Raw genomic sequence first — 60,123 nt, 5'->3', positions numbered from 1 at the left:
GATTTTAATAAATTAAATAGCAGTATTAATTAATCAATTATTACAGCCATGTAAAACGTTTTGGGTTTTGGTGAAAGTGGGAAAGAAATGATCTTTAGTTTGGAACAATGATTGCAAATTAAATTGGTTATAGAGAGAGAAGATGTATGCTTTATTCTAGAAAAAAAGGAACTGAGGGTAGGAGATGTATCAATTACCAGCTTAAATACATAACTCATGCAAAATATTTCACTTTTATTTTATATAGAACAAAAAGTTGAAGATTGCATAAATTATATAGTAAAAAAAGTTTTATTCGTATTTCGAATTTAGTACATTCAGTTATATATGTTTAGACGATGTTAACTTTTTATTTATGTGAATTACAAATCATAAACAAATAATAATTCTCTTTTTACCAATATGAAACAATCATAATACTTTTTATATTAATATGAAACAATAATGAAATATGTTGTACTTCACATAAACAAAGAGTTAATACCATTTAAACATATATAATAGAATGTACTAAAATAAAACAAGAATAAAACTTTTTACTATTTAATTATATAATCTTCAAATCTTTTTGTACTAACGTGAAACAAAGGCGAAACATATTGTGTTATGTATTTACTCCTTTAATTAGCTAATATATATGTATGTAAATAGTAAGCAGCCAATTTTAATTCTTTTAGTAGATATATATGATAAAGTTGGATAGTCGTCCTATTAATAATTTCATTGCGTCTCACGATGTCCACACAATCATATATGCATGAGGAATTCAATTTTTAAAGGCAAGTTACAAAATTCATATATTGCCAACTAATTTTGAACCTAACAAATTTTACCCTAATGGACTATATAGATCCAAAAAAATATATAATGACATCTGTGATTAATTGAATGATTTTGTGTTGGTGTGGTTGTGTAATCATTTCAATACCTAATTGTATGTACTTTTAGTTTAAATATCTCACGCACATAATAAAAATATGAAGGAAGTCATAAGCATTGATGTTGCTAAGAAATTATTGGCCTTTTGGATAGAATTAATCCTTTTGCTTTTAGTATAATCAATATTTTGTTTAGGCTTCAAATGTATAGTGTGCTACTGTATCATGAATTTGAATTTTTCATTCTACCAAAAAGAAAGCGGTTGCGAATTATCACTTTTTCAATTTTTATTATTAAAATTTCGATCTTGATCCATTATATTGAATGTATCTCATACTACAATTTTTTAGGTAATTGACCAAAACATATAGTAGTTCACATCAGAATTAAAAATTGTGACACATCTCATTCGTATCAATACGAAATATCGGCTGCCCATCTTAGCTAATTTTCTTTATAAAATAAGATAATTTATTTCTTCAAATTCAAACCTAATGGTATACTAGCAATATTCTAAAAAATGTTAGATATAAAAATAGGGTACAAACGTACAAATAGTAATTTTTTCCTTCATTTAAATGGGAAATTTATCGTATTGTTTTGTCAATAACTACATAAATAGCTAAAGATAGAGACAAAAGCATGTGCTAAAAAAAAAATTGGTGTAGAAGGACACATTGAATATGTAGGGAACACGAATGATAGAGTTGGAAATTGAAACGAATATTTCAACTAATTAAGGAAAGAATAAAGTGAAATATTTTGAGTTATATTATTGGATGTCTCATTAGCTACCAAAGAAAGATGCAGACAATTTTATGATTGTGAGTAGTCCACGTTTAATAGAATGGAAGAAAGAGATTAGATATGGGACATAATCATTAAAAATAAACCTTTAATAAAATTTCCTTTTTTTTTTCTTGGGTGTTATTTATCCTAAATGTACGTTTTATTTTATGTGAATTCTTAAGGGAGCTTGATTTATTTATTTATTTTGAGAAGGGTAGCTAGGAATATCAACCAATGTTTATCATAAGGTCAATAAATTACATTAAATGAAGAGAGTTGAATTTAGCACCGACGAAATATGACGTTGACTCGAATTTATTGATAATTTCCAGTTTCCACATTAAATGTGGGGACCTAAAAAATATTATTATGGAACAAATCATGATAATTAACTTCTACCTAGTTGCCTCTAAACTTTATGAGAAGCTTTGAGTCAAAAGAAGAGTGTTTGAAAGTATAAAGGACATAAAGGTGTACGTTAGTACATAATTAAGTTGAAGGTTTTTTTTATAAAGTGATATTTGAGAGAGAAAAAAAATCAAATAGTTGAAATGAGATTTATGATACTAGATTACTAGATAGTGGATTTAAATATTTGTGATATATAGTGAGAAATTATATTTAAATACTCTTTCATTTGAATGTATTATTAATTTTATGAATATCCAATGAATTATAACACACAGACATTTCGTTTCTACTAACAATAGAAATTATTCTTGTGGATGATATTAATATTATTATGGAGTGTTTGATGGTTCAAAATTTGTTTATCTCAAGATTGTTTGAAACTAAATTAACTCAAAATTATCTAAGATTAATTAATATTGTAACATGGATATTAAGCCATTACTAATCCTATATAGATCGATGATATCGTCTAAAGATTTATAAGTAGTAGACCTCGTCAATTTAATACTCCAACTTGAATTAATATCTCACAATTAAGTTAACAAAATTTTTGTAAATTTTCCCATGGAATGATTAATAGTACTCCCTCCATCTCCGATTAAAAGTTATACTTTTCTATTTCGGTCCGTCGCCAATTAAAAATCACACTTCATTTTTACCATAAATAGTAAGTAGATCTCACATTCCACTAACTCAATTCACTCACATTTTATTATAAAACCAATATAAAAAAATAGATCTCACAATCCACTAACTTTTTCAACCAACTTTTCTTTATATTTTTTAAAATTCATGCCCGGTCAAAGTGTGACTCTTAATCGGGGACTAGGGGAGTATTAATCATCGATGGTTTCCACTTTCCACCCAAAATGACAAAAATGTGAAAAGGTTAATGGAAATATGAGTGCATCTATTGACTCATAGATTTCTGCACATTGCTTTCGAATAATTGATCATTTTTTTTCAATAAATTAGATTTTACACGATTAAGTAGAGCTGATGAAATGCATGTCTTTTACCAACTAATTATTTCATATGAATCGTATATATTTCTATGTTATAAACAATTTTTATACATCAGCCATGCGTTAGCTACACCTTAAATATCATTTATATATAGTACTTCTTCTCAACAAAATATGTTACTTTTATATTCCCTCTTTACTAAATTTAGAATATAATATTGGCAATTAGTTCTTTACTGAATTACCTACCTTATATTTACGAATTCAATCCAAACTTGTATTGACTTGTTTTTATTTAGCATTTACCATATGTGAGATTTAATCATTTAACGCCTTGCCTCTTGTTTCTTTTTTTTATTGATTTTTTAACTAGTTTAAGAAATTTTCACAATTTTATGCATATTCTTGTACACGTACGGCAGAATTAACAAATTGACTACTAATATCGTCACAATCAGTATTATATGGTCAACAATTATGCTCATCACATCACTCATCAACAATATCCCTTTAATTATAATGACGATTTAAGTTTTAATATTTCAAAATCGTCAGCGTATATATCATAGCAACCACCATTAAATGGAGTACAAATTACTAATTACTCCTACAAGTAGTTAACATTGAAGATTGTGACTTGTGAGTGGTGAAGCCCCAACCTAAATTATGAGCTCGTGCAATATCACAAACATATAAATACTCCATCCATGTTGTAACTACAGAAACTTTAGGGCAATAGTACAAAATATGAAACTTCAGTCAAAATTCGGTTCATTCCACAACTTCTAAAATCAGTGAGAAAAATTATGACGGTAATATTTTCAATAGTGTTTCCGTGATGATTTTAGCGAAATTTTACCTTATCGATAATTGAAAAATCAAATTAATAAATTAAACAATAACGCTTATTTATGTGCAATGTCATTTGGTTAAAAAAACACTCCAATATTAGTATCATAGAGTATAGTATAAAGAAGGATTGTTTTTTGTTATAGTAACTACAAGTACAAATAAATTAGAATATGGTATGAAGAAGGATTGTTTTTTGGTTAATAAAATAATTTTCGGATTGATTCCTAAATCCAACGCAGTTGAAATCTTTAACCGCCGCCAACGAACCCACTCTCACAAAACCGTTGCCCGCTGCGGGATCTGGCGGCTGGGATTCGACCTACTAAAAATGACCACGATAATCCTTCTCTTTGCGAATTATTCCTTGTTTTTTTCCTTTTTTTTAATTAGTTGTAATTTCCATTTTTTTCCTCTAACATTTTCATTCTATGAGAATTTCTGCTAGTGCTATGTTGTATTAATCGGATTATTCTTAAACCAATTAGATTTATATAAGTCTTATTCATTGTTTTAATCTTTAATTAGGTGTAGACTACTTTTCCAAGACTTTTCTTGATTAACAAAATGATCATCCTTCACTCAATCCACCCCCTCTAGAAAAATGTTGAATTTTATAGTATCAATATTTTAGAACTCATGAGATATTCAATTTTTTATAGTTACAGAACGTACTAGAAAAAATGTTTTTGTTTGATTTTAGATGATCATTAAGATTGGTGTGTGATTTTATACCTTTTTAGATGAATGCTAAGATTGACTTATATACTGTGAAGAACGGCTCAAATCAAAAGCATATGGATTGCGCTTTTATAAAACCATTACAAAGTGAAATACATGCCTCTCATTTAGTTTTATTAATCAAACAACATACATGCTTCGACCGCAAGAAGAAGAACGAGTAGCCGGCACTACGGTATGCCAGCAGACACTACTTCAAAGATAAAGGTATATTTGTACTTTTTCGACGAAGTTATGAGACACGAACGAGGGGGAGGGGATTGGTGTTGTAAGCTTTTGATTGCAAGGATTGATCTGATCAACAATACGTTCAAAAGATGTTATGCAACACTGCCCAGGGACGGATCCACCTTAACATAAGGTGGGGCAAATGCCCCTTCTCAAATATTTTTAACATATGCTATTTTTTCAATTTTGCATTTTTTAAAAAAATTTCTTTATATTTGTCCCTTCAAAAATTCTTAAATTTCCCTTACATATAATTTTGCTCCGTCCATTTATATTCCTGGATCCATCTCTGACACTGCCAATCAACCAGCTCAATTGGCAATGGTATCCAAGACATGTTACCATGCATTCAAAAGATGTTATGCAACACTGCCAATCAACCATGAGAGCCAGCTCGATTGGCGATGGTATTCAAGACATGTACCACGCTTGGGTCAGTCACGCGAGGCTTGATTTCTAACAACAAAGATCAAGATGATTGCGAGTCATGAATCGAGTAAGCTAAAGCTTGAATCCTTTCGCCCTTGGAGCGAAAATATTGAGCATGAATTGGCAAAAAATCTCAGGGCGAAAATATTGAACATGAATTGGCAAGAAATCTCATAGATAGGGTATTTAAGGTGTGGATATAAATCCAATATAGAAACTTTATATGTACTTTTGATACAAATGTAAAAATTTCTTAATATTACTCCCGTGATTAAATGTCACATTTGACCAGCAAAGTTTTAAGAAATTGTTTGACTATGTAGTAAAGTGGGTAGACTAGTTAGTGGAATGTGAAATTGGACATTTGTTGGCGGACGAACAAAAGAGGAAAAATGAGACATTTAATGGTGGAGGAAGGGAGTAATAAATAAAAATGGTCTTTTTGATGTTCTTTCTAGTCAGCTTATATTAATTGAACTGCAACTGATCTTTAAGCTATTTGGTCATCTTTAGATGTATAATTGTGATACAAAGTCACAACTTGGAACTTTATGCCGCTGATATTGAAGCTATTCGTTACAAGTGTAATACAAAGTCCGTTGTCACAACTCCGAGAACAGGGTGCTAATGGATCTTCTACGGGACAGGGACACTAGATCAGGTTTGAGACGACTCTGTGTACGCCCCACATGCACGAGTACTATCATGCAAGGGCCGTCTCTGTCTCATGGTGCAAAGGCGATGGCCAGATCGGGAGGAGGAACAAGGCAGTTTGGAAGCTCGATCTCCTGCACCATTCTTGGAAGGCGGTCTCGGTGCACCCGGATGCTCCGACGGACTAGAACGCCGTATTCGTGGCTGATGAAGACCTCGTTTTCGGAGTCGAGATGTTCAAGTTTTTTGGGCATGCAGGTGCTAGACTTTGTGATGATGTTCGGCATGTTGGGTGAAGGTGACGGCAGCGGCTGGAGACATGTCTCGAGGAATCACGCGGCTCGCGATCTCGACGTGTCTTCGCGCATCACCAAATCGATGGCTGTTCTGCGTTTGTAAGTGAGGTAGATTTGAAGAAATGAACCATGGCTTAATCTTTTTTCTTGATCATTTCTAATGAAATTGGTAGTTTTTGTCACAGTTTGCCAATCTTTCGTATTATGTTTTGAATTCTTTTGTACAATGATGCAATTTGTCTACTCATTCAATTTTACCAAATCAAGATCAATAAAGCCATAAAAAATCTCAAGTTGTGAAAACAGTGCAGAATCTTTATATTAAGACTAGTAAACAAAATACAACAAGGAATTATTGCAATAAACACAGATACATTCCAAAAATGGGAAGAAAAAAATGTTCAATCAATACAAAAGAAAAACAAAAGTTATTTACCTGCAACTAAATACTTTCTTCACAAACTATATTGATTCCAAATTCATCAAGAGATGTTTGCAAAGATACCGGAGAAGTTTGGGATCTTGTCCACGTGCTTCAACGCGCGCTCGGCAATCTGCCGGGTCCGGAAGTCTCCGTGCTGGAACAGGTCCACGAGGGCCGTGCTGACATTGGGATCGCCCGACACTTCGTAGGCGATCTCTTCGTTCCTCAGCAACCTCTCGACGGCCCAGACGGCCCTCCTTCTCAGGCTGTCCGTCCGTTTCTCAAGCAGCACGTCGAGTATAGGCTTCACTCCTTCGGCATCGAGCAACGCATGGACGCCCTCGTCTATGTCCACTCCGTCGTCCAACAAGGTGCATACAGCCGCGAGCGATGCCTCCACCACGTTCTCCTTGGTGTGGTCGAGGAGCGCGACGAGCTTGTCCACGGCCTGCCCTTCCAAAAGGCAGAACGTCTCTCTCAACGAGCACTTGCCGAGGTGGACCTTGCAGAGTCCGGTGATGACCGGAGGCTTGCTCAGGCAAGAGAAGACCGAGACGCAGAAGCCCGGAGGGACGGACTCCGGCAGCTTCGTCAGGTTCTTCGATTCTTGCGATAGGTTTTCCAAGGCCATTGCGGACACCATCTGCACGTTGTCGAGGCCGTTCATTTGAAGGAGGTCGATGAAAAGGGCGGCGAGGTTGTGCTCAATGCAAAGTGCACGGGCGGCACCTGACTCATCGGATAGGGCGAATGTGATTCTCGATAGAACCTTGACGATCCCCTCGAGATACGGAGTCATGAACCGGCTCCCTCGGGTCTCGCCTTGCCGGATTCTCGTTATTCTCGAGATGAAGAGCTCAAAAGCGCCCTCGTCTAACATCTGTCTCGTCAGGCCAGCGTCTCTCTCCGGGAGATCGGCTAATAGCCCGGCCGCCGCAGCCTGCTCCTCCGTTATCGCCACATTCTCCGACGTCACTCGGATCAGGCTACCGAGCTGTCCCGAGGCGCCGCGCAAGCAGTCGGCCAGCTCCGGCCCCATGTGCGGTGAGAGGTTCTGAAGAAGCTTGATCGAGGCGAGCCTCAGATCTCGCTGAGGCGCCTCGACGAACTGCACCAAGCTGATGAGAGCGCCGGAGCTTTTGATGGCGGAAACGACGCTGTACACGGTGGAGGGCGAGCTGGTGAGCCCTACGAGCACTTGGAGAAGCTTGCACCCAATCGCAGGGCCTGTGTTGCTGATGAGATGGAGGAGGTTATGGATGATCTCCTCCGACACGAGGACCTGGTGGTCCGGCCCAACCTCGATCGAGTCAAAATCGTAACCCGAGTTCACTACATTCGCAAGAATCGTTGCGGAAACCTCCTTCAGCCGCATCGGCAGCTGCTTGGCCCCGACGGTCAAGAGATCCTTGACGAGGGGCGGAAGGATATCCGCCTCAATCAGGACCTTCGCGCTCGTGTCATCCGACGAGATCTGGTTCAAAGCCTTCAACGCGGCCTCCCTCGACTTCACATCGCTACTGTTCATCAGATTGATCAGTGAGAAGCCAGCCGTCCTCGCCACGAAGACCTTCACCTCATTGTTCAGCACCAGCTCACCGAGCAATGCTGCCATCGACAGTTTGGTCTCTGCGGATCCTGCAAGAGATCAAAACCACAACACGAGTTAACCTCCGACGAGAGTCGAGGAATGGAATATTAATAGAACGCACACCTTCGAGTAGCAGGTGCAGAAGGGGCTGCAATCTGCCACACTCGGCCATCTGTCGCACGTTGTTCTCACAATGAGCGAGGTTTTCCAGCGTCCGTTCAGCCCTGTCGACGGTCAAGACATTTTCCGAGTTGCTGCTAGCCATCCCTACCAATATGAGAATAGCTCCATTTACTGATCCAATCTTCTCACAGAGTCTCTCTGATTTAGAGAGCTCATACAGCAGAGCAACAGCTTCTTCTCTCTCCTTCGACTGCTCGTGCGACAGGAACTTCACCACCGTTCTTACCGTGTCGCCCTCTGCCATTATATCCTGCAAAACCACAACACCATGAGCCAATGGAAAAACCAACTGAGGTAAGCAACTAAAACGCAACAAATGTTAACCTCCGACAACCTTATTATCAGGGTCGTCCTCCACCACGATCCGAATCGTTTCCAGAGCCTTGCACCGGACCCTCCGGCTGCTGCTCTTCAGTACGTCGACAATCATGGGTATCAGCTCCGCGTGGCGGACCACATGCTTGTTCGAGTGGCTTTTCAGGCAGAGGTCCTGGACGAACTTCAGAGCCAGTATGATATCACTCTCCGGGGTCGACAGGGATAAGGATCTACGAGCCATGTCGATCTGAGCCGCCTCGTTCCTCGCGTTCCATTCCTCAATCGTGTTCCTCAACGCTATGCTCGGATTTAGCTCTGTGCTTCTCAACTCCCTCAGCGTTAACGGGCACACCAGCTTCCTCCCGTTCTCCCGGCACTCCTTGAACCACTTCTCGATGGCCTCTCTCTCGAATGTCTGCCCGTTCTCCAAGGTCACAGGATCTCGCATCACCTGCTTCGTCAAGGGGCATATGAATGCGTCGTAGATCGGCTCAAGATGTAATCTGTCGAAATGGTGGCTGTCATCTGACTGCCCCCCCTGCTCGTAGCTCGAGTCCCAGTTTCCTGCCATAGAAGCCTAGAGAAAGGAAAGAAAACAAAATTATCAACACAAGAAACACTTCATTACATCGTTCCACCTCGATTATTCATGCAGTCCTAGCTCCTATCGTGCCTACAAAACTCATGCTTGGGTTCATATCCATCAAAATAACCACAAAAATCACTTAAATAAGCATGTAAGATATCAACAAACGCATATTGACATAAAACATAACAATCTGTCACGCATGATACAAATTAAAGCGCATACATAGTCCTATTACGCCTAGGATATTGGTAACAGAGCTCGTGATCGGGTTTTAGATCATCCCCGAATGGCCAAACACAAGACAAGAAGTAAATTTTACTCACATCAATCCTAACTTTCATGTACACACCTTAGCACTATTCTCAAGGTGAAGATTTTCTTATAAAAGCCACTTCACATTACATTCTTTCACTACGATTTCCAGCTCGAATCGCGTGTTCTAGTTCCTACTCCAGTCCACCTAAGATACTTACTGATAGTCTAGATCCGCCACTAAACAACAAGAAAATGAGCACAAAACAAATAAATCCTAAACTTTCATCTATTCATAATAAATTCACTAGGAATCAACTATGATCACTTATTGCAATAGCTAATTCAACACCAATTCAAAGCAAAATTGCAAGAATTCTCAAAATCAAGCTGACCTAAAACCCTAAATTAAACTAGAGCACCAATCCAACCCCACAAGCTCAAAATCAAGAAACTCCCAATCCAATCCAACCAAATCAAAACATTCAATCAAAACCCCAAAAAAGCTACAATCTTGCAAGAAAACACAGATCCATTACCTCGAAAAGGTCACAGCTTTGGTGGGCGCAGAAAAATCCCAAATCGGTGCAACAAAAAGGTCAAGAAAATTGAGGCCACTTGCGAAAAATCAAAACTTCAGATTCCTCCATGAATCTTGAATCATGGAGCGGAGATGGGAAAGGAGAAGAGGTGGCAGCTGTTGGAGAAAAGGTGAAGGGAAAAGACAAAGGGGAAGAAAACAAGAAAGATCGTTTTGTTGGAGTGTTATCTGATTATTAAAGTTGAACTACAGTGATACAGATTTCAATCAACTGAATGATTTGTTTAAAGGTAATAATAGGTGGAAACAAAGGTAATAATAGGTGGAAGTGTGAGTTGACTGCGAAATGAGTAGTCACTTATTCTTTGTTAACTGCTTTTTTTCTTTTTTATGAATGTTATACCAACGTAGAGCTGTGACGAATTGATTAGAATTTAGTTGTCGGATTTCTTTAAATGGGAAAATTAGTTAGGCGTTGGTCTATTTTGGTAGTAATTTCTTTGATTTGTGAACATGGCTAAGGGAGGAATTTGTGGGACAAGATTATTTGGTATTTGAATAAAATAAAAACACAATATTCATTCTAGAGGATAATAGTTATTGAAAATGAAATTGATGTATTTTGGTCAAATTTTAATTTGTTATATGATCTTTATAATTGAAATTGTATTAAATTATAATTTTTCTAAATTATTCCATACATAGATGAAATGATTGAATAAAGTGAATATTCTTGATTTAATATTCTCAAAGGTCATAAAACAAACCATTATTTGCTAGTGCACATTTAAATATACTTGTATTAAAGAAACACTTGATTTATGCTTAAAATCCATCCACAAAATATCATGATTTGACTATGTTAGATAAGAATACAATAAATCCATTTTTTTTTTATCTGTGTAAGAGCACTCCCAATGGCACTCCTTTATTTCTCCCTTATTTCTCCCTAACTCCTGCCACATCAGCGCCACATCAGCATCACATTTTATCCCCAGTTTTTAGCCAACTGCTACATTGGTTTCTCCCTTATTTCTCCCTAACTCAACATTTCATTTTTACATCATTATTTTTTATATTATTTAATTTTCCCTACAAATATATTTAATAAATAGACTAATAATGAACAATTCATCGTTGTATTAATCATTGGAAAATATAATACAACGAGAAAAAAAAAACTACAAATAAAAAACGCAAATAAACAAAGATTTTAAAAAAAAAAAACTAAGACGGAGGGGCCGGAGGGGCGTCGGGATCGAGGCCCATCGTAATCTGCAGGCTTTGGATGCATTTCCAGAGGGCCGCCTTTTCTTCAGGGGTCCCGCCGCCGGTGAAGTACAGCGTGTACATCTGCGCCGGAGGAGTCTGCAAAGGAGACGGACCCGCGTATGGAAGTTGGCCGGGAGGAGAACCCATCGCCAACAACGAGTGCATCCACTGCTCGTTTGCTTCATCCGTGTTGGGAATTTGTGAACTCGACTCTTTCCCCTTACCCTTACCCTTACCCGAGCGGGAATTTTTCTTCCAAAAGCTCATAATTTTTGGAAGATTGATGAAGATTGAAGATTGGGAGAAGAGATTGAAAATGGAGAGAATGAAGATTGTGGGTGATGAATGGAGGAAGTGGAGGAAATATTTATAGGGGTGGGATGTAAAAATAGCCGTTGGGCCGAAAAAAAAAAATAAATTAAATATCGCCGATTTATCGCCGAGCGTCGCCCACAGTGGCCGGCGATCGCTCGGCGATAATCCGGCGAAAAAAACGCCGCTTGGCGTAAAATCGGTAGGATTTTCGCCGAAAAATCGCCGAAATCCTCCCAATGGCCGGCGATAAGTCGGCGATATCCGGCGATTTTTCGCCGGATTTTCGCCACCCCCATTGGGAGTGCTCTAACACATGTTAAACATTAATGTTTTTTGTTAAAGTCTAATTCCGGCGGCAGACAATTATTAATTGATAAAATTGTAAATAAATTACTCCCTCCTTCCCATGTTACTTGCACTTTTACTTTTCGGCACGTCACAAACTCCTTAAATTTTTTATAGTTTAAGTTAGAATTAATGCATTTAATTAATATGTTAGTTTAAGTTAAGAGGTCCTTTATTAAGTGACGTCTCATTACACTTAAAATTCTAACTTAATTATACAAAAAAATCAATCTTAAATTTATGGCCTAAAATGAAAAGTACGAGTAGCATGGGACTGGGACGGAGGGAGTACTAGGATTTATCATTCCTAATTAAAATCACAACAAAACAGTTATTTTTTTTGTGCAAATTCGCTTAGCCCATGATTATAAAAGTAAAGTTAAGCAATTGTTGCCAATAACAATGAAGACCTTATTTAAATGTGGAATTTTGAATTCGAATTCATACAAAATTTTGTCGAACTCTCAATTTCTGTCACCTCGAGTTGTTCAGCTCATCTGCATTTCGAATTTTTCATCAAAATCTCATAAAACTTCGAAGAAAATAGCCAAAGATGGTGATCCAAATAACCCCGGGGATCCACTTTTCGGTGAGATCCTCAAAATTATGGATAGTGAAGGCAATGAATTTGAAAGAAACGCTCCTTTTGTGTTTTCAGCAATGAAAGATGTAAACTTTGAAGGAAATGTGGCAAATTCGGGAGCATATCCGTGTAGGCTGCAAGGTGTTTGTGGAAATGCCGATGAGAAAAATGATGAGTCTTTGGCTTTGGATGAAATCGAGGCGGTAGATGTTGGTCCGGTTGTTTTTAAAGTGATTGGGATTGTTAGGTGCGAGAACAGCTCGCTTTCCATGGAGGAACGGTTGGAAAAGGCTGATTGTAGATATAATGAAGAGGTTGTTGTCAGTGTGCTGAAGAAGTGTTTCAAAGTTCCCAAATTGGGACTAAAGTTCTTCAATTGGGTGAAAAGCAGAGAAGGGTTTCGACACACGACCAACACCTTCAATGCGATGATAAATGTAGCCGGGGAAGCTGAGGAGTTTGGGTTGGTTGAGGAGTTGGTTGAGGAAATGGGGAAGAGTGCTTGTGAGAAGGATTTGAGGACGTGGACGATTCTTGTGTCGTGCTATGGCAGTAGAAAACGGATTGGGAAAGCATTGGTGGCGTTCCAGGAGATGAAGAGAGCTGGTATCGAGCCTGATGCAGTTGCATACAGAACAATGCTGCGGACGCTCTGCAATGCTAGAAAGGCTGATATTGCATTGGAGTACTACGAGGATATGGTTCGTAATGAGGTGAAATTAGATGTAGATTTGTGTAAACAGTTGATGAAATGCTTTGCATTGTGTGGAAATATTGATGCTGCTCGCTTGGTTGGCGAAAACATGATCAAATCTGAGATTTCCGAATCTCAAGTTTATGGTATGATGTTAAAAAGTTTTTGTATAGCAGGGAAGATCACTGAATCATTGGAGTTGATTCGTGATCTGGAGAATAAAGACATCTCACTTGATATGGGGATGTTCGAGGCGTTGGTGAAAGGGCTTTGTAGCAGAGATAGGATTGAAGACGCGATGGAGATACTTGAGATACTGAAGAAGAGGAATGTATTTGATCAGAACATATACGGAATACTTATTAGTGCGTATTTGGGGAGAAATCGAGTTTCTGAGGCATTCGGTCTTTTTCAAGAGGCGAAAGGGTATGGAAATGTTTTGATCTCCACATACACGAAATTGATGCAACACTTTTTCTGGAAGGGTGAATTTCATAAGGGTTTGGAGATGTACAATGAGATGCTTCGGCTGGGATTGAGATTGGATAGTGTGGCTATAACTGCTGTTGCAGCTGGTTATGTTCAGCAAAATCGGATTTCTGAGGCATTGGAAGTGTTTAAGAGTATGTTTGAGATGGGAATTAGGCCTTCATCAAAATCGTATTTGGTTTTCATTAAGGAGATGTGTAAGATATGCAAAGCAGATGAGGTAGTCGAGATTTTGAATGAAATGCAGGTCTGCAAACTAAGTAACGTAGACGAGATATTGAGTGAGGTTCGATCTTATCTTGAGAAGAAAGGAAATGTAGAGAAGGTGAATGCTATTAATAGGTTTTGTACGTCTTTTCATAGAAGCGTAAACAAAAAAAATGCTGATCAGTGCAATGAACCAGAAAAGTTGGATCCGAATCCAATGCTGCAGAGAAGGCCGGCTCGCTTTGAGGAGTCTGAAACGAGACAAGATGGCTACCCTGATGCACAAGAAGTTCGCCTAATTTTATCATCCTCGGATGATTGGTGCTCTATACAAGAGAAGCTAGAGAGACTCGGTTTCCAGTTTACACCTGACCTTGTTGTGGAAATTTTACGAAGTTCCAGCCTTGATATCGGTATTGCCTTGAAGTTCTTTGCGTGGATCGGGAAACAGCCTAATTACAGTCACAATGAGAAATCATACAACATGGCCATGAAAATTGCTGGTCAGGGGAAAAACTTTAAGGAGATGAAAAGCTTGTTTTATGAGATGAGGAGACGGGGCTACTTGATAACAGCTGACTCGTGGACAATCATGATAATGCAGTATGGTCGAACAGGGTTGACGGATCTGGCTTTGAGTTGTTTTAAAGAGATGAAGCTGAGCACGTGTAAACCAACCAAAAGCACATATTTCTCTATGATAGCCTCGCTTTGTGGAAAGAAGGGCCGCAAAGTTGATGAGGCGATCCAGATATACGAGGAAATGATGCAAGCGGGGCTTGTTCCGGGTAAAGAATTGGTTGAGGCTTATGTTGGCTGTTTATGTGAAGTCAATAGATTGTCGGATGCCAGAAGATGCGTTGATTCTTTACACAAATTTGGTTTCTCGATTCCACTGTCGTACTCCTTGTATGTCCGGGCCCTTTGTCGTGCAGGGAAGCTGGACGAAGCTTTAGCCCTAGTCGATGAAGCTGGCTGTGAAAAGCATCTCCTGCAGCAGTATACCTATGGTAGTCTTGTTCATGGCTTGTTACGACAGGGGCGGGCAGAGGAGGCGTTGGAAAAGATAAATTGCATGAAACAGCTCGGCTTTCACCCTACTGTTCATGTGTATACATCGTTGATTGTTCATTTCTTTAAAGATAGAGACACAAACAGAGCTTTGGCTACTCTTGAAGAAATGAAAGAACATGGCTGTCAGCCTACTGTAGTCACATATTCAGCTCTGTTGTGCGGTTACGTGAGATTGGGGAAGGTTAGTGAGGCTTGGGATGTTTTCCACCGTCTGAAAAGGGAAGGCCCGTCGCCTGATTTCAAGACTTATTCTATGTTCATAGATTGCCTCTGTGGAACAGGCAAGTCAGAGGATGCTTTCACACTTATCCCCGAAATGCTGCGTGATGGGATTGTCCCGAGTACTGTCAACTTTCGAACGATTATGTATGGACTTAATAGAGAGGGAAAACCAAATCTTGCACAGGCTGTTCTAAAGAAGAAGTTGGATCTCAAAAGAAGAAGACAAGTGGTAACATAGGCATGTCTTGTTCATTTATTATTTTTTGCTAAAGATTGTTTTTTTATGTTTCCCATTTTATAACATTTAATACTTTTTAATTTCTAATATTAATGCAGTTCTACTCCTGTCAATATGTTCAACACTTCAGCTAGAGTATGAAACTTTCTGAATCAAGGTAAACTGATTATACTGTTATGTACTTAAATTGGAAAGATGACTGAAAAATGATACTAGTATCGTTTTCCCTTGCGTGTATGAGCATCCTCAACTTATGTCGAATAAATTTGTCTCGAACCCCAGTAAACTGTGCCTTGTGAAGTAACTTCACTTTTGTTCTCTCTCGTATGCAGCACCGTCTGTGCTTTGAGTGCACAACACTATCCTGTCTGAAAAGGGATGTGACTTGATACCTAAATTGCCATAAACGGCTTGATCCCACATCAGGGGCAGTGACTGAATGAAGTCGAGGAGCACAATGAACGTTGCTCAAGAGCAAGCACTTCCAAAGGCAGGCCTCTCTCAGCAAGCAGCTCAGCATAGTTCACATAGCAGTGCTTCAGAGACGGGGCAATTATAATACTCGGTGATGACATCAAAGATCCTTCGCTGCTCTATGAAATAGAGAGTACTTCCATTCCATAATATCACAGGTGGTTGAAATCAGTTGAGCAACCAAAGGTCTGTCCTAACATTGCAACTGTAGTTAAGAAGTATCTCTTAAAGAAGCTCTTTCAATCTCGTTTATAGCACGGTCTATGAATGTTTTAGTTGGAAGAAGAAAGATTTGTAGAGTTTTAGTTCCTTACTTAAGTCAGTCAATCTCTTAAAGGATTAGATATTATCAGCATTCTTCTTGATGATATGAGTGTAGATCTGTCCCATTTTTGTTTTCTAGTTTTTTTATTGAGCATTCTCACTCTATGTATTGTTTAGGATATCCATCTTCAAAAAATTATTTGCAACTAATTGGAGTATGGTATAAAGAAATTATATATTTGTTGTAATATATGGATCCAAAATTTGAATTTACAATAGCAAATTCAGTAAATCAAAATATAGATTACAAAGGAATACAAAGTGTGTTGTCTGTAAATTACAACATACTAATGGATAATTTCTTGTACATTCACACACATCTCAAACCCTAAAAAATAACACAAAGGGAATTAAGAAATGAAAAGAGAAATAAGAATCCCAAAACAGAATAGAAGGAAACGAATCTTGGGGGAAAAATGATGAATAGAATACAAAGCAGCTCTAGTCTTCAGCAGAAAAGGGAGATGACAAAATTCACCGAAAGACTCTTCAAATGCCTGCATCCTCCCTGCGTCTCGTAATAATCTTCCAGACGTACACACGAAGCAGAACGCACTGGTGCCGACGCAATACTTCGTCCTACTCTATCTTCATTACGGATCAATACAATTATACAAAACATTGCTGATTTCTGCAGTGATCAAACGCTGGTAAAATCTCAATGTTGCTGCTGTTCGTGTAATTTCGCGAGTATACGTCCCCGGATCGTCTATAATTTCTTTGCTGGTATCTTAAGAAACCTTGAACGGACCACTAGAACCGAAGGGGTCAGAGTCATCAAATGAATAATTGCTGCCGTGGTCAAAGCCCCTCGAGCTGCTCATGGAGTCAAACCTAGTATGGGTCTCTCCACGGGGTGATGATGCATTATCATGTGGGCTGAATGAATCATATCTTGAGAAACTCTCAAACGGGTCTCTTGAATCATTGCCGTACCTCGGAGAATCTCCAGCCCTCGTAAGTGGGGTGCTGGGAACAGAATCCTCAAAGAACAGGTTACTCTTTGGGAAGGCACTTTCTGCGCGGGGAGAGCTGCTTCTTTCAGGACTTGCACCAAAATCATTAGAACCGAAGAAATATTTTTCGCCGTTCTTTGCACCATCTGGGTCCTGATAGTAGTGATGGTAAAATAATCAAGATATGATCACATACAGATCCAAATAATCATTTCTATGCAATGATTTTGTGGTTTCATAAATATAATAAATAAGAGAAAGCAGGCAGCAAAACTACTTGCCTTAGTATTGAAGCCCCACACTGAATCAATATCATCATTGTTATCAAAATCACCCCAAGAAGGTTCATTAAAGCCTCTGTCGGTCATAGAAAAAAGGTAAGGACCACGCAATGAAGAAACTCACAAGACAAGTTTGACGATTTAGAAAGCTGAGTAATGCAATGGCGTATGGCGAAAAACTAAACCTGTGGGTTTCAGTATCTCCATCAGAGCTTTTTCTGAAATGTCCATCCGAGTATTCATTAGACGGACTTTCATATGGTGTTGGCCTCTCTGGACTTCCATGTGGACTCTTTGACTCATCTGCACCAAAAACTGATTCTTCATCAAAGGCACTAGCCACGGCAACAAAGGGTTTCTCAGGCTCGGATGCATTTGATGGTGAGTCAGGGGCATAACTATGGGTTGGAGAAGAATTTTCTCTCTCCAAAGATGCTGACTTGCCATTTTCAGGAAGGGAAACGTCAAAAGAAAATCCTGTAAAAAAAGAAAAAAATTAATTTTTTTGACATAATGCAAGAATTCATTGGAAAGGCAGATTTCAGAGAAGGAGATGCTTGACAATTATGTGGGGATGAGAATGGGTATGTGTATGGAAGTGCAATTGCAAGAGCAAGGGTAAGAGATGTCAAACCTTCATCATCAAACTTGTCCCAATCTTCATCCCATACCGCTGCTATCTCTGGGACACCAGGTTGCCAACCTTAAGAAAAAAAAAATATTTGTTTTAATGGCTAGGAAGTAATGAACTAAATTCAAATCAAGCAAAAAGAATCAAATTCAGGTATTACAGAATGGATGAAGTGGACAGAAAGTAGGGGTATGAACACAGATCACGAAATAACATCTTGACATAGTTTCAATCGTGGGTATGAACACAGATCGGTAATAGGAGTAATAATAACAACTCTACATAGTCTCAACCATGTCTCGACATCGGTGATTCAGTGCATGCTACATACCTGGTTGGCCTCATGTTTGAAAAAAAAAACTATTGAATCTCTATTTGGTAGCCAATGATACTGGAAGTTTTGCTCCAACGACTAACATTAACTACTAAATTGTTGTCCCTCACTAACTTTAAGACTACCATAGCCCATGAGAAAAAATCGCAACCAGAATATTCAATCTCTCAAGCTTCCATAAATTTCTCAGCAGTGCATCTCAAGCATTGCTTCAAGCCTCGAGTCTTGACCACTTCATTTCATGGGTTTCATGTCTCCCTCAGCCTTATATTCATCAACTTCCCTCCATTTCATATTTATATGTCTCCACTAGTTCCGATTTTAAAACTTTTATTGGCTGATCTTCTGCTACCAAACACCTATATCATGGACTACGAGCCCTAATCCTTCCTTTGTTTTTTGCCCCTAAAATTTTCAGTCTTGTTTTTAGGACTATGTAAAACTGAATCCAATAAACTCTTAACGAGAAAACTAAATCCAAAAATGCAGAAAAAGAATCAGATTGAGTAATGCAGCACACAGAACTTCATTTTTTTTGTTTGGGGGGGGGGGGGGGGGGGGTTGGTAAGCAAACACAGAGAAATTTCATAGCCGATAATACAGGATTACCTTGGGGAAGCTCAATTATTGCTGCAGAGTTAACTTCTATAGAATGTTTCTTGCAACGTTCAGCCAATGCCTTCAATAGTTCCTCAAGATCGGATTGTATACGATCAGCACGCACCTAAAACCAGGTATGTATTAGAACATGTAAAAGATCAATCACCATCCTAGCTAAGGGGCAGTACTAACCTGAAGAATACCATCAGCACTTCCACCTTGTTCCATTTTTGTGATTGCTTGTTGTAACTCCATCTTCCGCTCCTGTAAATATGTAATATTGGTTTTGAATCGGTTTAAATGATAATTGCTAGAGGGAGAAATATTCAAGTGGGATACACATTAACCATAATCATATTGGCTGTCGGTGATCATACTGTTTTGATCTATTGAGGTTGATTCGTAGGAAAGTGATGGTAGATGCAGTGTAACACTATGAAGAACAACATGATGATAACAACTTTCAACTATGCTGATGGCAATCATTGGGATGTGAGTGGGGAGACCTCAATACAATTCTAAGTAACTGAGCAATCATAATTCATAAAGCTTCGACAATCGACAATCAGCCAAGCAAACAAGTGGACAATATGAACAAGACCAGCAGTAGGATCCAAGTAAAAATTGCCTGAATATCACGAAAGGAAGCCTCTTCAATAGTTAACTTTGAATGGATTTCTGCAACTTGTTTATATTTTTCTTGATATTTCTTCTCCAGCAACTCAGCCTGGAAATTAAATAATAATCAATGATATTGTGACTACAAGAAGGTAATGGAATCAAGTGTTAAAGCATGTATCTTGAATTCCAAACATACCTCGCTCTTGTCTGCTCTAGCTCTTTCTGTGATTTCATTAAGTCGATTATCACATCTACTTTTATACAAAACCTGAAATATAATTTTGATAAAGAAGAAAAATTATTGTAAATCATACACATCAAATGTAGTAATTAACTGTGGTGATACATGATTACAATGATGGCGAAGAGCAAACAAATAGTTAGCGAGTGCAGTGACGTACAAGGTCTTGCATTTTTGTCCGATAGTATTCAAGCTTCTCTCTGGAATCCAAAAGCACATTGTCCTTGTTGTCAACCTAGCACTCATCACAATAAACTTGTTAGACCATGTTACAGAACTTGCAGCTCATAAAGACATTAATTTTTTAAGTTTACAAAGAAAAATGGTGTGTGCTAACATCCTTACATGAGGTAAAAATCTTCATCAAAATTTATTTGAAATTTCAGCTAGTTTGAGAGAAAATGGCAAAAAATAATCTTATTAATTGGATCTTTTCCACCGAAAATATAGATAATTAGCAATAAAATGGAGATATACAAATCTTCAAGCACGCTCATGACAACAAGACAAAGTATAATGGCTGGGAACACTTAAATCAGAAAAATAATCCTACATACAACAAAAGATGCATGGGGATGACATCATGGCTGTAGATACCTTTCCAGTAGCTTCTGCTGCTTCCTGGCCCCCAACATCCAAAGAATTGACCAGCCCATTACTGTGTTGATTTCCATGTGAGTTATCTAATGTACGCCCTCCAGAATTCTGATTGAATTGCATTGATCCATCAGCCTGAGAAACTACTGGCTGCATTGGTGGTCTTGAACCAGCATGCGAAACTGGTTGAGAACCAGGTATACCCTGTTGTTGTCTTAATCCTGAAACCAAGAGACAAAACAAACATCATGGAACAATTTGAAGGATGCTTTAAAATAACACAAGCGCAAGCCAGTCAGTACCTGAAGCAGGACTCCATGCCATGCCCCCATAAGCTGTAGGTGGACCTACCAAAGTTACTAAAGTTTCGTCCAACATGACACTGTTTGGGATCACAGATGGAAGAGGGTTTCCTTCCCTGTACCGCTCCATCCAATAGAGGGCAATGCAGAACTCCCTCAAAGAGAGCATGCTATCACTGTCTTGATCTGATAGATCCCAAATCTGCTTTAAGACCTCTGGAAATGATAACATATATATTGGTAAGTGTGCTGTTATCTAATACAGTAACGCCCAGGTAGATTTTCAATGTTCTAGAGCACACTCACACACCCAAGAACTGAAGAAAGAGGGTACGGGGAGAGAATAAATAAAGTAAGATCACCGCAGAGAAAACCATAGTTGTATTTCCACTTCATCTCTGGACCAATCAGAAATCCATAAATACAATACAACAAATTTAAATAGAGACATCTCAATCTATACTCCTGGTATATATTAGCATCTTTATAATATGTTATATATGACATCCTTTCAAACGGTTTGTGCACATGTATAACCACATAATCAGCAAGCACCAATGTGCTTCATGAAATTCCACAATATTTCCGGAAAGCAGAACGAGACAATACAAAAGAATTCCATTTGCAATCAAATAGCAATCGAGAATTGCAAACGGCATAACCATTAACCGCATAAGTATTTTATTTTAGGTGATCCACCAGATGACCAGAAAAGCTCATCATGGAATGGTGATGCAGAACATAAGTATTTTAATTCTTATGTGTATTGCAAATTTAATCCTAATGGTTTGACTTTTTGAGTAGAAAGTAGAAACCATTGGAAAGCTTCACGTCATAAGCACATTCAAGAAGCATGGTATGAATATAGCGAATGAACTTCATACCTCTTGGCAGTCTCCAACTCAAGAATAGATTACGCGCCTGATCACCCGTAATTTTCCCATCTCTGTCGGTGTCTTGTTCCATAAAAACTTTTGCATACTTTTGAATGCTAGCTCGTGTCATTTTTGGCCATGAAATCTGTGAGGTCCCTGATGTTGCATTCTCCATACCTGTTTGAAGTCCAGGTGTCAAGCCTGAGGAAGTAATTTGGGTTGGAACCTGCTGATTAGACTTGGGGACATACTGTGTCTGTGCAGCTGGAACTGCAGCAGATGGTTTTCTGATAGTGCTCTGTAAAGCTTCAAAAGGATCAGGCTTAGCCGAAGGCTGGACACTCGAACTAACAGGGAGAGCGGCAGAAGATGTAGGCAGGCTACTTATAGGTTGTTGTAGAGCAGAAGAAACTTTTTGGGATGAAGACTGATTTGCAGAGAACAGATCACCAGCAAACATGGCAGACGAATTAGGCCCAATACCTGAACTAGCCAATGCTTGAGGATCTTTGGCACCTGAAAAAGATGAAAGAGGGTGTTGGGAATTTGGACCAACTGCTGATATGGATGGATTAACTCCTCTATCCAAGACTTGTGTAGCAGGTACACCAGAAGCAGACCCAACCGACCAACCATTATTTGTGTTCAGAAGACCTACGCCAGTCATGCCTCCAGAAACATTTAGACCACCGGAAGCCTGAGGTTGAGACGAAGCAGGACCAGTAGCCATGGATAGAGGCGGTCTCATCAGGTTACTGTGAGAGTGGAAAATTTGTGGGTTTGTATTTGGGGGTACCTGGCCATACTGCTGGTTCATTCCAGTACTAGAAGGTTGCAGCTGCCCAAATGGCCGGTTCATACTTGTGTTTGTGGGTGGGGCCTGCCCAAACTGCTGGTTTATTGGACTGGCAGACTGTCCCTGTAAAAGCTGCTGGTTCACTCCCAAACTTGAAGGTACCATCCCAAACTGCTGGTTCATGCCAGTAGTAGAAGGCATTGGTCTAAGTTGTTGGGTCATGCCCGAAGTTGACAGAACTGTTCCTGGTTGCTGGTTAAAGCTGGAACTAGGAGGAGCTGGCCCTCTGAATCCAAGATTTTGAGAAGATGGCTGCGGAGTCGACCCCACCAGTGTCAATGGTGAAGCAGCCACTGGGCTTGGCTGTGGTCCAGGTGTAGCAGGTACATTTATTTGGGGAGGTGGGATTTTTCCAGAAGCTGGAGTATATAAGGCTGCATTAACAATATCTTTCGTCAACTCTCGCTTGCTTTGAGCCACTGTCACAAGCTTAAGAGCATTATAAAACTCAGGACGACTGAGAAAGCCAGTGCGATTTTGGTCAGCGATTGTCCATATCTGCAACAAAAATTTCAATATTGAATGAACACCAGAACAATATAATCATCAAACAAACCAGGATAAGATAGACGGCCACTTTGACATAGCTGCCAGTCTCAACAATCGCCAAAGTGTAAGACAGCTACCATCAAGAACAGTTTAATAAATTTACATAATGATCCTAGTATTCCGATGCATCCCGCCCCACAGCAATCAGTTAGGAAAGTGAGAGGTCCAACTTTTGCAAATAGACATAACGTATGAAACAACCCACACAAAAATCAAAAGCAAAGCCCTCCAATTCAATGATACCAACTTCATCTATCATGGAGGTGCTATGTTTACCAAATGCACATTATAACATAATTACAACATTGCAAAAAGACTAATCATATGCCATCTCTCAATCATGATTATCGCAGTCACCAGCAAAAACATAAAAACCACTTTAAGCCTCTTCCATATTGAGTATAAACTTCTAATAGGAAGTAAGCAATCCAACTCAATTGTTCGGTGTACTACAAACATCGCTGTAACTCACAAAAGTTCATCACTCAATACAGCTCTCAAAATCCAAACCAGCACTACTAACAAACATCACCTCCCATCCCAAAAAAAAGATCAAAACTCCTAAACATCCAAATCCTCGATGATTAGATACAGAAAAGCTTAAACTTGAATGACGGATTCCACATGCCATCGAAAATTACTAACGCTAAGTTGCGAAAAACTCGCAGAATACCCAAATCAAGCTATAAAACAAAACAAATAAGTAATCAAATTGACCTGCGCAAGAACTTGTCTTGGCAAATTGGATCCTTGCAGAAACGCCACCGCCTCAGCTCCACTGATCCGGCCGTCGCGATCCGCATCTGCCTTCTGGAAATACTCCTCGAATTTTTCCGCACTTGCTCCCGCCATTTCTTTTGTCCCTTCTCCAAACCCTAGATCACCGCATTACTCCATCAATATCACTTCCACCGGTACCTATAGCTCCAAATGCGCGACGCAGTCAGCTCAAAGCTCAAAAAGAGCTCGGAATTGGCAAATTGTAATCAGTTGGTGAGAAAATTGGGGGAATTCCACGACAGATCGGAGGAGAAAGACGGGGAAGATGATGCGATTGGAGATGAGAGAGAGACGATTTAACGAATAGTAGATTTAAACTTCCCTATAGCTTTGTTGGTCGTAATATTTTTTTGTGGGGAATTTCATAAGGTACAACATTGGACGTCACAAAGTACAACATCGGTTTGCACAGTTTTGATAAAAATTAAATTAAATACAGTAGTTAGACATCAAAATTTGGAAATAATTTATATATTTATAAATAATTCAATTATGGAGGAAAAGCGAGCTGCAATTTCGTATTTTTGAGGTGATTAATTCCGTGTTTTTGGTGTTGTTCATCGTGATTCAAGATGTATACGTGATTGTGGGTGAATTGATGTGGTGTTTTTAGTGAGGATTTCTGCTTCTCATGAGCTGAAATCATCAGATACATTTCATGATCCTTGCCTATGTCCATTTAATCTGCGTCTTGTAAAATCCTAAACTGCATTTTTTAGCCAATTGCGGCTTTTGGATGATTAGCTCTTTGGTCAATTGCAGAAAATATGTTGAAATTAATTTGTGTAGAGACACTGATACTTGAATCGGAATTATCTGAAGAGCAAACCTATAGATACAAAAATTGCACACACCAGCTGTTTGATACAATCTGCAGAATCCATTTACTTCTTTTTGGAGATTAAGATACATTAAACAGAACATGAATTTAATCAATCCTCATTAATAAGTAGTCTATTAAGACATTCTTCAAAGAATCACCCTAATGTTGAGCACTATGGTGTCCTTAGAAATCTTTGGTGGAGACCTTGCTCTGATACCTGTCTTCAATATTATTCTTGAATTCAGGGGGCATGTTGTTCAAGATCAAATCTTGGAAAGTTTCCTGCTCCAGCAAGCTGGTTGGAAAGTTGTCGAGGTTGGAACACCTTCGAATGTTGGCCTCTTTGAGTTTCTTCATTGCACCGTCTTTGACTTTCAATTTCTTGAGATCACAGAGCAACCAGAGTTTTAGAACCTCAAGATTCTTAAAGCTTTCACTCGGGCAGACAATTTCCTCCCCGACGAATGAGTTACCGAGCAGCCTCAAAACTGTTAAATCCGGGAGCTGTCCAAGAGTTGGCATGGGATCTTCGGATAGAAACGTCAATGATAATGTGAGAACCTTAATATGAGGTGGGAACTGATCCAAGGCTGGAAGTTGTTGCAGCTTCCCAAGTAACTTCATGTGAGAAAGTTTTTTCAAGCCTGAAAACGGCCTTAAACTAAGATCTGAAGGATTCCCACAATCATCTTTGGATCGCAGCCTCAATGATTGAAGATCCTTTAGGTCAGAAATCCACCCCACCAAAGCATCTGTAGATTGACCTTGACCTCTGTCTTGGAAAGTAATGCCTAACTCTCTCAGGTGTTTCATCTTGCTCAAACCATTTTTGATCGGGCTCTCGTGGCTGACTGATAATCCCCAAAGTGTCAGGAGATCAGGCAATGATTCTCGGCAACGCAGAGGCGCATCCTTGTCTAGATGGACTTCATCAAGATTGAGATGCTGGAGATTCTTCAGTTTCCAAATGGTGGTCGGGATCTTGTCTATACGTGTATGCTTCAAGTCTAACGTTTGGAGATAAGGGAGTTCACCAACTGATTTAGGAAGCTTGTCCAAGAAAGTCCATCTCAATCCCAAATACCTCAAATGGAACAAGTCGCCTAGGTTGTCGGGCAAGTTAGGATTGTAGACTCCCTCCAAATCAAGAACCCTTAGCAAGCCGAGCCCTTTTCCCATTTTGCTAACAAGAGAGTTTACATACTTTGCTGGAGTATCCTTTTTCTGTGGGTTGAAAGATATGTAAGACCTGACATGTCGAGTTTGACAAGGCTCAAGTGGACCATTCCCAGCATCAGCATATTCAACAAGTCTCCTCATTTCGCAAGAACCATCTGATACAGGATGAACATGGAAAAGGCGGATATCCCGCGCCTGTTCCAACAAGAGGTCATGGAGAGCTCCTTGCAACCGACACGTTCTAGCACTTCCATCTGACCTTTGTTTCGACACCATTATGAAGCTGCGTTTCACCAGTTTTTTGAAATACTCTTGCGCCCCATCTTCTTGGAACTCTACATTCTGTCGTTCTATGAATCCCTCAGCAAGCCACAACCGTTTCAGCCTCCTCACTGGAATGTCGAGTTCTCTGGGAAACAGTGTCATATAGATGAGACACAGTTTCAAATGGTGATCCAGATCATTGTAGCTCAAGTTCATAATGTCTGAGGCTTGCCAATTTCTATCGATCTTCTTGACTATTTCAGACCACTTCCCTCTCTCCTTCATTGACAACAGACTGCCGAGCAGAACAATGTTCAGAGGCAGCCCCTTGCAAACATCATTAATCTTCTCTTTCAGAGAGTTTTCTGGATCTGTCAGTGAGCCCACCTTTGTCATGAACAACTTCCAGCTCTCTTTAGGGCCGAGCTTCTTCAAATTATACATCTGCCTCTCCATTGGATCAGCATGCATCGCTACTTGCTCATCGCGGGTGGTAAGGATGATCTTGCTCCCATTTTGTTGATCTGGGAAGGCATCTTCAAGTCTTTCCCATTGATTCGATGACTGAACTCCATCCAACACGACCAAGTATACCCGACCATTGAGTTCCTTCTTGAGACTGTCTTTGAGGGACTTCTCATCGCTTGCATCTTGCACTTCCGATTTCTTCTTCACCTGGTTCAGCAAGGCAAGCAGGATGTCCGTTACCGTAGATTCCTTGAAAATGTTCACCAAAGCAGCAGGCTTGAACTTGTTCTTGATGCTTCTGTTTCCATAGACGGCACGAGCCAGCATCGTCTTGCCTGAGCCCAGTTCCCCTACAATTGGGATTATCAGGTCATCCGAATCCTCCAGCCTATGCAGGAGATCTCCCACCTTGCCTTGGTATCCGACCATGGATAGTCCTTTCCCATTATAGGAGTGACTATACATGAGCTTCGAATGCTCATACCTCTCTCGGATCATTGAGGCATCACTGCGTGAGAGCACTTTGAAGGAGTGGTTCTTGTGTAGATTTACTGGCCTTTCTTTTATGTTTCCTAAAGCGGGACTGCTCTTGACGCGCTTCATGCTTGAGCTCAGGTCTTGAGTTTCTTCACGAATGGAAGAAAGTGTAGGAGCCATTTTAATCTCCAGTCTTCCATCTATGTTGCTGCTTTCAAGGCTGTTTGTTCTGCTCTCCACGCTATTCATGCTTGAGCTTAGACCTTGAATTTCTTTATGACTGAAAGAAAGTGTAGGAGTCTGTCTGATTTCCGGTCTTTCCACTGTGCTGTTGCCTTCAAGGCTGTTTGTTCGCATGTTGAGCTTCTTAACTTTCGTCTTAATATTGCGGAGTTTGTAGTCGAGCATTGGGAGAGCTGGGAGTTTCTTGAGGAAGCGAGCATGATTCACGAGGAATCCGTGCTTCTTCCTCTGGCGGGTGAAGCGAAGAGCAAAGGACTCGATGGAGTCCTCGATTGAGTAGATTTGGCTTAGGTACTCCTTCCTCAGTTTCTTGATTTCTTCCGCATTTGGTTTCTTATCTGCAGCACCAACCAAGGAGAGCCAGCTCGTATCCTTGAGGATCCGCTCCATCTCCCTGAGGTGATAGCCGATGATCTTGCTGCTCGCGAAGGACTTGTCCTTGATCAACTCCCTTAGCTTCTGGAGCACCACAGATGCAACTGCATCTACAGCCATGTTCTCACCCATTGATGATCACAATGTGTTGGAACAAAGTGAAGGTTAGTGATCACAACTTGTGCCTTCTTGCTTTTATGATGGATGCAGTATCTGTATATGTGTGTGTGTGTGTGAGAGAGAAGAGAGTTGAAGAAGAATGAAGATGTTTAACTGGTCTGGAGTAGTTATTGCTTGATTTTATGATGAATGTAATACTTGTTGTGTGTACTGCAGTGACGAGAGGGAGAGAGAGAGAAGTGAAAAAAGTTAAAGATGATAGGGAGGGTGGGGCATTCATGTTATCATGTACAATTATTGGATTGAACCAAGACTTTTCTGATTTTTCCCATTCAAGAAAATGAAAATAAAAATACTAAATATTAAGACTTTCTGATTTTTGTATTTGCCTATTGTTTGGTTAAAGAAAGCATAAATTTATTAGGAAGCATCGTGTGAACAGACTTACTGTTGGGTAGGCCTGCCAAATTGGGTACCCGCGGATACCCGATCCGAAATTTTCGGGTACCCGATCCCGAAATTCTCAAAATTCAATACCCGATACCCGACTCGAATTTGATTTCGGGTACCCGAATATCCGACTCGGGTATCCAGTCCCGAAAAATCGGGTATCCAGTTCCAATTGTGATTTTAATTTTTTTTTTTAAATTAACTACGAACTTTTAGAATTTATTTAATATTATTTAATTCAAATTTAATACAATGTTGAAGTACTAATATTCAAGTAAAAATAACTACAAACTTTTATAAATACAAAATTCTTATAGTAGCTAAAATTTAAGAGAAAATAACTACAAACTTTTAGGAATACAAAATTCTTGTAGTAGTTCGAATTTAAAAGAAAATAACTACAAACTTTGAAAAACACAAAATTCATAAGTTATACATATTAAATTTTTTATCCTATCCACAGTAAATCAATAACCATCAAAATTCATAAGTTCAAACATTCATCCTTTATAAATATCACAATTCAATAATTCATAAGAATCAAGATCTAACATTAATATCATCAAAAAATTCAAAATTATAAATATCACAAGTCAATGAAATTAAAATTTAATTAAAAAAATTAAATTACATATCTTACATGCTAACTATTAAGTATTAATTAAATTATAGTTAAGAAGTTATATTACATTTAATTATAATAAAAATATTATTTTATTAATTTTAGAAAATAAATCGGATAATTCGGGTATACCCGATCGGATATCGGATAACCCGATACACGATAATCCAAAATTCTCACTACCCTATCCCGATCCGATACCCGAAAAATCGGGTTTCGGGTATCCAATTATCCGACTTTTCGGATTTGGATATCGGGTATCCAATACCCGATATCCATTTTGACAGGCCTACTGTGGGGCATTATTAATATTTAAATCCAAACTCATATCTTATGATAAATAATCCCTTCGGGTCATATTCTAATGCTTATAGCACCCTAATCCAAAATTAAGACCAAATCTCCACCCTTAGATTTTAAAATAAGTGGATGAGATTAAATCTTACGAATCTCAATAAATAGTAGATAAAATATCAACAAAAGGGTAATATCGTCATTATGTTATCATATGATAATTTTCGTGAATGTCTTTTTATATCAACATAGTGTATTACAAATATCAACATTATGACATAAGAATATCAACATTGTACAAGAAAATATCAACACATATTTATTGAGATTTTTACATGGTTTTATTGAGATTTTTTGATGTATTTGTTGATAAAAATCTGGTTATCAACATTTACGAAAACTAAAATAAAAAATACCAAATTTCATCATCCGAACGTCGTCGGAACATATGCAATTGAGATCTCGTTGGAATCCTTATAAAATTATCTTTAATTTGATATATTTTTTGCGAAAAAATAATTTAAATCGAGAGAGTTACGTAAATTTAAAGTTTTAAGATGATTTTAATGAGATGGAATTGACATTAATACCCTCTAATTTTATTTATTAATTTTTTTAATTAAAAATATAATACATGTGATTTCAATCACTAAATCTTCTAATCTAATAGCTAAGATTTAGTCTTAATTTGAGATTGCTAATTAGTCAGCAATTGATCACTCCCTTACTTCCTTGTCCCATAAAAATTACTGTTGAAATATTTTTACCTGTTTATAGAAATAAAACTTATTATTAAAATGAAAATGGACTAATTTTGAGCCTTCGAGGGATGGCAGGAGTATTTGTAATTACTGATATGAACAAAATTATAAATTTGCTACTAACATATTGCTTTAGATTTATAATTTCGCTTGGCTCACTATGATTTCATCTCAGATAATTTATTGTGGAAGGATAGCCAAAATGTGAGATGGAGAATAACAACAAAAATTGACTATTATCCCATCTTCAGTGCTTTAAGTTGTTCCAATGTTATAAAAAGTAGTCGATTCAACATTATCTTTTATTCTCACAAAATTTAGTGAATAGCCAAAATGTGTGATGGAGAATAAATATTCACATTCGCAACCAAAATGGACTATTCTTCTCTATCTTCAACATTTATCTCTTTATCTCATAAAGTTGTTTTTATCATTGTCCTCAGTTGATAGTATTAGGGTTTAGTAGTCCTTACTAATAGAATACTAATATTTTTTATAACAAAAAAGAAAAAAAGAGAGAAGGAATTGCATGCATGTCTATGTCTATTACCAAATCAAATATCACACAACTTTATGAGATCAAGTGTGTGTCCATGATATATAAAAGCATGCACAAATCCTAAGCAGAGTACAAGTTTTAGTGGAAAAAAAAATCAGCAAAGGTTGCAAGAAACTATTTTGCTTGCATTTTAGCTCTAGCATGACCTTTAGATATCTGGAACTGCTCAGTGATGCCCAAATGTGCCATGAGAAGCCATACATGGCTGAGCAGCTCTCCGCCCTTCCGCAGCTGGTGGGCGTGATGGTGTCCGCTGCAATGTGTGGCGGCGTGAGCCAGCATCTCCACCCACACTTTGCTTATAATCTCCCACCTCTGCGACTGTACCTTCACATCTAAGAGAGACTTGGCCAGTTTACAAGCATCGAACAGCACAGTTTTGCTCCGGTCGCCCTTCACTTTAGCCGGTGTCACTTGGGTGCTCACTTCCAGCAGCTTCTTGCATGCCTCGCCTTTCGTGGTCACGCCCCTCTCTCTGAAAAACACTTTTGCCTCAGCACACGTGTCCCGGAACCTTATCATCCCGATCCCCATTGGCAGCATGAAAGGGTAGACAATGAGGAGATACAGCATGTATTCAGATATGTGCTTGCTGTGGCCTGCAAGTTCAGCCTCCCTGCTTTCGTTGTCGGGTGGTTCCAGCGAATAGCAGAGGTCCGTAGCGATGTGCCAGAGGAGGATCCTCTGGTCAAATTCTATCTCTTTCATCTCACCAAGACGGAGGGAGGGATACTTTTTAAGAGTGAAACTTCCCCTTCTATTCCACATAGCAGCAGCAGAGCAATTTGTGTAGCTCTTCAACTCCTCGAATATTAGCTCTTTCAAATCTCTGCCGACGTCGACAAACGACTTGTGCCACTGCTTTTCGAAGTAGTGATAGATTCTAGTAACCTTTCGGATACTTCTAGGCAACACTGCAAATTTGTTTCCGACACAAAGATCAAGTAGATTGTGTTGAGCAGCTTTCTCCGACCATCTCTTCTTGACTGGCTTCTGAAACCATAGAATTGCGCGAGCAAAACTAGTTGTTCTGCGACTTCTGTCACTTACCCTGAGCCTACGCGTCCAATCTGAGTTCACGAGAGCACTAACAGCGTATATCTCTAAGAAGACAGCCACCCCAAGCAACAAGTGAGTGATCACCAAGTCCAACACCTTGTACTTGGCTTTATCGCACATGAAGATGAACACCATCCATGCAATGAGCATGAGCGAGAAAGTAATCATCTTAAGGAAACATCCCGTGAGATTGTAGACTGTGGATGCTTTCGTGTAGAGCTCATCAAACATGAATCCAAGCTCAATCTCAACAACCTCAAAAGCTTTCTCCCCCGACAGCGTCATGAAGTAGGATGTGCTTCTGTCACGATCTTGAAAGCTCAAGATTGTGTCAGCAAAGAGGCGCTTAAACGTCAAGAATAGGTCATAAGCTTCTCGTACACCTGGTTCATTGGGGAAATTGTGCTGAGCAGGAACATGTCTTTCTTCAACCTCATCCACACTAACACTGAACCCTTCAGCCTCCTTCAACGCGTATTCCCCCATGAATTTCGCGTAGTTGGGCCCCGGATCAGGCTCTGGGAGCATAGAGTCACGGAAATTCTCACTATTGGCTGCACAGAGCGTGGACAAACGCTCTCCGTACTTAATTCCACCCGCTATAAAGATGAGGGCACTCAAAGAGGGAAGCAAATCCGAGCCGGGGGAAGCAACAAGTAGTACATAGAAAGCAAGGCCAGTTTGAATCACCATCCCCACCAAATGTCTCAGCCACAGCTCATTGTCTTCAAGAGAGTACGCTGTGATGGTGTCGGGGCCGCCTAAATGCAGCAGAAAGAACTGAGCCCAGAACCACCTCAGTTCAATCCCGGGTTCATCATTAATCTTGTTGTGGCACTTATCAAGGGTGTTCTTCGAGATAATGCCAAGCGAGACGACAGCCACCCAATCTGCCAATAAGTAAGCAGACCAGAGAATGAATCGGATCCAAACTCTGCATATATATTTCCTGCGACCACCCAGAGTGATCAGCAAAATCTGCAAGACGAGGCTGAGGATGATGGACACCCTGACTTCCCATTCGTCGAAGAATGTCATCAAACTTAGTGGAAGCACATCCAGCACTCCCTCCATAATGCTTCTCCTCTTCTCAACAAGAATCAAAACCCCAACTACTATTCGTTTTAGCCAAAGACGAAATAGACAGCATCGTCAGATTCTATTTCAAGTTAGATCATAGCTTCACAACCCAAGCAAGAAAAAAGGAAAAGAAGAAAGCTCAATCAAACTGCAGGTAGTAGCATTTTAGCCAGAGACAAATAGACAGCATCATCAGGTTCTGTTTCAAGTTAGATCATAGCTTCACAACCAAAGCAAGAAAATTGGAAAAAGATCTAATTACAGAGCCTAAACATCTTACATCAACCCAAACAAAGTGTTTCTGTAGTTTGGATTATTTCACCTTTTTGAGGGAATTTTCTCATCCCTTTGTCAGACCTACTCATCAACGTTCTAATATTTCTCTTGTTTCTTGTCAATAACACACACACACACACACACACACGAATCCAAGCTCAACAAAGGAAGTAAAGAAGAAACAAGGGAGATGTACCTGATATCTGATGAGAGCGTTATCAAACTGTTTCAGCCAAAAAGCAACTTAGAATTTGCTCCACCATTGATGATCTTTCTACAAAACTACACAGAAATTGCAAAAAAGTTCTCAACTATTTTACCCATTTGCTAGAGTTGAGATAAAAACAGCATCTTTACCCGAAATCGGATAGAACTACAAAAAATAGTCTGTTTCCAACTTAAAAGGTATAAAAAAAAAAAGAAAAAAAAAGCAGTCTTTTCGTGTATTTTGTCCATACCTACAAAACCAATCAATATATGTGTAGTTAAGTTTGTAACAGAAGTAAAAAAACTCGAATTTTTTGTTTTGTGGAAAAATGCAGCTGAAAGACTACCATTTCCTTCATTGTTTTTTGTCGAATAGTGAGCGTTCTAATGCTTAAGTTGGCGCTAACGGATTTTTTTTTTGGAAAAAACTATTCAGCCCATTATATACAACCATAAATTGGTTCAATAAAGAAAAAACTGATTTAGAGCATTCCCAATAGTTTCCCTAAAACCTCCCTTATTTCTCTCTAACTCCTGCCACATCAGCGCCACGTCAGCACCATAATTTATCCCCAGTTTTTAGCCAACTTTTAACCAACTGCTCCAATGGTTTCTCCCTTATTTCTCCCTAACTCAACATTTCATTTTTACATCATCACTAATTTAATTGTTTTATTTTTGTATATAATAAAGCTAGCTAATTTAATTGTTTTATTTCTCCGTTGGGGTGGCTGCTGCATTCGAGCAAGCTCGCTTTGTATGAAACGGGAGATATAGTTGTTGACTGGGTTGTTGGCGAAACCCGCGACATCCCATCCGGTGGGAGCGGGAGGTACCTCCTCTTCGGAAGAAGAATGAGATATCTCCTCGTCGGACCGAGAATGAGAAAGACGATTCAGAATTCATTAAATATAGATGGAGAGAGAGAAAATAAATGAAGAGAGAAAAGGGATGAGGATGAGGAGAGAATGAAGAGAGAAAAGGGATGAGGATGGGGAGAGAATGAAGAGAAGGTGTGTATTTATAGGGGGGAAATTAAAAAATATATATATATAGGGTTTTGATCTATGAAGACCAGATTTAAATACAGAAACGCAGAACAAAGTCATACGTAGGGCATTTTTAGGTCATAGTTAGTTTATTTTTAGGTCATGCTAACAAAGCATGACCTAAAATGATCTTATCATGACATAAACCCAAATCTTATAATGTGACCTAAAACTACTTAATTATGACCTTCCGTGTTTTGGGTTAATTATTGACCATTAGATCATCTAATCCTAGGGCCAAGATTTGGGCTGCATTTCTTGATTTAAATGCATTCTTATTTTGATCATCTCTCTCTCTCTCTCTCTCTCTCTCTCTCTATATATATATATATATATATATATATATATAGGAGTGATCAAGGTCTAACTAATTTTAAGTGTATAACTAGAGAATAAATCTCAGCCACATATCTTAATACTCCAAATTAATCCTATGGTTTAAACAAACTTTCAAATTTTTATGAGAAAATACTTGTCTAAGGGCATTTTTGGAATTCAATATTTCAACATGAATTAATCAAATTTATAATCATCCATCGTGAGTTTATCGTCAAAATCTTCCCAAATCATTCTCCAATCTGAACCAAATTTAGCTTAGGATTTCTTCCAAAAATATGAAATTCCCGATCTGAATCAAATTCAAGCGCGATTTCTCAGATCTGAACCAAATTCAGCTTCGTTCTGATTGAATTCAAGCGCGATTTTCTCAAATCTGATTGGATCGATCAGCGCGAATTAGTTTGGATCGATCAGCGTGATTTGATTCTGATTGAATTCATCACAACTGATCAAATTCGCTCCGGATTAACCAACGCAATTTGATTCCTTCATCGCGACGTCTGGACTCCTTCAAATGGATTCAATTCCGATACATTCATCGGAAGATTATTTCGATTCTGATTCCTCTTCATCGGGAGAGGAAGGAGAAACTGAATCTAAAGGTAATTATCAATTATTATCAATTAAGTGTTGTTGCTCAGCATGATTAGATCGTGTATGATGTGAAAAAACGTTAGAGTGAACTATATGTGACGAACAGTGAAGTAAATATGCTCTATATTGAAGTAAATATTGTTTATATTGAAGTATATTATTCATTACAGTGAAGTATAACATAATTAAAGTGAAGTATTCCAGTGTTAGCGTAAAGTGTTTGTGATTCATGGTTAAAGTGAAGTAAAACATGGTTAGAGTGAAGTATTCATGTGTTATAGTGAAGTGTCTGTCATCTATGATTGTAGTGCTCTATTTTTCCATTCAGTGAAGTAAAACAAGGTTAGAGTGAAGTAAAACATGGTTAGAGTGAAGTAAAAAATGGTTAGAGTGAAGTGTCTGTCATCTATTCTTGCAGTGCTTTGTTTTTCCATTTCAGTGAAGTAAAACATGGTTAGAGTGAAGTATTCTAGTGTTATAGTGAAGTTTCTGTCATCTATGATTGTAGTGCTCTGTTTTTCCATTCAGTGAAGTAAAACATGGTTAGAGTGAAGTAAAACATGGTTAGAGTGAAGTGTCTGTGTAGTGCTTTGTTTTTCCATTTCATTGATGTAAAACAAGGCTAGAGTGAAGTATTTGTCATCTATGCTTGTAGTGCTTTGTTTTTCCATTTCAGTGATGTAAAACATGTTTAGAGTGAAGTATATTTTTGCTCACAGTGAAGTATATTTTTCTTACAGTGGTTTATGTACCAAAATGCCCCGATGATTTGAAACCAAAAATTGGACAAAGTTTCATAACCCTTGATCGTGCATTGGACTTCTACAACAATTATGCTCGATATGTTGGGTTTGACACCCGTAAGAAGGGATCAAAAAAGGAAAAAGATGTCATTACTTGGATTTATGTGGTGTGTAGCCGAGAAGGTACAAAGCAAAGAAAAAATGAACAACATGAGGTGAAACGCAAGCGTTCTTCTATTAAGTGCTTTTGTAATGCTAAAGTGTCTTGGAAGTTTTTTATGGGTGTTGGTTATGTTATACAAAGTTTTGTTGAAGAACATAATCACGAGATGGTTGAGGAACGCCATAAGCGTTTTATGAAGTTGAACCGCAATTTGGATTTAGTCCATCAGAAATTCATACTTGATTGCGCTAATGCAAATATCGGTCCAACTTTAAGTTTTAGCTTACTCAAGGAAGTACTTGGTGGATTAGATTATGTAGGGTGTACTGTTTTAGAAGTACGCAACTACAGACGCGACCTTAGAGCATACGTGGAAGGAGCTGATGCACAAATGCTATTAAATGAGATGCGCAGGAAAAAGGAACTTTGTGGAGCATTTACATATGAATTTGAGGTCAACTCAAAGGATAGACTGACACGTTTGTTTTGGTGTGATCCAACTGCCAAGAGAAATTATCATATGTATGGTGATATTGTTTCTTTTGATACGACATACTCAACAAATAGGTACGTGCACACTAATTACATTCACATGCCTTGTTCTTTATTGAGCATTTAGTGAACTACAATAAGCTTACAGTGAAGTATATTGAGCATGGCTTATATTGTACTGTTTTTATTCATTTTAGTGAAGTATAATGAGCATTTAGTGAACTACAATATTTGCTTACAGTGAAGTGTATTGTGCATGCTTGTATTGCTTTGTTTATCCAGTTCAGTGATGTAAAACATGCTTGTAGTGAAGTATTCCAGTGTTAGAGTGAAGTGTCTGTCATCTATTATTGTAGTGCTTTGATTTTCGATTGCAGTGAAGTAAAACAAGGCTAGAGTGAAGTATTCCAGTGTTAGAGTGAAGTGTCTGTCATCTATGATTGTAGTGCTCTGTAATTCCATTTCAGTGAAGTAAAACATGGTTAAAGTGAAGTGTCTGTCATCTATGATTGTAGTGCTTTGTTTTTCCATTTCAGTGAAGTAAAACAAGGCTAGAGTGAAGTATTCCAGTGTTAGAGTGAAGTGTCTGTCATCTATGATTGTAGTGCTCTGTAATTCCATTTCAGTGAAGTAAAACATGGTTAGAGTGAAGTAAAACAAGGCTAGAGTGAAGTGTCTGTCATCTATGATTGTAGTGCTTTGATTTTCGATTGCAGTGAAGTAAAACAAGGTAAGAGTGAAGTAAAACATGGTTAGAGTGAAGTAAAACATGGTTAGAGTGAAGTGTCTCATCTATGATTGCAGTGCTTTGTTTTTCCATTTCAGTGAAGTAAAACATGGTAAGAGTGAAGTACAACATGGTTAGAGTGAAGTAAAACATGGTTAGAGTGAAGTGTCTCATCTATGATTGTAGTGCTTTGTTTTTCCATTTCAGTGAAGTAAAACATGGTAAGAGTGAAGTAAAACAAGGCTAGAGTGAAGTATTCCAGTGTTAGAGTGAAGTGTCTGTCATCTATGATTGTAGTGCTCTGTAATTCCATTTCAGTGAAGTAAAACATGGTTAGAGTGAAGTAAAACAAGGCTAGAGTGAAGTGTCTGTCATCTATGATTGTAGTGCTTTGTTTTTCCATTTCAGTGAAGTATTCTAGTGTTAGAGTGAAGTATTCCAGTGTTAGAGTGAAGTGATTATTATTTATGTCTTATAGTGATTTTAACATGTAGGTACTGCATGATATTTGCTCCATTTACGGGCAAGGATAATCATGGTCGCCCTGTGACATTTGCTGCTGGCCTTTTATCCAAGGAAAGTGCCGACTCCTTTTCATGGTTATTTAAACAATTTGTGAAATGTATGGGTGTGGCTCCAAAGCTAATCGTAACCGACCAAGATTTAGGAATGAAAGTTGCTATTGCAGAGGTTCTTCTTAGTACGAGACACAGGTGGTGCATGTGGCATATAATGAATAAAGTTGCTGACAAATTGCCAAAGAACATGCTTGGTAGTGAAGAACTAAAGCAGGAATTGAATGCATGTGTTTGGTCGGAGTTGATAGAGCCTGATGCATTTGAAGAATCTTGGCATGCTATAATGGAAATATATGGGCTGGCCAATAATGACTGGTTTTCATCAATGTTTGCATCTAGAAAGTTTTGGGTTCCAGCCTTTTTCCGTGATTTTCCGATGAGCTCGTTGATAAAGACAACATCTTTGTCTGAATCACAGAATAGCTTCTTTAAAAGGTACTCAAAGTGTCGGGCTAACCTTATGCTATTTTATATGAACTATAACCATGCTTTGGAGGCTCAGAGAAGTAATAGCGCAAAGCTTGAATACTATGATTCAACAAAAGTGCCTATATTGCGAACAGAATTGGAAATTGAGAAACATGCGTCAACAATATATAGTGGTAGTGCTTTTAATGCAATTCAAGAGGAGATAGTTTATGCATGTTTCTCTTTGTCTTGTTCAACTCTAGGAATGTCTACCAATAGAGAGAATGAAGTATATAACATAAATGACAAGGATTCAAACTCATGGACAGTGACTTACTCCATTGGCGATGACACCTATTTGTGTGGATGTAAAAAGTTTGAGAGACTTGGTCTATTGTGCAGCCATATACTTTGTGTGTTGAAATATAAGTTTGTTAAGTTGATACCCGAGAATTTGCGTGGATGGAGATGGTTGAAGTCACAGTTTGTGAAGCCAATACATGGAGGCTTTTGTGATGATGAAGAAATACTCTCTGTTGTGGACGAGAAGAAGATTGCATTTAAAAACTAGTATGCATTATTCTTTGAAATAGCACAAAGTATTGAAGGGAACATTGACCAAATCAATGCATTTATTGCAATTATTGAAGAAGGTAAGAAGCAGCTTCTCGGAAGTGTTGTTCTGTCTTCGACAGAGAAGAGAACATTGATTGAGAATTTCTATGGCTCACAAGTTCCAAACATTATTGAAGTTCATCCTCCTAATGTTGTCAGTACAAAGGGAAGTGGTAGTAGGAGAAAATCCAAGAAGGAGTCGGCAGTGAAGTTAGCAATGAAACTAGGCCGAAAGTGTGGAAATTGTCATGTGATTGGACACCATGATTCCAGGAACTGCAAAAAGGTGAATGAGAAGGCAAAACAGAGGCAGTGAGTATTTGGAAAGAAACAGTTCACTTTGTAGCCTTTTTAGAGCACCAATGACTCATTTTTATTACACTTTTGAGTGATTTTTATCTCAATTCAAACTTTGCTTTTATGTTAAGCTCAATTGCGAATAAATTCAATTTTATTTGTGTTCGTTTTACTGCTTACAAGTCTTTAGTTCGCTTATTACATGTTTTGGTTCATTTATAGTGATGTAATATTGATTATCGTGTAATAAACAAGAATAGATGACAAATACTTCACTCTAACATTGGAATACTTCACTCTAGCCTTGTTTTACATCACTGAAATGGAAAAACAAAGCACTGCAATCATAGATGAGACACTTCACTCTAACCATGTTTTACTTCACTCTAACCATGTTTTACTTCACTCTTACCATGTTTTACTTCACTGCAATCGAAAATCAAAGCACTACAATCATAGATGACAGACACTTCACTCTAGCCTTGTTTTACTTCACTCTAACCATGTTTTACTTCACTGAAATGGAATTACAGAGCACTACAATCATAGATGACAGACACTTCACTCTAACACTGGAATACTTCACTCTAGCCTTGTTTTACTTCACTCTTACCATGGTTTACTTCACTGAAATGGAAAAACAAAGCACTACAATCATAGATGAGACACTTCACTCTAACCATGTTTTACTTCAGTCTAACCATGTTTTACTTCACTCTTACCCTGTTTTACTTCACTGAAATGGAATTACAGAGCACTACAAGCATGGATAAACAGACACTTCACTCTAACACTGTAATACTTCACTCTAGCTTTGTTTTACTTCACTCCAATGATGTGCATTGTGCATATAGTGAACTATATTGTGCATATAGTGAAGTAAATAGCTCGAGAGTAAATAGGAACTAACTATTGAATTTAAATGAAGTTTTGTACAATAGTTCATGAACGCTTGAAGTTTACAATCATGTTTTCCACATCTATGTCCATGATTTTCTCACATTCTTTATAATGCTTTGATGTTGTTACCATGTTTTTTAATGACTCATGGTTTATTTCTGACAACATTAATGCGCTGCAATACTTTGCTCTTAGTCTTTGGAGTATTCCCTTGCTCCTTGTAGATAATCCACATTTCCAATCTTGTTCCCGCTCACCTTAATAACATTCCATATGTCTCATCAAAAAAACTCCACAATCTTCTGCATTTGATGTTGTTCTCCAAGACATTTTTAGCCTCTTTATGGTAACATCCTTTATTGATTTGCATTGCACGTGATAACCCATTTTTGTCAAATAATGACAAAAATACATTCTCTGCAATATATTATCATGAATATCAGAGGTAGTTCACTGTAAAGAGTATTCTAGTTCACTGTAATCACAAAATACTTCACTATATATCATGTATACTTACCACAGTTTCAGGTATGCTACCATAATTGATTGTGATGTCCTCATCACTACCATTCTTTGAATTGTCAATCACCACTATGCTTTTAGTGCTAAATCTAAAGCATATGGTGTAGTAATGTTCCGCAGCACAAATTGGAAAGAACACCTACAAAGATGATAACAATTCCAGAATAAAAACAACAGTGAATATAACAAAGAATCTTTTATATTCAATATTTACCAAATCTACGTCGACCCACTTGAAATACGGAATTTTTTTAATCTCATCTTCTAGATTGCTACAGAATCTATCAATTGTGGTGTTGATGTCCGCCCCATCAGGCCGTTGTACAACTGTATACAGCTGAAAGATGAGACAAGTCAAATCTAGATATAAATAATTCACTATAGTGAACATATAGTGAAGTAAACATGCTTTATAATGAACATATACCATCAGTTCATTTTTCAAAATTTATACTATTCTTACACATAGGTATGTTGTAAAAAACAGGCGCCTCGATGAAGATAGAGCCCTGTATTCTTCCATGTTATTCAAATAAGATGCCCACGCGTTGATCACACCCACTTCTACTAGCTCATGCGGCAACAGTGAACAAAATTCTCTTTTTGTTACAATTACAACATCATCATCATACAATATGTTGTCCCTGTTCAAACATGTATGTGTGTTAAGATTTCTTTTGTATATTTTTTCTTCTAAATAAGAACTATAATATAAATCTTACTCATTTAATTTAGGTGTTGTCATAATCCAAAAAAATATTTGTGACTCTTGCAAGGTAAACTTTGTTTTTGCCTGAACCATTCTTTCATAGAATGGAGATCGCAGAGCAGCGGCTTTTCTCTTCTCAGCTTTTGAACGTATTGCCATTTGTTCAATCCTAGCACTTGCCTGTCAGGGCAAGAATGAGATGAAAACTTCACTATATTGTTTATATACTTCACTTTATAAGACATATAGTTCACTGGATGTTTATTTTTACATTACTGAAATAGAAAAATAGAGCAAGTTTTACTTCACAATAACCATGTTTTACTGAAATGGAAAAAAAAGCACTACAAGCATGGATAAACAGACACTTCACTCTAACACTGGAATACTTCACTCTAACACTGGAATACTTCACTACAAGCATGTTTTAAGCATGTTTTACATCACTGAAATGGAAAAACAAAGCACTACAATCATAGATGACAGACACTTCACTCTAACACTAGAATACTTCACTCTAGCCATGTTTTACTTCACTGAAATGGAAAAACAAAGCACTTTAAGCATGGATAACAGAGACTTCACTCTAACACTAGAATACTTCACTTTAACCATGTTTTACTTCACTGCAATCGAAAATCAAAGCACTACAAGCATAGATGACAAACACTTCACTCTAACCCTTGAATACTTCACTCTACTCATGTTTTACTTCACAATAAGCATTTTATAAATTCTTACAATATCCGGATCGTAAACTACTAATTCGGCTGTAGGATTTTGTTCAGCTTCTTTCAATTCTGACTGAATGTATTCATCATCACCACCTATCCCTATGAACGCTTCTAATGCAGACGCAATTTGGGCATCCACATTGTCATCCTATTTTCATAACAAGAAAAGAATATCAAATATAAATACCACAATACAAATGTACTAGATATCTGTATTACCTTCAATTGTGTGTTTTGTAATCCTCCTTTAGTTAGATCAGCACAAAATTCTTTTGTCACCTGCATATAGTGATATGTATTTAATCATAAATACAAAAACTTAAAAGGTAGATATAAACAAGAAGTAAAAAAGTATTATAAATTAAAATACAGCATCATAGAAATTTTTTTAGTTCACCCTGAATCATATGTCAAGTTTTAAAACACAACAGACCAAAATCAAAATCAAATTGTTTGCATCATTACAACACTTCAACTTACATCTTTCTTTTCCAAGTTAATATCAGGAAAAATTGATGTGCCTTCAGCCACTAGTTTGCTCTTTTCATCATAGATTTCCATCATCTTTTCCATGAGATCAATCCACTCTGGATTATCCTCTTGATCGACTTCCATAGCATGTGTCATATTATCAATTGGATTTGACACAGCTTGTTCGACTCGAGCAACCTCGACACCCACCATTCTAAGGGCAGTTACTGCTACAACCTTGAAGCAATTGATGTCTTTGCTAGTTGCCGGAGCATTCTTTATACAGTTCATCATTTTTTTAATAGAAGTTGTAGCTTCCCTTATTGAACTTTTTATTTCATCATTTGAAGAAGCTTCCTCAGTTGTTGGCAAAGTATTCCCAGGAGCTTCATTAGTTGAAGGAGCTTCGGTTGTTGGAAGAGTTTTCACAGGAGCTTCATCATTTGGTGGGAGAGTATTCTCAGTGGTAGAAGGGACAGGGGCAGTGACAATGGTTGAATCATTATTGACATATAAAGCTTCAATGGAGACCGGGTCAATAATGCTTTCTATGCTTCCTCGGCCTATAACACCACCATTTTTGAATTCCAACTGGCCTCTTTCCCTAAGAAGGGTGGTTGTCCAGTTCCGGACAGTGGGAAATCTTCGAACCACCATCCTCGTCCTGTAGACAACCCTATCAACATAGCATGCCTGCAAAAAGGTTCAAACATGGATTATAAGTTGGGACGACAAATACTTCACTCTAACACTGGAATACTTCACTCTAACCATGTTTTACTTTACTGAAATGGAAAAACAAAGCACTACAATCATAGATGACAGACACTTCACTCTAACACTGGAATACTTCACTCTAACCATGTTTTACTTCACTATAAGTTGTGCTTAAATTAGAAAACTCACCAATAAGAAAGTGATGGGTCCAGTGAATGGAGTGGATTTGTTCTTTTTTTTCCAGCTATCGTGTGCTGTGATTAGCACATTCAAAACATAGTTGCACCAGTTGTACTTTCTCACATTGGAAATGTTGTCTATATAGTCCAATATTCTTCCATCACAAATCCCATTTGCAGATGGTGAGATCAGCACAGAGTCCAACAGTACAAGAAAAACTTTTTTAAACAACTCACCACCATCTACATCAGTATCAAGCTGGTCTTGCAAATCAGTTGCGTAGATTGAATTTCTGTCCTTCTTCAAAGCTTTTGCAATGTTCTGCATATCATCGTGTATGTAATACTTCTTTTCTATATTTATCTTCCACTCCCCTCTTGGCAATCCTAAGGTCGCATGCACATCCTCCTCAGTGATATGCAACGGCTCATCATCAATTAACTTGATTCTTGTGCAGTTGTCTAGATTAAAATTCTCCAGGAGTGAAAATGCCATTTCCGCAGGAATACTTCTGATCTTTAGATGGACAAGCTGCCCGAATCCCATCTCTTCCAGCGCAGCTAGTTGTCTTTTGTTCATCTTCTCTATGGCATCAACTAGATTTTTAATTCCTACCTTGACAACAAGTTTCGGTCTCCTGATTTTAATATTTTCAAAATCATCCGACACCATTTTTTTCTTTCCTTTAGCCTTATTCTGCTTCTTTGCAGCAGACTCTTCATTGTCATCATTTAAACCTTTTCTCTTTGAGCCTAGAAGAAATAATACAAAAAAAATTACTTCACTGTACTGTATCACAAACACTTCACTCTAATACAGGAATACTTCACTGAAATGGAATTACAGAGCACTACAATCATAGTTTACAGACACTTCACTCTAACACTGGAATACTTCACTCTAACCATGTTTTACTTCACTGAAATGTAATTACAGAGCACTACAATCATAGATGACAGACACTTCACTCTAACACTGGAATACTTCACTACAAGCATGTTTTACATCACTGAACTGGAAAAACAAAGCAATACAAGCATGCACAATACACTTCACTGTAAGCAAATATTGTAGTTCACTCTAACACTGGGATACTTCACTCTAGCCTTGTTTTACTTCACTCTAACCATGTTTTACTTTACTGAATGGAAAAACAGAGCACTACAATCATAGATGACAGACACTTCACTATAACACTAGAATACTTCACTCTAACACTGGAATACTTCACTGAAATGGAAAAACAAAGCACTGCAAGCATAGATGACAGACACTTAACTCTAATTTGTGCCATATACATAATATATTTCATTAAGATACTAAATAATTAAATAACTCACATTGAGGTCTATCATGAATATACTTCGACCTCTTTTCAGAATAATCAGTAGTATTTTGTTTGGAAGGTTTATCCTCCCTATTCTTCATCCTTTTCTCTGCAACATCTGCAACATTTGCAACATCTGCTTCATTTGTAGTAGAAGCTGTAGTTTTTTGTTTGGAAGGTCTATCCTCCCGATTTTTCATCCTTCTCTCGGCATTAAGTGTTTCATCCTCCCGATTCTTCATTCTTTTCTCGACAACAATTGCTTCATTTGCTGAATCTTTATGACATTTCATTTGTTCTATAGAAATACATAAAATTAGAATATTCTTTCTTTTCATATGCATATAGAATCAAAAGACTGAAATTATTTCATGAAACCTTTAAGTATGTCGATTGGTACAATCTCAGCCGCAATTTCTGCCAACCTTTTTTCCACTGAAATATCAAGCATAATACAAAAAATTTTACTTCATTGTAGATAACAAACACTTCACTCTAACCATGGACTACTTCACTCTAACCACGTTTTACTTCACTGAAATGGAAAAACAAAGCACTAGAAGCATAGATGACAGAAACTTCACTATAACACTAAAATACTTCACTCTAACCATGTTTTACTTCACTGAATTGATAAAACAGAGCACTACAAGCATAGATGACATACACTTCACTCTAACACTGGACTACTTCACTCTAACCATGTTTTACTTCACTGAAATGGAAAAACAAAGCACTACAAGAATAGATGACAACCACTTCACTATAGCACTAGAATAGTGTAATACTTCACAAACACTTCACTCTAATAATGTAATACTTCACTAAATGAAAAACAGAGTATGTATTTTTTAATGTAATACTTCACTAATAATGTAATACTCACGATCGGAGTCAACGGTTGTTGTTTTTCTTTTTTTTCTCTCGATCAAAACCTACACAAAAAAATAGAAGTAGTTAACTGTAGTGATTAACTGTAAGCAGATGTTCATATGTTTGAATTTGCAGAATTCTCAAAACTAACTTTTATTCTAAAACTAAATCTAAATTAGAATGAGAAATCTAAATCATAAACTAGTAGAACAACTTGCATGTTGAAAAATCTTTCTGATTTGGATTCATTGTTCGACTATGGATGAAGGCGACGGCGATTGCAGACGCGATGGATGGAAACGGCGGCGATTGCAGGAACGAGAAGACGGCGGCGATTGCAGGAACGAGAAGACGGCGGCGATGGATGGAGACGACGGGAAGAACAGTGAAGGCGGGATCGATTGATTTGCGTAATTAAAATTGTTAACCTAATTTTATTAGTGAAATGTCCATTATACCCCCGCCTTGTATGGTGAAGTAAATTTGTGTTAGAGTGAACTGATTTCTCCTTTAAATTCGAAAATCACATGTGTTAAAACTAGCCCTTGATTTTCTTAATCTTGTGGCTGTGATTTGTTCTCTAGTTATATACTTAAGGGGCATTTGCCACATATCACTACTCTATATATATATATATATATATATATATATATATTTATCGCCCACAGTGGTCGGCGATAATTCGGCGATAATCCGGCGATTTTTCGCCGGTTGGCGATAAAACGAGAGGAAAAATCGCCGAATTATCGCCGACCTCTCCCATTGGTCGGCGATAACTCGGCGATAGACGCGAAAAAATGCCGACTTTTAGCTGGCACCATTGGGAGTGCTCTTATATATAATTTCTGGTTTTCTATCAATTAAGTTTACCCTTTTAGAGCACTCCCAATGGAGTTCCCTTATTTCTCCCTTATTTCTCCCTAACTCCTGCCACATCAGCGCCACATCAGCATCACATTTTATCCCCAGTTTTTAGCCAACCCCTACAATGGTTTCTCCCTTATTTCTCCCTTATTTCTCCCTAACTCAACATTTCATTTTTACATCATCACTAATTTAATTGTTTTATTTTTATATATAATAAAGCTAGCTTATTTAATTTATAAAGATAAATCAAATAAATAGTAATAAAGTTCGTTGTATTAAACACGGGTACACATTACAACGAAGAAAATTAAAAAAAAAAAAAGTACACGAATGGAAATAAAAAATCAAAAAAAAAATTCAAAGAAAAAAAAATTCAAGGGCGGTGGGCGCGGTTTCTATTTGCCCACAATTCTTCGATGATATCGTGTTGTAGTGCTTGATGGGCCTCCTTCTGGTGTATGTCCATGAACGCCTGGAACCGTTCATGTTCGTTGTGCGGTACACCCTGGCGGGCGGACTCGGTTGAGACACCGTGACTCGATGATGCAACACTTGGGTCGTTGGTGACGTCGAGGACGCCTTCGTGTTCATCTTCGATGATCATGTTATGCATGATGATGCACGCATACATGATATCGGCAATATCCCCCTGGTAGAAAAAGCGCGTCGGACCCTTTACCAGTGCAAATCGCGATTGGAGCACCCCAAATGCCCTCTCCACATCCTTGCGCGCAGACTCTTGCGCTCGGGCAAAATACCTTCTTCTATCTCCGAGTGGGCATCTGATCGTCTTCAGAAACACGGGCCATTGCGGATAGATGCCGTCAGCCAGGTAGTACCCCATGTTATGCACATTGCCATTGGCCGTGAATTCGATGGAGGGGCCTAATCCGTTGATCCGCTCGTTGAAAAGGGGCGAGGAATTGAGAACATTTAGGTCGTTGTTCGACCCGGCTATACCAAAATAAGCATGCCAAATCCAAAGCCGTTGGTCGGCAACGGCTTCAAGAATGATGGTGGGATGCGTACCTTTGTAGCCGGTAGTAAACTGGCCTCGCCACGCGGTTGGGCAGTTCTTCCACTGCCAGTGCATACAGTCGATGCTGCCGAGCATCCCCGGAAAGCCGTGGGTCCTCCAGTGCCAATCCAGTAGGAACTGGCAGTCAGCTGCGTCCGGCGAGCGAAGGTAGTGCTCCCCAAATATCTCTCGCACGCCCTGACAGAAATTCTTCAGGCACTCGTTGCCAGTCGTCTCGCCGCATTGCAGATACTCATCGAACATGTCGGCGGACCCTCCATATGCCAACTGCCGGATGGCAACAGTGCATTTCTGTAGGGGCGATAGTCCGGGCTTCCCTGCTGCGTCTCGCTGGAGCCGGAACTCGGGGTAACGCGCGGACAACGCATTAACAATGCGCAGGAAGAGGGAGCGGCGCATTCTGAACCGGCGACGAAATACATCTGCCGGATAACGTGGTTCCTCCGCGAAATAATCGGCGAACAGCCGATCGTGCGCACCAGTGTGGTTGCGAGGGATGTATCGGCGCCGCCGGCGGATTGGCCGTTGGGGGGGTGGCTGCTGCATTCGAGCGATCTCGCTTTGTATGCAGCGGGAGATATAGTTGTTGATTGGGTTGTTGGCGAAACCCGCTACATCCCATCCGGTGGGAGCGGGAGGTACCTCTTCTTCGGAAGAAGAATGTGATATTTCCTCGTCGGACTGAGCACGAGACGATGAATCAGAACTCATTTAATAAAGATGGAGAGAAAAAAGATTGAAAATTTGTGTGAATGAAGTTTGTGGGTGATGAATGGAGGAAGAGGATGAAATATTTATAGGGGTGGGATAAAATAGCCGTTCGGCCAAAAAAAAAAAAAAAAATTTTAAAAATCGCCGATTATCGCCGAGCGTCGCCCACAGTGGCCGGCGATCGCTCGGCGATAATCCGGCGATAAATCGCCACTCGGCGAAGCAACGGTAACATTATCGCCGAATTATCGCCGACTTCGCCACAATGGCCGGCGATAATTCGGCGATAATCGGCGATTTATCGCCGAGAATTCGCCACCTCCATTGGGAGTGCTCTTATCCTTTACTAAAGCTTACAAACTTATTCTTTCTTTCCCCAAAAATAGCGCCTAGTTTTCCCTCTCTCCCATTTACTCCTGTATATGGCGTCTGTTTTTCTCCTATCCATATTCATTCCTATATTATAATAGGATTTTCAGTTTGTAATCTTCAATTTTGAATAAGATAACACCATTTTGTTTAAAATCAGTTTTCTTATTTATACATATTTGTATGATTAATTTGCCCCTCTACAATTGTAGGGGAAAGTTCATTTTAAGAAGTAAAATATGCAATTGATTCATTTCTAAAAAATAACCACTGTTATAAAAAAAGATTCGCATCAAATTTTAGATGAAATATTGTTCATAGTATTTAAATGGGAATAAATCTTTTCTATTACTTAAACTATCATAATCAAATGACGATACATAATTTTTTTACTTTTTCATTAGGTAAAATTTAGGTAAAATATTGTATTACACCATATAGTACATATTTACATAATATGTTTTTACTATTTTTTAAACATTCTAGAATTATTAATATTTAACTATTAAATATCCAAAAATAGATATGTGAATATTTTTTAATTTTAATTTACTCTTAATGATGAGTATGTTTGTAGTAAGGAAATATTAATTATTATATCTTCTTTAAATATATATACAAGTGGTCAATTTTATGTTTATAAATTTTAAAATTACTTAATAATTAAATAGTTGGATACAAATGATTATTCCCAATTTTTTTTACTATCATACATCCAATTAATTATGATTTGTGAATTTTAAGTAAACATGTATATATAGCTAGTACAGAATGAAATCATTTAATAAAAATCAAATAGTCTGGGAAATGTTACTAATAACTTAACTATATATAAATGTGGTTGATATTATAATTTATAATTTTTAAAATTATTTAATAATAATAAAATAATTAGATATAAATAACTATTTTCAGTTTATTATTTTTTAACCAATACTATATAACTATATTTTTTTCAACTATCATATATATCCAATCTAATTACCTTTTGCAATTTTAAGTCAAGATGTCGAATACAAAAGAAAATAGAGTGAAATAGTGAATTAGGGATGTCAATTCAACCCGAAACCCGTGGGCCGGCCCGAACAACCCGGTAATATGAGCGGGTTAGGGCTGTAATTTTATTACCCGAATACAAAACGGGCTAAACGGGTTGGCCCGAATGGGTTGGCGGGTTAAACGGGTTGGCCCGAACGGGTTGCGGGTCGGCCCGATGGGTTGTGAGTTTTAATTATAAAATATTAAGTTTTAAGGGTTTTTTATATTTTTGAATCCTCAATCTTCATTCTACACTTTTCCACTCGATCCCACAATATTAGCTTTCAAGTTCCATCTCAACTCATTATTGCACCGTCTCATCATCTGTCTTACCACCACCAAAGTCAATCAAGACAAAATTAAGAACTAACCCATCAAAATCTTAATATATTTATCATTTTAATAATGATTTATGTAAGATATGATTTTTAATTTTCATAAAGAATTAATTACGAACAATGCCATAATAATGACACGAACACAAACTTTAATTTATATTGTAGTTGAAAATTTTATATGATTCTAAACTAAAAAGAAAAAAATATCTAAAATTTAAAATCATTTTATAGAAGAAAATTTTATATAGGAGATTATTTTCGAAAGCTTTTAGGCCCGAATAGCCCGATGGGTTAGCCCCAAAACCCGACGGGTTAGGGTTAGGGTTGAAAATTTATGACCCGAAAAATTCATAACCCGAATGGCCCGCATCCAAATAGCCCGGCGACCCGAGTGGGCTGACCCGAACCCGAACGGACTAGCCCGATTGACATCCCTATAGTGAATTATTGTCGCTTAGTGGATAAAAATACTAATAAGTTAAGTATATATGCAAATCATGTTACTTTTATTGTGTACATTTTTAAAAACTATTTAATAATAAAATAGTTGGATACGAATGAGTAATGACTATTTGCAATTGAATTATTTTAAGACTATCATATGGAGTACTATCTAATTTAATATGTTTCGCATTTTTTCGGTTAATATGTCAAGTAAACAAGGATATTGAGTCAATCCCCACCGATTAGTTGGATGATATACTAAAAGTTAATTATATATATATGGTCGATTTTATATTTTACAATTTCAATAATTATTTAATAGTATCATAGTTGAGGATAAATGTATTCGCTCTTAATTTTTTTTACTCTAATTCTCATATATTTTCTTTAATTATGTTTTGCGTTTTTAAGCTAATATACAAATATTTAAATTAAAACTTTTATATTTTTCTAAATTATTATGAAATTATTAATTTATTTTAAGTTAATTGGATTGAATTGATTTTTATTGTGGTTAAGATAGATCAATCGAATCAAAAATCAAAATATTCAATAATTTTACTATATTTCAGATTAAATGAATTCAAGATTAATACAAGTTAAATTGAATCTAAAGTCCAACTTACTTATTCAACTAAATTTATCATGTTGAATTTAGAATTAAACACAATTGTTTAATTAAATCAAATATTCAATTATAGTAATTCAATTCAAATTAAATATGAAATTTTGACATTAGTATTAAATGAGATATAATGTTACAAATATATAGTTTAATTAATGAATTATTCTCATCCAACTATTTGGTTAGTACGAAAAAATACTATGACATAAGTCTTGATTGAAATCTAATGTTGGAAAAAAAAATACATCAATTAGTGATTTGATTAGATGATATAGTAGTTTCTTAATGTTCTTGATATCTAATAATGGTAGTTTATTATCACACAACTTTTTGACTTATTAGAGAAATACAACTGATATTATTATTTGTTTACATAAATATTTTAATTTACTTCAGTTCTAATATATATAAAAAAAAATAGATCAACAGTAAATTTTCTCATCGAGAAATACTAATGACTTAATCTTGATTGAGATCTAATGTTGCAAAATAGAAAATTCAAATTAGCTATTTATTTTTATCCAACATTTTAATTTATTAGAGAAATCTTAATGATATTATTGTTTAATTAAATAATTTTTTACTATACTTAAGATATGAGGAGTGTTAGGGTGCCCCACCTCTTAAAATAACACCATACCACATTCCTAGCCAATCATTTGTACATGTGGACGAATAATAAGCTGTCACGTGGCAAAAAAAACCAAAAAAGACGGCTAGCAATATGCTACACCTTATACAACAATTTTTCTCGGCCAACAATATCCGACACATTATACAATAATCTATAGATTGTTGTGTAACGTTTATAATATTGTTGTGTAACGTTTGTAATACTAGTATTATCACCCGTGCTATGCACGGGACATAAGACTTTCAAATAATGAAGAGAAATTCTAAGATAAGTGGAATAAAATAAAAAGAGGATAAAGAGAGTATAATGATGATTAGAGTTAAAAATATGTGTTAATTAAAATAAGTATTCATAATATTATAAATAATTAAAAATATTATAAACAATAACAAAAAAAAATATGTACTTCTCTCAACCTACTCTAAATGAAACATTTCAGATTCGGCAAACAATTTTATACAGTTTTTATTTCTGATATGAGTGGAATAAAATTAAATAAAACAAATGACAAAGAAAAGATATGACTAATGATCAAAGAGTATGAGTTAAGTGTAATAATATATACACATAAAAGACGCGACTAAGTATCAAAGAGAAAAAAAACATATAGTTTGAATAAATAAACAATTTAATAATTTTACATGTCATATGGTGAATATCAAAATCTTGTCACCAAAATAAATTATTTTACATAATCGTATTTTAGTGAACCATAATATACTTAGAAAAATATTTATAACACAATTAAATAATATGACATTTCATCTAACGTATTTCTTCTGTGTATATGATACTCCCCCATCCCGCTTTAGGAGTCCCGTTTGATCAATTTCGGGCATCCCGCTTTAGGAGTCCCGTTTGATCAATTTAAGGCGTCCCGCTTTAGGAGTCCCGGTTGAGATAAACTAATACAAAATGCCTACAAAGTAAATAAAAAAAATGTTAAAAGTGGGTCCCAACATCCACTACAATATTTATTTATTACACACTCAATTAAAAAAGTGGGTCCCATCATCCACCACAATATTTATTTATCATACACTCATACACTCATACACTTTCTTAAAACATGTGTCCGACTCAATCGAGACTCTTAAAGCGGGACAGAGGGAGTATTTATTTTTAATTAATGTCCTACATGACACCATATTATCATATGTTCATCTCAATATTTATTTTAAATTATAAATTATTAGTATTTAACTTATGATGTCATAACTTTCATATGTCACATATTAGATTAAGCCGACCTGAGCAAATGAATACTCAAGTAAGTTTTTCCACAATTAATAAATTCGCTTTTTCTCAAATTAAATTCAATACATGATAATATTCATAAATATAATATTTTGAGAAGCATAAAAAAAGAAATACTCATTCTGTCCCATTAAAAGTGAAACGTTTTTCTTTTTAGATTGTCCCATTAAAAATGAAACATTTCCTAAAATAAAAATAATTTTATATCTATTTGTCTCTCTCTTACTTTACTCTCTCTCTCTTTAACTTACAAAACAACACCACATTAACATTAACATTAACATTAAATCTCATGTCAAAAGCAAATGTTTCATATTTATCGAAACGGAGGGAATATGATCCAAAGTTGTAGAGTATATAACACTATCCAAGTATAATAAATCCAAATCAACTCAATTATAACTATACATACTAATTTTAGTAATTTGAATATAGATATAATTAAATTTACATATAAATTTATAGAAATGTGAGCAAATGAAAACTCTAAATATTGTACAAACTCAAAACTATAATCTGGACCATTGAAAAATGTCAACGGATAAAAAAAAAACATCAACGGAAAAATGTCAACAAAATTTCAATGGTAGTCAATGATTGATGCTGTGTTGATATTGTGTTGACATTAAAATCTTAAAATTTTACATTGTGTTGATATTGTATTGAAACTGTGTTGAAGCTATGATGAGGAGTTTTGAGTTTGTACAATATATAAGTGTACATTTTATCACTACCCTAAATTTATAAATATAAATATAAATGTTTCATATTTATTGAAATGGATGGAATATGATCCAAAGTTGTAGAGTATATAACACTATCCCAGTAGAATAAATCCAAATTAACTCAATTATAACTATACATACTAATTTTAGTAATTTGAATATAGATATAATTAAACTTACATATAAATTTATAAATATAAATAAATTCAATATATTTACTCGTTGCGCCATTGTCGTCTGCTTCCAACTACCTGCTTCGTCTGCTTCGCTGTGATGTGTGGCTGGATTTGCTTTGAATTTCTTGGGTGATAAGTATTCAGGTTTGGTTTAATCTAATAATATTTCATTTTGTTTCTGTTTTGAATTATTTTGTTGAATTCCTATTTGCATTCTACAGTATTAGTAGAGTTTTGAAACTTATATGAGCTCTCTCTTTCTTTATCTTTATAATTAATTACTACCTCCATCCACCAAAATTTGTCCCATTTTTTCATTTTCATCCGTTCCCAAAAATTTGTCTCATTTCACTTTTATCATTTTTTGTAGTGGACCTCATATTCCACTAACTCATTCCTACTCATATTTTATTATAAAATTAATATATAAAAGTAGGACTCACAATCCATTAACTTTTTCAACGCACTTCCATTATATTTCTTAAAACCCGTGCCGAGTTAAAGTAGGACAAATTTTAGTGGACGGAGGTATTATTTTCTTGTCTTTGAATATTTTGGAAGAATCAATATAAAGAGAGGAACTAAAGGATACTCCAGCATCCATTACAATGAGTAATGATAAACAATCAAATTTTGTACAACCAAAATAAGATTATATTAGTAATTTTGAGGTGTTAATTAAATATTAAAATAATAAATATAGTTAGTTAACAAATTAAAAACACTTTATTAGTCTTTGGCCTCATTTTCAATTTTTTATTTTTATATTTGAATTAGTTCTCCATTATTTTTCAAATTTTAATTAAAGTATGTATTAATTACATTTTATGGTTAAAAAAATATTCAAAAATTATACACAAATACCATAATATTATGCACGTTCCCTGTACTATATATATGTCTATATTTTTTAATTAAATGCATAAATAAATTACTTTTATTCTCAAATAAATCAATTTTTGGTTGTACAAAATTTGGTTGCATAGATTTATTGCATTACAATTTACACAGTCCGCTTTCTATTTTGCCTTCAATTGAGCAAAAATGTCATTTCAACAATTGCCACAGTATATTAAGTAGTATAGTATAGATATAGATATAGGTTTCTATATTAAATTATTGTGTTACAGATTTAAATTGCACATAATAAATTAATCTTATTAGTGTAATTATGCATTTTTTCTTAGGCTCGACTATTGAAAATGTATTAAATTTAATTTGAAGTAGAAATTATAAAACTTAAATTCGATAAAAAGTAAATAGATTTTATGGCTGTCATAGTTTTATCTTCCATAATAATTTGATTAGAGAGAAAAATTTCGAAAAAAGATTCCACTTAAAAATATGAAGTACCGTGTAATATATTTTTCCTCCTCATTGGAATAACTCTATACTGCTACTATAACATAATCCAAACAATTTATAAGCCCAAATATTGGCTCAAGTTCAACTCTAGGGTTTGATATTGTACACACAGAATTCCTCACCCGCTTATTCTTCCGCCCAAGCAGCAGACAAAAGTCACAAAACCACCGCATACTCTCTACTTGGTCACCAAATATTTATCTGAAATTGTAATTTTTTTAACAATAGACATTCTTCATCATTCACTATTCAAGTTGTCCTCATATTACCATTTCATCGGTCGAAAATGCACAAGAATTGTAGTGTTGGCTAAAACACTACATCTCGTTGTTTTGATTTTACCGCAAATTCCCCAGAAAAATCAAATTGGAGACTTTTGTTATGAACCATTTTTTGTTCTTTTACATCGCCTTTTAAGAGCTTTTATTTTACACCAACACGGCAATACCGGCATTTGTCCATTTTGTCAAACAAAATATCACAATTTAATAGTACTACTATTTTTTATAAATGTTGTATGAGTTTTTTCTGTTACTTGCCACTTTTGCCACTTCTGCAATGGCTGCGCTGTTGTTGGGTCTTCAGTTGTTGCTCTCTCTTCTTCATTGATGTTATTCTTTATCATTCTGGAAGAAAATTATAGATATGGTCTTAATTAGTGCATATAAGGTTCTAAAATGCCTTCTTTGATATGTTCATGAGTTGAGGCTCACCAACATTTATATCAATAGCTATAAAATGAGTACATCCTCTTCTTAATGTGATATGATTTGGTTTAAGCAAATATCTTACCTGTATATCCTCTGTTCTTATCTCTTTTGGCCCACTTCTATTTTTTGCAATATTAATAATTAAACTTGCTTTGCCATCATAATTTATGACGTACTGCTTGCATTCTGATGGATTCTTCTCTTCTCAACTTATTTCTTTCACCTTCCTTTCTGCAAAAGGTAAAATGTCATTCTAAGATAGGAGTAGTAGAGTTTATGAGAGTAATTGTTAAACGGCTATTCAGAAATTTTGTGACTAAACTGATGAAAATTGAAAGGCGATGAATGTTGTGAATAAGAACATGTTTACTAAACATGTAAAATTGAGAGAGAAACTGAATTAGATTGTGAAATTATGTTAATAGAAATTCCCCAGTTTCATATTTATAGACTTTTAAAACTTCTCTGGTAAACCATTTTACATGATGGATAATACAGTAGCTTTTGTCTTATTTACTTATATGTAAAATTGTTCACCATATTTCAATCTTAAGATCAGTTTTTTATTTGATAGATTTAAAAATTGAAATGACCGCCTCTGTTATGGAATATGCCAACTCAGTCTTGATGTGACTGCATCTCTTATGACATATATCAACTCAAAAATTTCCTCTCACTTCCACATGGACCACGAGCTCGAGATATAAAGAGGGAGACATAGTTTATTTAATCATTCCACCTCCTTCCAACAAAGCTGATTTGATATGGCTTATTATCCAATGAATATTCAAGTAATGGCTTGACTATAATATTCTACCATACTGAGAAGTTAATGTATGTTTCAGCCATATTTTATCAAGTTGAGCGGGAAAATTTAGCCTGAAAAAACTGTGGCTTTATATATTTATAGATTATAGATTTATAGATTGCTATATATATGGTGTCACGGTGTCACTTTAAAAAGTGTTGTCATTTTAACATAAATCCTTAAGATATAATAATAAGTTATTTATTCTCATCCAACCTTTAATTTTATTAAAAAAATAATAATGACATTAATATTTAATTAAATAATTTTTTATAAAGTGCTCAAAATCTAATACTATTACAATCTAAATAAATCAATTAATAAGTTACTTTCATCTATCCTTTTTATTTGCTATCAATACATATATTAATATTTTTTTTATCATCTTGATCATTTAATCAATGAGTTATTCACGAAATTTGAAGATCAAATAAAATAATTAAAATATCAACTATAATTAGTTCTAAAATGAACATAGGCAATAAGTCTCATTTTTTTAGGGGATAACAATGACACACTATTGCAAATTAACGTGTATATAATCAAAAGCAATGCATTGATGTGGCAAGTTTCTGCATTAAGGCTTCGTTTGATTGCCCTGATAGTCCTGGATAAGGCATCAGATACAAGTGTTATGTAGTTTTTGTTTGCCCTGATAGGGATATCAGGAAACCCGGTATAGAACGCAAAACCCGGTTCCATTCAAGATACATCCACAACAATTTTGTATATCTCTACCCTAGCCGAAGCCTCCAATATTCCACTATGCAAGATTTCAAGGTTGTTGATGCTGGGGTTTGGTGCCCCTTACACAGCGGAAGACTTGTACAAAACAAATAAATCAGATAAGGATCTATTTGACCGATTATGCGATTAATCAATTCACATGTTAAACAGATAATTGCATGCTAGAACGCAAATAATTCATGCTCCAAGAAGGTAAATCCTAAACATGAATTCTACGGTTTAGAGTTACCGATTTGATTCTGCAAAGAATCGTCGATTGCTTGCACCTTCTCCACGTGATGATCTTCAAAATACTAGGATTCGAATAAAGAAGACAGAAAATTCATCACGGAGGAGGAGCTGAAAATCTCAAGGAGGAGAAAATCAAGAAAAAATCGTCCCTCTCTCTTATTTTGAAGTAGACGCTATTTTCCTCTCAATTGAATCTTAATTCTGTCTTATTTATTCTCCTATTTATATTAAGTTCATATTTGGGCCCAGTCAGTGATATATGGAAGGTTGTAGATATGAGCTCCCCCAATTAGTTTTTTACTAATTAAATTGAACCCACAATTTAATACAAGCTTATATTGAAATATTACGAGCAGCCACTACAGAAGTAATATTGCACTCCCCATCCAAATCCGAAATTATAAGTAATCCGGGTTTCCATTATTTATATTATAATATATTTCCCACGCTTAAGATATAAATGTCCATTAATTAATTAATGTCTGCTGTGAACTTAATTAATTAACATCTTATTAATTCCAAGAGTGGACTTAGCAAAAAATACTTATTTATTATTCATAGAGTAATAAAACTCCAACATGGCAGTTTTCCGAATAATAAAACCTTGTTCAAGCTCCTCTTGAGGACATTATCAAACGAGACTCACCTCGCGTGCGATTCAACATAATAGCAATCCTAGCACCGCTAGATATTAATCACCACTACCCAATTGAAGGTGCTTTTTAGGTCTTTTCTGTCGGTCTTCGTATGTTATTTGGAATGTATCCAACTGATCAGGAAAAGATTCCCGACCCAGCTGAGTCGTTGGTACGACGACCGGGACCTAGCTTCAAACAAGTTTTCTCAACCCACTTCTACTGATTAGTATAGTGGAGGTAAGGGTCGAATCCCACAAGGATGGATATGTTTAGATAACTGCGGTGACTTTCCTGGGTGTTTTTGGTTAGCTACCACGCTTGGGTTGAGATTTTACCTAGGCAAGAATTAAAGGAGGACTCTACTGACTAGTGGATGTGAAAATAACAGGCATGTGGTGGTGTTCGTGAAAATAGGGGACAAGGTGTCTCAGAGGCGTATGAAAAGTAGACAGTTACTAAAAGAGGAAATTTAGACTACAAGGCATATCTGATGGCTGGGTGGCTCTCTAACAGGTCTGGACGGTACAATCTGAAAAGTAGGGAACAAAAGCAAAAGCAACTTAAAAGTAAAGTGGTCCAACTAAAGCTGATTTTGACGTTTTCTTCTTCACCAAGTATCAACAAAAATCATATGAACACAAACACCATAACTAAACTCAGATTCATAACCTCAAACTCAAGATCCATTGATTTAAAATGCTCAAACTTAAAATAAACGGCGAAACTGCAATTTTACTTCTACTGACTAACATGCAAGGCGGTGATTATAATGCAGAACGAAGACTCAAGCACGAAGATTAGACTAGAACATAACTACAACTTCAGGTCGACAACTCCAGATAAGAAAACACTCAGAAATTAAAAGCAATAACTAGATCTAATTTTCCTAGGCAGAATGAAGCAAACTCGAACCAAAGTGACATGCGAAATAGAAACTTCATAACGTAAACGTTGGAAAATAACAAAGTACTTCAAAAGGCAACAACGATGAGTGTTTGCAACAAACCAACGACGAAAACAGGTAAAGATTAAACTAGAAAGCAAAATAACGATTGTTTTGCCACTCCGGGCGATGATACTACTATACTACTACGGCAACTGGCTTGAACGGTGGATCGATGACTTCTCCGGCAGACTCTTGGACGTCAAGTGACCATAGCTGTGGCGAGGAACGAGAGATTGGACAATGCTGAAGGAACTGATCTTCTAGAGAGAATTCTACTAAGTGTATTTTTGAACCGAGAACTAAATGCCGAACTCTTCTCTCTCTCCAAGTGGCTTCTTTTATAGGGAGGCTTGCCCTTGCTTTTAGGGTAGACTTCCTTCAAGTTTTGACCTTTATGCCCTTGTTTGTGATCATCCCAGCTATCCTTCTTCTCCATCTCGAGCCTTTTCTCTGGCATGCATCCTGGTCAGTATTGCACCCTTCTAGCGCCCTTTTCACTTGCGTCACCTGAATCTTCTCCTACTGACTTGGATCCTTTATTCCTGCACATTTGAGCAACTGTTTTGCAGATAATACATGCATTACACGACATACTGACCAGTAACCAAGGCTTAGAATACGACTTATCACCAACATATCAAGATTATTGGGTTGCGAAAAACCCGCACCATTTGATAAGTCAAAGTAGTGCATAATCAATACCGTATGCTCAATGCTAGCGTATGTAGATTAAGAAATAGTATTTTATCAAGACCTAGTCT

At 36.8% G+C, this 60,123-nt stretch overlaps 7 protein-coding genes across 9 annotated transcripts; 2 read left to right on the top strand and 5 right to left on the bottom strand.

The window, feature by feature from the left end:
- Nucleotides 1–6,535: 6,535 nt before the first annotated feature.
- Nucleotides 6,536–10,423, bottom strand: LOC125222532 (U-box domain-containing protein 44-like). The gene is made up of 4 exons (XM_048125200.2): nt 10,138–10,423; nt 8,774–9,334; nt 8,380–8,689; nt 6,536–8,303 (listed from the first exon to the last, which is right to left on the bottom strand). Exons 2-4 carry the CDS (start codon nt 9,326–9,328, stop codon nt 6,724–6,726), a joined length of 2,445 nt encoding a protein of 814 aa, XP_047981157.1. The 5' UTR covers nt 9,329–9,334; nt 10,138–10,423; the 3' UTR covers nt 6,536–6,723.
- Nucleotides 10,424–12,449: 2,026 nt separating this feature from the next.
- LOC125222531 (Pentatricopeptide repeat (PPR) superfamily protein) lies at nt 12,450–16,533 on the top strand. Its single transcript, XM_089062897.1, has 3 exons — nt 12,450–15,578; nt 15,677–15,735; nt 15,911–16,533. Exon 1 carries the CDS (start codon nt 12,474–12,476, stop codon nt 15,576–15,578), a length of 3,105 nt encoding a protein of 1,034 aa, XP_088919023.1. The 5' UTR covers nt 12,450–12,473; the 3' UTR covers nt 15,677–15,735; nt 15,911–16,533.
- Nucleotides 16,534–16,599: 66 nt separating this feature from the next.
- LOC125222530 (uncharacterized) lies at nt 16,600–24,383 on the bottom strand. The gene is made up of 13 exons (XM_048125197.2): nt 23,937–24,383; nt 21,824–23,168; nt 20,940–21,155; nt 20,638–20,858; nt 20,201–20,275; nt 19,996–20,067; nt 19,807–19,905; nt 19,371–19,442; nt 19,188–19,302; nt 18,248–18,316; nt 17,799–18,090; nt 17,614–17,689; nt 16,600–17,485 (listed from the first exon to the last, which is right to left on the bottom strand). Exons 1-13 carry the CDS (start codon nt 24,069–24,071, stop codon nt 17,108–17,110), a joined length of 3,165 nt encoding a protein of 1,054 aa, XP_047981154.1. The 5' UTR covers nt 24,072–24,383; the 3' UTR covers nt 16,600–17,107.
- A 414-nt stretch (nt 24,384–24,797) lies between these two features.
- Nucleotides 24,798–28,172, bottom strand: LOC148933681 (putative inactive disease susceptibility protein LOV1). Its single transcript, XM_089063303.1, has one exon. The coding sequence runs from the start codon at nt 27,958–27,960 to the stop codon at nt 25,006–25,008; it is 2,955 nt and encodes a 984-aa protein (XP_088919429.1). The 5' UTR covers nt 27,961–28,172; the 3' UTR covers nt 24,798–25,005.
- Nucleotides 28,173–30,600: 2,428 nt separating this feature from the next.
- LOC125218186 (uncharacterized) lies at nt 30,601–33,450 on the bottom strand. 3 transcript variants are annotated; one of them, XM_048119811.2, is made up of 2 exons: nt 33,246–33,450; nt 30,601–32,873 (listed from the first exon to the last, which is right to left on the bottom strand). In XM_048119811.2, the coding sequence occupies exon 2, from the start codon at nt 32,765–32,767 to the stop codon at nt 30,749–30,751; it is 2,019 nt and encodes a 672-aa protein (XP_047975768.2). In that variant the 5' UTR covers nt 32,768–32,873; nt 33,246–33,450; the 3' UTR covers nt 30,601–30,748. The 3 variants fall into 3 exon arrangements, with proteins under 3 accessions (XP_047975768.2, XP_088921744.1, XP_088921720.1); XM_089065618.1 differs by having other exon boundaries at nt 30,601–32,805; XM_089065594.1 differs by having other exon boundaries at nt 30,601–32,808; nt 33,246–33,449.
- A 4,414-nt stretch (nt 33,451–37,864) lies between these two features.
- On the top strand, nt 37,865–39,280 carry LOC148933680 (protein FAR1-RELATED SEQUENCE 5-like). The gene is made up of 2 exons (XM_089061148.1): nt 37,865–38,861; nt 38,943–39,280. Exons 1-2 carry the CDS (start codon nt 37,865–37,867, stop codon nt 39,278–39,280), a joined length of 1,335 nt encoding a protein of 444 aa, XP_088917274.1.
- A 1,139-nt stretch (nt 39,281–40,419) lies between these two features.
- Nucleotides 40,420–45,114, bottom strand: LOC148933679 (uncharacterized). Its single transcript, XM_089061143.1, has 11 exons — nt 44,835–45,114; nt 44,164–44,246; nt 43,504–44,109; nt 42,607–43,290; nt 42,346–42,405; nt 42,134–42,274; nt 41,406–41,572; nt 41,147–41,327; nt 40,898–41,020; nt 40,679–40,822; nt 40,420–40,578 (listed from the first exon to the last, which is right to left on the bottom strand). Exons 1-11 carry the CDS (start codon nt 45,112–45,114, stop codon nt 40,420–40,422), a joined length of 2,628 nt encoding a protein of 875 aa, XP_088917269.1.
- Nucleotides 45,115–60,123: the final 15,009 nt, after the last annotated feature.

This window comes from Salvia hispanica, chromosome 1, assembly GCF_029641045.1.
Source record: "Salvia hispanica isolate PSC_SH4W2 chromosome 1, Shi_PSC_v1, whole genome shotgun sequence".
NCBI classification, from domain to species: Eukaryota; Viridiplantae; Streptophyta; class Magnoliopsida; order Lamiales; family Lamiaceae; genus Salvia; species Salvia hispanica.
Note: the sequence above shows the minus strand (reverse complement) of the source record. Positions and strands in the feature narration are given on the sequence as shown.

What these genes read in the sequence shown, in the direction of transcription:
- LOC125222532 (XM_048125200.2), bottom strand. Translation starts at nt 9,328, where the DNA reads ATGGCAGGAAACTGGGACTCGAGCTACGAGCAGGGGGGGCAGTCAGAT. An exon ending in AGGACGACCCTGATAATAAG is followed by an intron (nt 8,690 to 8,773) that starts GTTGTCGGAGGT and finishes GTGGTTTTGCAG; the next exon opens with GATATAATGGCAGAGGGCGA. An exon ending in TCTGCACCTGCTACTCGAAG is followed by an intron (nt 8,304 to 8,379) that starts GTGTGCGTTCTA and finishes GATCTCTTGCAG; the next exon opens with GATCCGCAGAGACCAAACTG.
- LOC125222531 (XM_089062897.1), top strand. Translation starts at nt 12,474, where the DNA reads ATGAAGACCTTATTTAAATGTGGAATTTTGAATTCGAATTCATACAAA.
- LOC125222530 (XM_048125197.2), bottom strand. Translation starts at nt 24,071, where the DNA reads ATGGCGGGAGCAAGTGCGGAAAAATTCGAGGAGTATTTCCAGAAGGCA. An exon ending in CTAGAGCAGACAAGAGCGAG is followed by an intron (nt 19,906 to 19,995) that starts GTATGTTTGGAA and finishes TTTAATTTCCAG; the next exon opens with GCTGAGTTGCTGGAGAAGAA. An exon ending in TGTGGGGCTTCAATACTAAG is followed by an intron (nt 17,486 to 17,613) that starts GCAAGTAGTTTT and finishes CACTACTATCAG; the next exon opens with GACCCAGATGGTGCAAAGAA.
- LOC148933681 (XM_089063303.1), bottom strand. Translation starts at nt 27,960, where the DNA reads ATGGGTGAGAACATGGCTGTAGATGCAGTTGCATCTGTGGTGCTCCAG.
- LOC125218186 (XM_048119811.2), bottom strand. Translation starts at nt 32,767, where the DNA reads ATGGAGGGAGTGCTGGATGTGCTTCCACTAAGTTTGATGACATTCTTC.
- LOC148933680 (XM_089061148.1), top strand. Translation starts at nt 37,865, where the DNA reads ATGATATTTGCTCCATTTACGGGCAAGGATAATCATGGTCGCCCTGTG. An exon ending in GCCAATACATGGAGGCTTTT is followed by an intron (nt 38,862 to 38,942) that starts GTGATGATGAAG and finishes TCTTTGAAATAG; the next exon opens with CACAAAGTATTGAAGGGAAC.
- LOC148933679 (XM_089061143.1), bottom strand. Translation starts at nt 45,114, where the DNA reads ATGAAATGTCATAAAGATTCAGCAAATGAAGCAATTGTTGTCGAGAAA. An exon ending in TTAACTTGGAAAAGAAAGAT is followed by an intron (nt 42,406 to 42,606) that starts GTAAGTTGAAGT and finishes CACTATATGCAG; the next exon opens with GTGACAAAAGAATTTTGTGC. An exon ending in GTAGCATACCTGAAACTGTG is followed by an intron (nt 40,579 to 40,678) that starts GTAAGTATACAT and finishes AATATATTGCAG; the next exon opens with AGAATGTATTTTTGTCATTA.